Here is a 60,176-nt window from a genome sequence, read left to right on the forward strand (position 1 = left end):
AAGTATAAACAAGGGAAAGAAAATATAAGGAGTCTTGTGTGAACACAGCCTTGAGGCTGCGGCACCATGCAGCCGAACACACCCAACTCCCTTGTTTGTCAGTTGGTCACTTGCAAAAAGGCCAGAACAGTTTAGTCCACACTCACCCCTCCCCCCTCCTAGAGTGGTGGCTTTCACAAGCAGGTGAAGTTTATTGTGTCACTATGACACCATCAGGTGTATTCTAATGATGGATTGTGTAATGGCACAATCAAAACAGACCTTGTCCTTTGACTATAGCTCTATAGTAAAAAAACCACAAGGACAAAGTCTGTTTTGACTCTCTGGCCGTCTTCTGCATCCTATATTCAAGAAAATGTTTATTTTAAAAGGACTCTTGTGTAAACACAGCCTTGAGGCACCCGCAACACCTCATTATACTCAGGCTTCTAATTCTCTTGTGCGTCAGTTGGTCACTGAGTTGCAGTGTCTACAAGTGGACCATTAGTACATTTGAATCACTCTTAACATTATAGTCTACTACTGGACACGTCTGTTTTTTTCAGATGGCCATCAACGTGCCGGGAGTCGTTGCCATGGTGATATTCTACCTGCTGGTTCTAGGGACAGGTATCTGGGCCTCGCTCAAGGCCAGGAAGACGGCGAAGAGAGGCGGGGGGATTAACAGCACAGAGACCATCCTCCTGGCCAACAGGAACATCAGTCTCCTAGTGGGGATATTCACCATGACTGGTATATACATCATACATGTAGGCTGGGGCGAAGTGACTGTTAATCAATATCAGGATTTTTTTTATTATTATTTTTTAAATGGTGAAAATAACAGATCTACAAGCTCACAACACGTCACATCGTTGTAAGCTTGTAGATTGGCTATTTTCACATTTCCATACACCACCATTGATGAACAAAGTATAACACAGATTAATCCATTTAGTCGCTTGTGAAAAATCTGTTAGAATTTTTTCTGTTGATTCGTAAAAAGAAACCTATTGATTATTCGGTTATATGTCTTATATTCTACTAAATATCAGTTTCAATACTGTTGCTTTCGGGCAGAAACCTCTCTTTTGCATAATTTAAAATTGTATTTATTTTAATAAATTAATGTTCTATATTTCGTCATACTACAGTGTCACACAAAAGTAGTAAAAATAACAGATCTACAAGCTGTAAATGTAAATGTGTTTTGATTTTTGAGCTTGTATATCTGCTATGTTAGATTTCTTTTTTTTAAATCCTGTAATGTAACAATTTTGGAAATATGAGGTTTCTACCCGACAGCAACAATATATTTTTGGTTACTTGCCCAGGTTTAATTACTGATGAGCGCGAGCGAGCGTCCATATCAAAAGAGACAATATCGTCATGTCTTTTGCTACAATTCAAATGTTTTGCCATGCAAGGCAAGGCAAGGCAATTCTCTTTGTATAGCATATTTCAACATATACGGTAATTCATGCGCTTTACACAAACAACATCAAGCAAAGAAAACACAATTGTAAAATTACATTAGAATGAGGATGAAGATACGCAAGGAACTGATGATAGAAAAGGCAACTGGGGTGACAGCAGAGAAACAAGATGGTGGCATCCTCAAAGTTTGTTGTGAAAGGACGAGGAAGGAAACATATGAAGTCAGTAAGAATTAGTGGAAGAGGAACGGTCGTAATTCCATGCAATAACATTGATTCTGACCTGAGATCAGATTCTAAAAATGTCTATTACATCCTGACAGTTTCATTATTAACCCATTCTGACCTGAGATCAGATTCTAAAAGTGTCTTCGATTTTTCAAAAATAGCAGACCTACAAGCTCATATCGCGCCACTCGGTGGCGCGGTATGAGCTTGTAGATCTGCTATTTTTCAATAGCTAAAGCATGACATGATGCCAACACCAAAATGGGTGCCCGGTCAGAATGGGTTAAAATGTTCAAGTCTGGTCCATGCCCTGTGAATGGTTTCTGACTTGGAGTAAATGAAAGGAGGAAGGGCTTAATAAGTGGCGTTCCACTGGCACCCATTGGAATTAAGTTGAGTTAATGCAACAATCCACAATGATTAGGACAAGAAATAATACTATTTTCCTGTTCCTCCAATAGAGATAACATTGGAGTAAGGTACAGGATGTAAACTATAGTATGTAGTCCAACAATGAAAGTGTAAACAATGATTTAACATTTTATTTTTGTTATGACTATCTTGAATGAGAGAAAATACATGTTGGGATTCAAACCAGCAACCTTTCAGTCATATATCTACTTCTCATCACTTTGTTTTTATTGCATAATCACTGTTATCCATAAAACAACTTGTTTATTAATCCCCTATAGCCACATTGCTTGGAGGAGGTTTCATTGTTGGAATGACAGAAATAGTTTATACCCCAAACCTGGGCCTGGTCTGGGCTCTGGTCATCCCTATTGGCCATTCAACATCCTTCATAATTGGTAAGACTAAATCATACAATGATAGCGCTTGCCAAAAATGACAGATTATCAGTTATTTATTTGTGCCAAAATAACAACCCGAGTTTGCTGCATCTGACTATCTCTATTATGTTCTGTTGCTAAGGTGGCCTGTTCTTTGCCCAGCCAATGAGGGAAAGAAAATATGTGACCATGATCGACCCATTTCAGATCAAGTATGGGAAAGTATTGAGCGTGTTTCTGTCCCTGGCCTCACTTGTAGCGGAAATCATCTGGTTGACTGGGACATTGATTGGCTTAGGTACAGTGTGCACGCAAACACTAACAAATGTATGTTCTTGTGTTCTAATTACATTACAGTAAGAAGACCGTAAAGGATTTTTTCAACCATGTCCCCATATCTTATAGCTGGTTTCTTCTTTTCGACTGACAGTGAGGAGTTTCCCTGGGTTGGGCGCATTACACATGCGGATGAACACACTATTCCCTCAGTTCCGCACCCCACTGAACAGGCAACCTGGCCAAACTGTAGGAGTTGCTAGTTCAGGGACTGAAATCATTCAATATATATGCAGAATTGTATACATTAAGATTTTATACATTTTTATACATTAAGATTTTAGTATATGTGTATCCCACCCTCTGCTTTCAGATATGGCCCAGGATTTGTAGATAGATAATTATATATCATACACATCAACACATTTCTCGATCCCCAGATTCTATGTTCCTGGTAAGCAGATGGCCATAAGACACAGTACAATTGGATGCTGTATTTTCCATTGACCTAGTATAGGTGTGTCTGTGTGTGTGTGTGTGTGTGTGTGTGTGTGTGTGTGTGTGTGTGTGTGTGTGTATGTGCCCCCAGATCCCCAGATTCTATGTTCCTGGTAAACAGATGGCCATAAGACACAATACAATTGGATGCTGTATTTTCCATTGACCTAGTATAGGTGTGTCTGTGTGTGTGTGTGTGTGTGTGTGTGTGTGTGTGTGTGTGTGTGTGTGTGTGTGTGTGTGTGTGCACACGCGCGTCCGTCTGTGTACATGTGTGATAGGTGCAACCATGAGCGTGGTCCTGGATGTGCCATACACTATGAGTATCTGGATCTCCGCTGCGGTGGCCATTCTCTACACTCTACTTGGAGGTTTATACTCTGTGGCCTACACTGATGTCGTCCAGCTCACTCTCATTTTCGTCAGCCTGGTAGGCACGCCACACTAATTGCAAATGATGAGCAGCACTGATGTCACCAGTAAAACAGAAACATTTAGGGGTATGGATGGACTGGAGAAGGTTCTTCTCTGTGGGCAGTCTATGTAAGCTATACAGTTATGTTGGCTGTTCTTCCCCTGGATGAGGAGTGCATGCCTTTCATCCGACGGAGCATTGGTCCGAACGACAACCTACCTCCTCCCTCACCCTAACCCTAACCTCCCCCGGGGCAGACACCTAAACCTAACCGCAACCCTCTCCCGACCCGCAGCGCACCTCGGAGCATTGCTCCTTCGGAGCAATGCTCTGTCGGATGATAGTATGCCTCCCCTGGATGAGCAGGTGAAGAACAGCCAACAGTGTCAAAAACTCAAACATCAGCACATACTGTAGTGTTTATACAGTACCATGCATGTTTCCACAGTGGCTGTGTGCCCCATTTGCTCTGATGAGTCCCTCCTATTCTGATATCACAAAGACAGCCTTCAACCACACCATTCGTGCCTCCTGGGTCGGGACAGTGGATGCGGACAGAGCAGGGAGGTGGATGGACAACTTTCTGCTTTTTGTAAGCTGCTGGTTTTACTTTTCTTTTTATATACAGACTGAGTACGGTATAACCTTATCACTAGACTCACAAGAGAAATAGGCCTACTCATCAAGCCATGAGTCACAGGATTGTATCTAGAAGGTTACTGGGCCAAATCCTCCAGTTCAGTTGGGATCAATCTGGACAAGGAAAGTGAATTAAGTAATTAAGCCCCTTGAAACTGTTGTTGATCAATGCTCTTTTATTGCTACGCTAGGTGGCAGCAAAGTGAAGCTAACCTTTGCCAGGCTATCCAGTGACTTTCCATCATGTTCACAGGCTGTTGAGCAGCCCCCAGAACACCGCTGTAACCATCGGATGGATGGCGATCACCATGGACAGTGCTCATATTTCAAGAGTTATAAGGCATTGAAAATCCTAGTCTATGGGGCCTATGGGGCCGTGTGCAAAGATACCATATACTGTAGCTGGGGGTGATGGAGGCGTTGGTGCTTCATATATGGTGTAAAGGTGGGGTGGTGGGGGTTTGTGTGTGTGTGTGTGTGTGTGTGTGTGTGTGTGTGTGTGTGTGTGTGTGTGTGTGTGTGTGTGTGTGTGTGGGGGGGGGGGGGGGGAGGGGGGGGGGGGGTGGTGGCTACGAATATGTTCGTACCTAGCCGATAACGTCCCATAGCTTGGGGGTACGAATATGTTCGTACTTCGCAGAGAAAGAGTTAACCAACCAAATCTGTTCAGAGGAGCTAGCTACTCAGTGGCAGTAGAAGATAGGGATTGTATTGGCGTGTCACATTTAATTCCTTCAAAGAATGCATTAATTTGCATCATAAGATATTGTGGCCCTTCAATAATTTGAAACACTGACATGTGGTGTCGTCAATATAATGCTATATTTTGTGGCAACATGTTGCAAAGTTGAACTGTCAATTTGCCATCGTCACCTGCTCTACTTACTGTGATTTCCTCCCTTTCCAAGGCTTTTGGGAACCTGGCTTTTCAAAACTTCCACCAAAGGACCCTGGCTGCCTCTTCTAAGGCAAACGGGCAGATCATGTGTTTTGCCGCAGCCGGTATTATTCTCATATTTGCGATCCCTCCTATACTGATCGGGGCAGTGGCTGCATCAACAGGTATCAAAGGCTTGTTGAGAAGGCTATAAAATATATAGCCATAAACAGTGTTTCTATAAACCTACTTGCCTATCTGTTTGCATTGGTCTTTATGATTTTGATATTATCCCATATTTAAAAAAGATATAGTTGGGTTAGAGTCAAGTGTTGTCAGATGATCTTGCACTGCATTCTGAGTGCCAACAAAACGTTGTGTGCTCTTGTAAATACACCAAGGTTAATTAAAGCAATAAGCCACGAGAGGTCTCTCAGGTTACCAGGTATTTTACAATGGCTGGGAGGCGTAGTTACAGCCAATCAGAATAAAGTATTTGGACTGTTTGAATTACACTGTTTTGTTGCATAATAACTGTTGATCATAAGTCAATACACATCCGATTAAACTGTTCTCTCTGAACCTCTCACTGTATGTTCGTCAGACTGGAACCTGACCTCATATGGTTCTCCATCCCCGTTTGAGCGTGGAGAGGCGAGTTTGGTCATGCCCGTCACCCTTCTGCATCTCACCCCACCATTCATCTCCTTCATTGGAATCGGAGCGGTGGCTGCTGCGGTGATGTCTTCTGTGGACTCCTTCATGCTGTCGGCAGCCACCATCTTCACCTCCAATATCTACAAGGCCATCCTGAGGCCCCAGGTGAGAAGGATGCACATCTGCCCCTTCTGTTCCTATGACACCCTGGCCAACTCTCAAAGTCACTTAGACCTAGAAGACAAGACCAGGCCTTGACTTCAACTGGCCCTAGGGGTGTACGATTATGAAATTATGACCAATATCCGATCCCCGATTATTTGCAGGGTCATATCTGCCGATAGCGATATTATACAGAGGACCACAATGGAAACAGAGATACATATAGTTTTTATACACAAAGCGTCATCACGTCAGCCATCAGCTCTTGTATCGTTTCCTTTTGTTGTGAAATTTATGCACAATGTTTATATTACAACAACACCGTGTTACCTCAAGGGTAAGAAATATGTTAAGAAATATGTTCTAACTGTCTAACTAACTAATGGAAAATGGTACAAATTACAAAATGAAATCCATCAGTCGCTCTCTCCAGACTTTTGTTCCTAATGGTCAGGAAGGTATTTGTTGACACCTCATGGATATCTCCAGCCTCATTTGACTCACTTCTTCCCATAGGCATCACAGAGGGAGTTCCAGTGGGTAGTCCGTGTCTCTGTTGTGTTGGTGGGTTTGGCTGGCACTTCCCTCACAGTGCTGGACAACAGCATCATGGTGTTCTGGTTCCTGGGGTCGGAGGTGAGCTACATCATTGTGCTCCCTCAACTGGTCGCTGTCCTTTTCTTCAGCATCTCCAATGGTTACGGGGCTATTATGGGCTTCCTGGTCGGGTTTGTGCTGAGAGTGCTGTGCGGAGAACCCCTGTTATGGCTTCCAACTGCGCTCTGCCTCCCAGTGTGCAAATTAGAGGATGGAGTTCATGTCCAGATTGCCCCCGTCAAGACCATCTGCATGTTCTCCGCCCTGGCCAGCATCTTGTTGTTCTCTCACCTGTCTTCGCTGCTCTTCAACAAAGGCGCAATTCCTGAGAAGTGGGACGTGTTCAAAGTGAAAGCCTCGCGGCCACCGCAGACACGAACACCCACAGGTGATGGCACCAAAGAAGAAGAAGAGACCTTGCAAATCCAAAATGAGAAAGGCCCTGATGCTCCTCTGGCAATGAAGGACACAGAGTGTTGAACACCAGATTTTCAGTACTGGGTGATGATTACATTTCAAAAGGGAATATCCTAAATTGTTCAAAAGGGAGGTGCTCGAGTGGTGCAGTGGCAAAGTAGCTACTACAAGCTGCGTACCACCACAGAGTCTGGGGTTCAAATCCACCGTGGTGCAAGTGGCTTTGGGAGGGATATAATTGTCACTGAACTTAATATACAGGCTGGGGTGTCCGCATGGTGGCCCAAACTATAGATGTAAGGGTTGCCTAGCGGAAGCCAATTTAGTTTTTTACCTTGAAATTGTGTTTTACAGATTGTTAAGTACACAAATGTACCTGCAGCCTTGACATCCCCTAAATATCCCTGTTGTATTACAAGATTAAATAATATAAATATTATCAGTACGTTTCTATTTTTATATGCAATGGTGTTTCCACACACTGTTTCCCAATGAGCATACATATAGGCAATCAGCTAACAGTCAGATTTGAAAACTAAGCCGAAACATCTAGTGTTTGATTCCTACACTCAAAATGCATTTACTTATGGGATTATTTGGATAAAAGTGTCATCTGAATGTATTATGAGCTGTAACAACAATGATAATAATAACAATAATCATAACAACCTCAGACCTATATAGTGCCTTTCTGAATGCTCAAAGTCACTTTACATGGGGGGAAAATAAGACTATAGTATAGGCAAAAATAATTAAAGAAATTGTCTCTAAATGTTTTTTTTTTTGTGGCTTTCGCCTTTATTTTATATGGAGGGACAGACAGTAGGCTGACAGGAAATGGGGAGAGAGATGGGGGGGAAGACATGCAGTAAAAGGCCGTCTGGATCGGGAGTCGAACCCGCGGTACACTGACAGACCGGATTACCAGCCAAGGTGCCTGGACCGCTGAGCCATGGCCCAGGCCAAGAAATTGTCTCTAAAAGTACTCACAGTCAAAACAGCACTGGGCGCATAGCTGGCTATAGTGAGTCTGACGAGGTGGACGTTGATGATGATGATGATGAAGGATGAGATGGTGGTGGAATCTCTGCTAAAGATGCTGCGTGGAGAACCCCTAATGGGACGCTGTACGCTGCCTCCCTGGAGGATGGTCAGTGTTCAAATCCAGATTGCAGCCATCAAGACCATCTGCATATACTCTCTATTTTAACCCATTCTGACCTGAGATCAGATTCAAAAAATGTCTATTACATCCTGACAGTTTCATTATTAACCCATTCTGACCTGAGATCAGATTCTGAAAGTGTCTTCGATTTTTCAAAAATAGCAGACCTACAAGCTCGTATCGCGCCACTCGGTGGCGCGATATGAGCTTGTAGATCTGCTATTTTTAAATAGCTAAAGCACGACATGATGCCGACACCAAAATGGGTGCCCGTTCAGAATGGGTTAAAGTAAAGAACAGATACTGACAGTCTGACAGATACAGACAATAGCATTAGGTGAATAGATTTTCATTTCGTTTTTATTTTTTCGGAGTAGCCAATTCTTTTTTTTACACACTTTATCTCCCCAATTTAAAAGTCGTTAATTAATTCAATCACCAATTAATTCCTTGCCACCAACATTTGTTGTGATGCTGTCGTATCCTGCTGATTCACCTGCCAAGAAGACACAGGGCCTTGGTCCTTGCTTTATTCATACTCTCTCTTCTATTACGTCACCATCTACAATCTGTTGCACATATAGGCATGTAACGATATATCGTATAGCGATATATATCGATATAAACTGGTGACAATTGAAATCAATTTAATAATCATGTATCGTGATACATATGTTAAAAAACAGGATTTGAGATGATATGATAAAAAATATTTCCTGTCATTTTCTACAGTATTGAAAACAAACGAAAAAGAAGACAATACTGCATTTCTGGCCCAGGCCGTAGCGTAACGGTCTGGGCACCGGACTGGTGATCCAGTCGCGGTGTGCCGCGGGTTCGACTCCCGGACCCGACACGGCCTTTACCGCATGTCATCCCCCCATCTCTCTCCCGTTTCCTGTCAGCCTACTTTCTATCCCTTAAAAAATCAATAAAGGCGTAAGCCGCAAAAAAATATCTTAAAAAAATTAAAAAAAAAAAAAAAATACTGCATTTCTGTAAGATAAATAATAATACTACTAATAATAATAACAATACAAATAATAACAATAACAATAATAATCATAATAATTGGTCATTTGTCTGGAAAATAATTTTGTGTTTGTGAAAAATCTTTCGGGAAGTGAACCTAATATGATCATAATGGCTGCAGTATACACAGGCCTTGTCCTGTTACTCTGTATACTGCTAGACTTAACTGGTTATTATATTTGTCAGACATTCACCAGCTCATGTATCATTCAAGCACCAAATGGTTTAGTATCTGAATGTTTTCTCATGGTACAATAATTTGTGGATTCAAATAAAAAGTATAACATGCAGGCAGGTATGGAAGTAAAACATGAAATTAAAAAAACGTGACATTATTCGGCACACATACCATCATTCGTCACGTGTATTTTAGGTCTCCTCTCTTGTGTTTTAAACCTCGCAAATCACACGTCGCAAAATGTATTCACTGCTTCAGTGCTTCACTTGTGTTTTCACTGCTTCACTTGTCTGCAAAATACAACTCGCAAAGATTTGCACTCCTTCACTTGTGTTTTATAGCGTTTGCAAACAACTTAATTATATATTTATTATTTACACATTTGTCGTTCCTTTTTTTACAAGTGAAGCACCTGCAATTTCACATTTGTGCAATAATGTCTCATTTGACCCTCGCCATCTTTCTATTTTACATTTTGCAAATCAACTTTGTGACCGGCAAGAGAATTCACACATGGTTTCCGTGTTTCGCCTGTGTTTTCCAGATCCTGCAAATTAATTTGTGCATGTCAATCGCCCGGATGCAGTTACAATTTACAATTTACAATTTAGGCATTTAGCAGACGCTCTTAATCCAGAGCGACTTACATTTAAGCAAGAACAAAAGCATGGGAATACATCACATAAAAGCATTTATCATGAAACATGCGTAAGCTAAGAAGGTAACAGTGGAATATCTATATGATGAAACTATACATACACTATACATAATAAACTATACATATTCACTACTATGCTATACATATGTACTATGGCGTGCTATGACTACAATACAATTATAGTGCTGTCTACATAACATGCTATAAGTCTGTGTCAAATGCTATCTAAGCCAACAGAAATGCTATCTAAGGGGTTAGGGTAAGTGCTATGGGCCATGATGGAGTCTGAAAAGGTGGGTTTTCAGGCTACGGCGGAAGATTGGGAGTGATGCTGCAGTTCTGACTGCAATGGGAAGTGCATTCCACAGTTTTGGAGCCAGAAGGGAGAAGAGTTTGGGACGTGTGGAGCGTTGTCCCGGCGTTTTTAGTGAGGGTACTTCCAGTTTCCCTGCGTTGGCTGATCTGAGTGCGCGGGAGGGTTTGTAGGGTTCAATCATACTTGTAAGATATGGGGGAGCCATACCTTTGGTTGCTTTGAATGCCAGCATCAGAGTTTTGTATTCTGTGCGGGCAGCGACCGGGAGCCAGTGGAGGGAGCGGAGCAGGGGGGAGACATGTGAGAATTTTGGCTGGTTGAAGACCAAGCGAGCTGCTGCATTTTGGATCAGCTGGAGAGTTCTTTCACAACAGGTCCAGCAGGTGTCAGTTCTAAGTCAGACTTCAATACACTATATAATTGCCCTCTATAATTACTTGCGCAAGCAGAGCGCGCAAGTAATGTGATCGGCCTGGTCCATTTGTCGTGACAGCCGTTCCGCCATTTCAGGACCCCCCCAGAAAAACATCAAATCTGTGCCCGTATTGCTGGACCAATGATGACGAAATGACCATATCTCTTACGTCATCATTTAGAGCTGGTCATACACGTATTTCTTACGTCATCATTTAGAGCTAGTCATACACGTATGTGTATGACTAGCTCTAAATGATGACGTAAGAAATATGGTCATTTCGTCATCATTGGTCCAGCAATACGGGCACAGATTTGATGTTTTTCTGGGGGGGTCCTGAAATGGCGGAACGGTTTTTTTGCTGTCACGGTTTTTGGACCAGGCCGATCACAGAATACCGCTAATCAACTTACAACTACACACTTTATACAGTATAGAGTATAGAGTATATAGATATACGTATATAGTATATGCCTATATACGTATATAGATATTGTATAACTGCTCTCAGTAATGACGTATGTAATACAACATTATGATTCTGGAATGTATAAAAGTCACAACGTGTCAAAAATGTTACCATAATTATTAATATTAGTGTGGTTTGCAAAATTAAATATATATCTAAGTATATAATTATATATGCAAAAACTAAGTTATAATATCGCAAGAAGCTCAGTCATTTAACACTCTCCGAGAAAGACGCAGACAGACTTGGCCATATCAACAATCCAGATCATTTGACACGTCCACGGGGGAAGGCTAGAAAGGGTGAAAGACTCTCAGGTGTACCAGTTAGCTGGGGTGACTCTCAGCCAAAGACTCTCAGCTATCCTATGCACAGTGAAAGAAGGAAGATATTGAAACCAGGACTCTCCGAGGAAGACGCAGACAGACTCGGGCATATCAACACTCCAGATCATTTGACAATTTCACACGGAAGCCTGTTGTAAACACAGATCTAGATCAATAGGACACCTCCACACCGAAACTGACATATCAACAATCCAGATCATTTGACACGTCCACGGGGGAAGGCTAGAAAGGGTGAAAGACTCTCAGGTGTACCAGTTAGCTGGGGTGACTCTCAGCCAAAGACTCTCAGCTATCCTATGCACAGTGAAAGAAGGAGGATTATTGAGTTTAAATTGGAAGATTCGCCAACGATTTTATGTCGAACTTGTGATGAATCGGTCATTCGACTCGTGGATGAAGGTTACTTTTGTAATTCGTGTAATACAACATCTGACAATTGTAAATCAGGATTAAAGATCATATTTAAAACGCAAGATATAGCAGTGTGTGATCAATACCTTTTGATAAGTTGTCAACATGATATTATTTCTGAAATGTTGGGTGAGTCAGAAGATTATTTGATTGAATTAAATGGTAGTAATAAAAATAAGTATGTTTAAAATGTGCCTGAAAATAGTAACAAATAACATAAAAAAGAATGTAACTATCACAGCGACAAATGTAAAGAAAATTGATAAAAAACAATGCAAATTTATTGATTCTTTATGTAAATAAATACGAGTATAATATATATTTTTTAATATTTTTTTTTTCAACTTGAATCCATGATATTTTTGGAACAACCTATTTTTTAAATGTTTTTTTTTCAACTGAAATACATGATATTTTTGGAAACCTAAACTCTATGAAGAAAAAGGTCCTTAAAATAAACAATCCTGAGTGGAGGTTCGCTGCCAGGTTTCTCTCTTCAGTGACGGAGTGGCCAGGAATGCTGAGGCAGTGGTCGACCATGCGACCACTGAGGAGGTTCAGCTTCACGACGCAAACGGCCTCAAATCGCCAGCTGCCGCAGTGACAAGGGCCGAGACGGCAACTACCAGTAGACCATCGCCGGGAAGACATCCCACACGACGCCCAGGAGAAGCGATAACGCCCTGCTTGATGGAGAGCCGCTGCAGATCAATGAGACGAAACCGAACAAAGCCAGGCCGACTAGGCTAGGCCGGTTAGGTTTAGCCATTCTGGTAATCTTACTGACAACCGCAGCTGTTCACACTGTTGGACTGTTGGCTAGCTGGACACCCACACGACATTCAAACGCTTCATCCTTTAGGTCCTATGGTGTTTGCTCCATGTTCCCGCACCCTGCCTGCTCAAGGGCCGCGGGGAGTTGAAATAGGAACAGCCGGCCGGCAACAGTTCAACGAGGGCGCTGCACTCACCCGCCACCATCCACGTCTCTGTCAGACAGAGGAGATCCAGGGCGCGGGAGCTGAAGAAATCCCTCAGGATAAATGTTGTATTTGTCAGCGATCTGGCATTCACCAGGCCAATCCTGACAGGGGCTGGAGCCTTTGATCCGGAGGAGTTAGGATCGTGGCGCAGCGACCGCTGATTGCAGAGATTCACCCCGCGTCTCCAGAGCTGAGGAGCGCAGGAACGGCAGGGCTGGAATAGCACATCCAGGCTAGCAACAGGAGCGAGGCAGGTCACGCTGGGGACCTGGCATCGTTGCAGCAGGGCGGAGGGAGACGATAATCCAGGTTTCACGTGAGACAAAGACGAGTAGCATACACGGGCTTTCAGCTTCACCAGCTTGCCACTCCATTTGCCACGGCGGCGGAGACGTTTCCTCCTCGGTGCCGGGGATTGGCGATCATACACCAACAGAGACTTAATCTGAACAGTGCCAAGGCTTAGACACAGCAGAAACACAAACCAAAACGAGAGCAGGAGACGAGCAGCCAAACACACTGGCGCCATCACTTCCGCCTACCTGTTAGGGCTCTCTAAGCCATAACGGCCCAAGCATCGTTGTGCAGTTCACATCCAGCATTGATGCACCACCACCACCGAGTCTGGAAGACAAGCTCGAAGAACAGGTCAACACTCTGGCAGAGTCTGCAAGAGCACCCCAGAACACCTCATGGTAGAGTCCGAAGAGGCCAGAGCCCGAAGCGACGACGGCCGCCGATCAAGAAGAGATCCTTGGTCCACGGCTCCACATCGACCAGCTTCACTAAGGGCGAAGTGTTACGAAGCAACGGAGTGCCTCTCTGACATCACAACCAGGACGCCAGGAATGACATCACTCTCTACCATAAATACTGATGCATACAACGTAATGAAGCCAGAAGAAGACAGATCACGTAGTAGACCTCAGATACCATATCAAGACCTCAATACTGACCGCCGGTTCGACCACTACACACACGTGAAACCTGGATTATCGTCTCCCTCCGCCCTGCTGCAACGACGCCAGGTCCCCAGCGTGACCTGCCTCGCTCCTGTAAAATCATCGAGATTTGGAAATTCTTTCTTACCACTGAATCAAGAAAAGGTAGCATTACTAGAAAATTCCTTACAAAATCTGCAATTATTAATTATAGATGAAATTTCTATGATTGGTGCAGACATTTTTCTCCAAGTACATAAACGATTGAGTCAAATTAAAGGCACAAATGTTATGGAAAATGGCTCAAAGGTACAAGAACAATTTGGCAATGTATCTATTTTAGCTGTTGGAGATCTATTCCAATTACCACCAGTAATGCAAAAATACATCTTTCAAGGTACAAGTAATGCAATTGCAAATATATGTGGTAATGGATGGGATTCATTTAAATTGTTGGAACTTAATGAAGTAATGCGCCAGAAAGATGATTTGAACTTTGCTGTAATGTTGAATCGAGTCAGAGAAGGAAAAATAACAGATGAGGATATCCAACAGTTACAATCAAGAGAAATAAATGCTAATGCTGATAATTACCCAGAAGATGCACTTCATGTGTTTGCAGAGAATAAATCTGTCGATGAACACAATAACTACAAACTTGAAAAATTGAATATTACTATTTATCATATAAAGGCAGAAGATAGTAGAAAAGATAAAGACACACGACTATTTGATCTGGATTGCACAAATAGGAAACTATCACAAACAGGAGGTTTACCAACTGACTGGATTAGTCAACGGTATCAGAGGATTTGTTGAGTATATTGACTTTGGGAAAAACAGCACGTATGTTACAGTAATACTCGTTAAATTCCAAGACAAATATGTTGGTCTTAATGCGAAGGCTAATAGTACCTATAAAAAATATCCAGAAGCAGTTCCAATTTACAGACATGAAGCTATCATTTTCCATGGAGGCAGAAAAACAGGATCAACAAATAGATTTCAATTCCCGTTGACATTAGCTTGGGGATTAACTATTCATAAGGTCCAAGGTTTAACTATACAAGAGATTGTCGTATCTATGAAGGGCTCACATTTTAACCCGGGACAAGCCTATGTAGCATTCAGCAGAGTAAAAAGGATAAAAGATCTATATATACTTGACTTTAATCCTACGAAGATCAAAGTAGATAAGAATGTAGAGAGAGAAATGATACGATTACGACAATCACCTCTTGAAAATCCTAATATACGTAAAATAACTCAATTACCATTAAAACATTCATTAAATATTGGATTATTGAACGTCAGAGGTTATCTACCACATTTAGAAGATATAAACTCAGATTCCCAACTCGAAATGTTGGATCTAATAGCTTTTACTGAAACACACTTAAAGAAAAATAATAACATTACTTTTAAATTAAAAACAACGAACACGAATTACAATACAATGAGGAATGACAGAGAAAAAGATATAGGTGGGGGAGTTATGTTTGCTATAAAAGAAGATATTTCCATTGAAAGAATTCCAACTGAAAGCAGGATATTAGAGAAAGTAGAACATATATGTATACATGTAAAAGATAAAAATCTATATATCATTCTTATGTACAGATCACCTAAAACAGACCTTTCAAAATTAAACACATTTCTCGAATACATGATACAGTACATATCATCTCCGACTTCTGCAATTTTGATAATAGGAGATTTCAATGAAGACCATAATACTGAGATAGAAAGAAGTATAAACACCTACATGTCAAAATTAGGCTTTAAACAATTAAATACAAATCCAACTACAGATTACGGAAATATTTTAGATCATGTATATTTTAACAAATGTGAAAGTATTATTATAGAAATTGAAGTTAGAGACACATATTACTCTGACCATGATTTAGTATTAATATCACTATAGTCTAACATGAAATAGATTTAAAATTAAAATTACATTTTTAATTCAGTTTATATACTTTTTTTTATAGGCGTTTACATACATAAATTAGATAGGTAGTAAATAGTTACACCTAATAATTACACATTTCAAATGTTCCTTCACAGAGATATTGAGATTCCACCGTTTACAGAAAAAGTATACTGTATAACATATTTTAATTCAGTTTATATACCTTTTTTTTTCAACACAATGATTTATTTGTCTCTGAAAAACAAAAAATGGATCCAGAATATATCTACAACAATAAAACAGTATTTCTTATATAGATAGAAACTAGAATCATACTTAATACTAAATGATTACATGTATAGTAGGTAGCAAATAATTACATCTAAACATTAATCATTTCAAACGTTCCTTCACAGAGATACTGAAATTTGGCAGTTTACAGCGGGCGAAAAGATTACATGCGCGCTCTGCTTGCGCACTAGTTGGCCATTTATGGCCTACTAGTGTGCAACAAGCAAGTATGCACTCGACAGAGTGCAGTTCTAGTTACATTTAGACATGACATATAGTTCTTGTTTTAATAGGCCAGCTTCTTATTTTAATTGGGTGTTAGGGTGTTATTGGAAGTGAGCTGCGATGAAGAAGTGAGCAAATTAAGTTAGGCTTTTATAATTACCAGGTGCTACGCCGTGCAGATTTCTGCAATGGGTATCGTCACTTACCTGATGTTTTCTGAGGCTGATTTGAAAACTGTCAAGTGGCATTTCTTCCTCGGCCTATAGTGGGAATAGGCATGCACGGCTTGGGAAGCCGTGGATATGCACGCCGTGGATATGCACGGCTTGGGATATCCGTGGATATGCTCCTGCAGGAGGAGGATTCTAAAAACAACTTATAAATCCTAAAGCCTTGTTTATACTTCACTGTGCAACGGTCCTATGCTGGAAAATAGCAGATATGCAAACTCACAGCACATCTCATTCAAGACACTGAACTTGCAGATCTGCCATTTTTGCCATCCAAATGCATAATATGGTTAAATGGGCCCTAAAGGATGCAGAAATTAACTAGAAAAAGTGCCCTTCTGGGCACAGGTCTCCACCAGGAGGATAGGAGAGTGTGTGATGTTTGGCAAAACGTTTAGGAGTAATTTAAACATGTTTGTTTGGGTTTGTGTGTGTGTGTGTGTGTGTGTGTGTGTGTGTGTGTGTGTGTGTGTGTGTGTGTGTGTGTGTGTGTGTGAGACGCAACTTGGCCTGTTGTAGCGCCACCATGAGGCTGATTTGAAAACTGTCAAGTGGCATTTATTTCTTCCTCAGCCTATAGTGGGAATAGGCATGCACGGCTTGGGAAGCCGTGGATATGGGCTTGGGATAGCCTATCCGTGGATATGGGCTTGGGATAGCCTATCCGTGGATATGCAACCACACTAAATATGTGACTTTACTGAGACTCGTGTTTTTGTCTATTGCTGTCTCAAATTGACTCCAAAAGCTTTGCCATTGACTCACATCTCCAGTGAACTTCTCCATGGTCAGTTTAGGCATTCACTGTGAAGAGTGCGGGCGCAGACACCACAAAACAGTTTGCAATCAAACAGCCAGTCAATATACAGCGCATGATAGACGCGCCGACCACGGCAACGACAGACAGGCTGACCACAGTGTTGCAGATGCAGTTCAGCAGTTAGTGGTGTAGCAAGCAACTCTGACAATAGTACAGTATTACTGCAGACAGCTACCATTTGGATAGATGCACCAACGCAAAGCCAAGTAGCCAGGTGCCTATTAGATGGGGTAGCACCCAGTTTCATTAAAGAGGATATTTCCAGAGCACTTAACCTGCCAGTTATAGGTAAAGAAACGTTGAATATGTATGTATGTGTTTGGTTCCAAAACACCCCAGAGAATTACCTGCAGGAAAGTGAAGGCTCGTTTGAGTAATATTAAGAACAATCAAAGCATTGATGTCCATTTATTGGAAACACCCAAGTTGAGCTCTTCTATGATTAAAGCGCCAAACGGAAAGATAAGGAGGGACTTGGAAGCCAAAGGAATGCCCATAGCAGATGTACCCATCATAGGGATGGATGCAGTGGAATTAGGAGTTCTAATTGGCGGAGACCAATATTGGAAAATGGTCACAGAAAAAATGGAGAGACTGAATGAAGGACTATAGTTGCACTGGAAAGTGTATTTGGATGGCTGGTGCAAGGAGAAGTCACCCAAGCCGTGCATATCCACGGATATCAAAGCCGTGCATATCCACGGCTTTGCCTATTCCAACTATAGGCTGAGGAAGAAATGCCACTTGACAGTTTTCAAATCAGCCTCATGGTACAACAGGCCAAGTTGCATCTCTCTCTCTCTCACACACACACACACACACACACACACACACACACACACACACACACACACACACACACACACACACACACACACACACACACACACACACACACACACACACACACACACACACACACACACACACACACACACACACACACACACACACACACATAATCTCTGCATCCTTTAGGGCCCATTTAACCATATAATGCATTTGGATGGCAACAATGGCAGATCTGCAAGTTCAGTGTCTTCAATGATGATGTGCTGTGAGTTTGCATATCTGCTATTTTCCAGCATAGGAGTCCCGTTGCACAGTGAAGTATAAACAAGGGAAAGAAAATATAAGGAGTCTTGTGTGAACACAGCCTTGAGGCTGCGGCACCATGCAGCTGAACACAGCCAACTCCCTTGTTTGTCAGTTGGTCACTTGCAAAAAAGGCCAGAACAGTTTAGTCCACACTCACCCCTCCCCCCTCCTAGAGTGGTGGCTTTCACAAGCAGGTGAAGTTTATTGTGTCACTATGACACCATCAGGTGTATTCTAATGATGGATTGTGTAATGGCACAATCAAAACAGACCTTGTCCTTTGACTATAGCTCTATAGTAAAAAAACCCACAAGGACAAAGTCTGTTTTGACTCTCTGGCCGTCTTCTGCATCCTATATTCAAGAAAATATTTATTTTAAAAGGACTCTTGTGTAAACACAGCCTTGAGGCACCCGCAACACCTCATTATACTCAGGCTTCTAATTCACTTGTGCATCAGTCGGTCACTGAGTTGCAGTGTCTACAAGTGGACCATTAGTACATTTGAAAAAATCTTAACATTATAGTCTACTACTGGACACGTCTGTTTTTTTCAGATGGCCATCAACGTCCCGGGAGTCGTTGCCATGGTGATATTCTACCTGCTGGTTCTAGGGACAGGTATCTGGGCCTCGCTCAAGGCCAGGAAGACGGCGAAGAGAGGCGGGGGGATTAACAGCACAGAGACCATCCTCCTGGCCAACAGGAACATCAGTCTCCTAGTGGGGATATTCACCATGACTGGTATATACATCATACATGTAGGCTGGGGCGAAGTGACTGTTAATCAATATCAGGATTTTTTTTTTTTTTTTTTTTTTAATGGTGAAAATAACAGATCTACAAGCTCACAACACGTCACATCGTTGTAAGCTTGTAGATTGGCTATTTTCACATTTCCATACACCACCATTGATGAACAAAGTATAACACAGATTAATCCATTTAGTCGCTTGTGAAAAATCTGTTAGAATTTTTTCTGTTGATTCGTAAAAAGAAACCTATTGATTATTCGGTTATATGTCTTATATTCTACTAAATATCAGTTTCAATACTGTTGCTTTCGGGCAGAAACCTCTCTTTTGCATAATTTAAATTTGTATTTATTTTAATAAATTAATGTTCTATAGTTCGTCATACTACAGTGTCACACAAAAGTAGTAAAAATAACAGATCTACAAGCTGTAAATGTAAATGTGTTTTGACTTTTGAGCTTGTATATCTGCTATGTTAGATTTATTTATTTTTTAATCCTGTAATGTAACAATTTTGGAAATATGAGGTTTCTACCCGACAGCAACAATATATTTTTGGTTACTTGCCCAGGTTTAATTACTGATGAGCGTGAGCGAGCGTCCATATCAAAAGAGACAATATTTTCATGTATTTTGCTACAATTCAAATGTTTTGCCATGCAAGGCAAGGCAATTCTCTTTGTATAGCATATTTCAACATACCTTTTTACCCATGATTTGAACCCTGCGGCTTATACAACGGTGCGGCTAATCTATGGATTTTTACAGCTAACGCAGAGCCATCTCAGGCTCTGAGCTAACGTAGCTGCGGCTTATAGTCCGGTGCGGCTTATAGTCCGGTGCGGCTTGTATATGGGATTTTCCCTAAATTTGGCTGGTGCGGCTTATATTCAGGTGCGGCTTATAGTCCGGAAATTACGGTATACGGTAATTCATGCGCTTTACACAAAACAAAAAAAAAGCAAAGAAAACACAATTGTAAGATTACATTAGAATGAGGATGAAGATACGCAAGGAACTGATGATAAAAAAGGCAATTGGGGTGACGGCAGAGAAACAAGTTGGTGGCATCTTCAAAGTTTGTTGTGAAAGTACTAGGAAGGAAAACATATGAAGTCAGTAAGAATTAGTGGAAGAGGAACGGTCGTAATTCCATGCAATAACATTGATTCTGACCTGAGATCAGATTCTAAAAATGTCTATTACATCCTGACAGTTTCATTATTAACCCATTCTGACCTGAGATCAGATTCTAAAAGTGTCTTCGATTTTTCAAAAATAGCAGACCTACAAGCTCATATCGCGCCACTCGGTGGCGCGGTATGAGCTTGTAGGTCTGCTATTTTTCAATAGCTAAAGCATAACATGATGCCAACACCAAAATGGGTGCCCGGTCAGAATGGGTTAAAATGTTCAAGTCTGGTCCATGCCCTGGTTTCTGACTTGGAGTAAATTAAAGGAGGAAGGGCTCAATAAGTGGCGTTCCACTGGCACCCATTGGAATTAAGTTGAGTTAATGCAACAATGCACAATGATTAGGACAAGAAATAATACTATTTTCCTGTTCTCCAGTAGAGATAACATTGGAGTAAGGTACAGGATGTAAACTATAGTATGTAGTCCAACAATGAAAGTGTAAACAATGATTTAACATTTTATTTTTGTTATGACTATCTTGAATGAGAGAAGATACATGTTGGGATTCAAACCAGCAACCTTTCAGTCATATATCTACTTCTCATCACTTTGTTTTTATTGCATGATCACTGTTATCCATAAAACAACTTGTTTATTAATCCCCTATAGCCACATTGCTTGGAGGAGGTTTCATTGTTGGAATGACAGAAATAGTTTATACCCCAAACCTGGGCCTGGTCTGGGCTCTGGTCATCCCTATTGGCCATTCAACATCCTTCATAATTGGTAAGACAAAATCATACAATGATAGCGCTTGCCAAAAATGACAGATTATCAGTTATTTATTTGTGCCAAAATACCCTATGTATAACAACCCGAGTTTGCTGCATCTGACTATCTCTATTATGTTCTGTTGCTAAGGTGGCCTGTTCTTTGCCCAGCCAATGAGGGAAAGAAAATATGTGACCATGATCGACCCATTTCAGATCAAGTATGGGAAAGTATTGAGTGTGTTTCTGTCCCTGGCCTCACTTGTAGCGGAAATCATCTGGTTGACTGGGACATTGATTGGCTTAGGTACAGTGTGCACGCAAACACTAACAAATGTATGTTCTTGTGTTCTAATACATTACAGTAAGAAGACCGTAAAGGATTTTTTCAACCATGTCCCCATATCTTATAGCTGGTTTCTTCTTTTCGACTGACAGTGAGGAGTTTCCCTGGGTTGGGCGCATTACACATGCGGATGAACACACTATTCCCTCAGTTCCGCACCCCACTGAACAGGCAACCTGGCCAAACTGTAGGAGTTGCTAGTTCAGGGACTGAAATCATTCAATATATATGCAGAATTGTATACATTAAGATTTTAGTATATGTGTATCCCACCCTCTGCTTTCAGATATGGCCCAGGATTTGTAGATAGATAATTATATATCATACACATCAACACATTTCTCGATCCCCAGATTCTATGTTCCTGGTAAACAGATGGCCATAAGACACAATACAATTGGATGCTGTATTTTCCATTGACCTAGTATAGGTGTGTCTGTGTGTGTGTGTGTGTGTGTGTGTGTGTGTGTGTGTGTGTGTGTGTGTGTGTGCACACGCGCGTCCGTCTGTGTACATGTATGATAGGTGCAACCATGAGCGTGGTCCTGGATGTGCCATACACTATGAGTATCTGGATCTCCGCTGCGGTGGCCATTCTCTACACTCTACTTGGAGGTTTATACTCTGTGGCCTACACTGATGTCGTCCAGCTCACTCTCATTTTTGTCAGCCTGGTAGGCACGCCACACTAATTGCAAATGATGAGCAGCACTGATGTCACCAGTAAAACAGAAACATTTAGGGGTATGGATGGACTGGAGAAGGTTCTTCTCTGTGGGCAGTCTATGTAAGCTATACAGTTATGTTGGCTGTTCTTCCCCTGGATGAGCAGGTGAAGAACAGCCAACAGTGTCAAAAACTCAAATATCAGCACATACTGTAGTGTTTATATATAAAGTACCATGCATGTTTCCACAGTGGCTGTGTGCCCCCTTTGCTCTGATGAGTCCCTCCTATTCTGATATCACAAAGACAGCCTTCAACAACACCGTTCGTGCCTCCTGGGTCGGGACAGTGGATGCAGACAGAGCAGGGAGGTGGATGGACAACTTTCTGCTTTTTGTAAGCTGGTGGTTTTACTTTTCTTTTTATATACAGACTGAGTACGGTATAACCTTATCACTAGACTCACAAGAGAAATAGGCCTACTCATCAAGCCATGAGTCACAGGATTGTATCTAGAAGGTTACTGGGCCAAATCCTCCAGTTCACTTGGGATCAATCTGGACAAGGAAAGTGAATTAAGTAATTAAGCCCCTTGAAACTGTTGTTGATCAATGCTCTTTTATTGCTACGCTAGGTGGCAGCAAAGTGAAGCTAACCTTTGCCAGGCAGTATCCAGTGACTTTCCATCATGTTCACAGGCTGTTGAGCAGCCCCCAGAACACCGCTGTAACCATCGGATGGATGGCGATCACCATGGACAGTGCTCATATTTCAAGAGTTATAAGGCATTGAAAATCCTAGTCTATGGGGCCTATGGGGCCGTGTGCAAAGATACCATATACTGTAGCTGGGGGTGATGGAGGCGTTGGTGCTTCATTTATGGTGTAAAGGTGGGGTGGTGGGGGTTTGTGTGTGTGTGTGTGTGTGTGTGTGTGTGTGGGGGGGGGGGGGGGTGGCTACGAATATGTTCGTACCTAGCCGATAACGTCCCATAGCTTGGGGGTACGAATATGTTCGTACTTCGCAGAGAAAGTTAACAACCAAATCTGTTCAGAGGAGCTAGCTACTCAGTGGCAGTAGAAGATAGGGATTGTATTGGCGTGTCACATTTAATTCCTTCAAAGAATGCATTAATTTGCATCATAAGATATTGTGGCCCTTCAATAATTTGAAACACTGACATGTGGTGTCGTCAATATAATGCTATATTTTGTGGCAACATGTTGCAAAGTTGAACTGTCAATTTGCCATCGTCACCTGCTCTACTTACTGTGATTTCCTCCCTTTCCAAGGCTTTTGGGAACCTGGCTTTTCAAAACTTCCACCAAAGGACCCTGGCTGCCTCTTCTAAGGCAAACGGGCAGATCATGTGTTTTGCCGCAGCCGGTATTATTCTCATATTTGCGATCCCTCCTATACTGATCGGGGCAGTGGCTGCATCAACAGGTATCAAAGGCTTGTTGAGAGGGCTATAAAATATATAGCCATAAACAGTGTTTCTATAAACCTACTTGCCTATCTGTTTGCATTGGTCTTTATGATTTTGATATTATCCCATATTTAAAAAAGATATAGTTGGGTTAGAGTCAAGTGTTGTCAGATGATCTTGCACTGCATTCTGAGTGCCAACAAAACGTTGTGTGCTCTTGTAAATACACCAAGGTTAATTAAAGCAATAAGCCACGAGAGGTCTCTCAGGTTACCAGGTATTTTACAATGGCTGGGAGGCGTAGTTCTACAGCCAATCAGAATAAAGTATTTGGACTGTTTGAATTACACTGTTTTGTTGCATAATAACTGTTGATCATAAGTCAATACACATCCGATTAAACTGTTCTCTCTGAACCTCTCACTGTATGTTCGTCAGACTGGAACCTGACCTCATATGGTTCTCCATCCCCGTTTGAGCGTGGAGAGGCGAGTTTGGTCATGCCCGTCACCCTCCTGCATCTCACCCCATCCTTCATCTCCTTCATTGGAATCGGAGCGGTGGCTGCTGCGGTGATGTCTTCCGTGGACTCCTTCATGCTGTCGGCAGCCACCATCTTCACCTCCAATATCTACAAGGCCATCCTGAGGCCCCAGGTGAGAAGGATGCACATCTGCCCCTTCTGTTCCTATGACACCCTGGCCAACTCTCAAAGTCACTTTGACCTAGAAGACAAGACCAGGCCTTGACTTCAACTGGCCCTAGGGGTGTACGATTATGAAATTATGACCAATATCCGATCATTTGCAGGGTCATATCTGCCGATAGCGATATTATACAGAGGACCACAATGGAAACAGAGATACATATAGTTTTTATACACAAAGCGTCATCACGTCAGCCATCAGCTCTTGTATCGTTTCCTTTTGTTGTGAAATGTATGCACAATGTTTATATTACAACAAAACCGTGTTACCTCAAGGGTAAGAAATATGTTCTAACTGTCTAACTAACTAATGGAAAATGGTACAAATTACAAAATGAAATCCATCAGTCGCTCTCTCCAGACTTTTGTTCCTAATGGTCAGGAAGGTATTTGTTGACACCTCATGGATATCTCCAGCCTCATTTGACTCACTTCTTCCCATAGGCATCACAGAGGGAGTTCCAGTGGGTAGTCCGTGTCTCTGTTGTGTTGGTGGGTTTGGCTGGCACTTCCCTCACAGTGCTGGACAACAGCATCATGGTGTTCTGGTTCCTGGGGTCGGAGGTGAGCTACATCATTGTGCTCCCTCAACTGGTCGCTGTCCTTTTCTTCAGCATCTCCAATGGTTACGGGGCTATTACGGGCTTCCTGGTCGGGTTTGTGCTGAGAGTGCTGTGCGGAGAACCCCTGTTATGGCTTCCAACTGCGCTCTGCCTCCCAGTGTGCAAATTAGAGGATGGAGTTCATGTCCAGATTGCCCCCGTCAAGACCATCTGCATGTTCTCCGCCCTGGCCAGCATCTTGTTGTTCTCTCACCTGTCTTCGCTGCTCTTCAACAAAGGCGCAATTCCTGAGAAGTGGGACGTGTTCAAAGTGAAAGCCTCGCGGCCACCGCAGACACGAACACCCACAGGTGATGGCACCAAAGAAGAAGAAGAGACCTTGCGAATCCAACATGAGAAAGGCCCTGATGCTAGTCTAGATGTAAGGGTTGCATAGCGGGTTCATGTGTTTGGTCCGACGGAGCATTGGTAGTATGCCTCCCTTGCATAGCAGCAGCCCGTTTTGTTTTTCATCTGTATTCTTTTTTTGTTTGATATGCCTTTTAATGTCTTACAGCTTGTTAAGTACACAAATGTGACTGCAGCCTTGCCATACATGTATCCCTGTTGAATTACAAGATTAAATAATGTAAAATATTATCAGGTATTTATGTTTCAATTTTGATAATGCAGTGGTGTTTTCCAATGAGCCCATACATAGGCAATCAGCTAACGGTGAAGTCAGGTTTGAAAACTAAGCAGAAGTGACATCTAGTGGTTGATTCCTACACTCAAAATAAATGTACATGGCACTGTGACATGATTTGGATAAAAGTGTCATCTGAATGTATTATGAGCTGTAACAACAATGATAATAATAACAATAATCATAACAACCTCAGGCTTATATTGTGCCTTTTTGAATGCTCAAAGTCACTTTACATGGGGGGAAAATAAGACTATAGTATAGGCAAAAATAATTAAAGAAATTGTCTCTAAAAGTACTCACAGTCAAAACAGCACTGGGTGCATAGCTGGCTATAGTGAAGTCTGAAGAGGTGGGCGTTGATGATGATGATGATGAAGGATGAGATGGTGGTGGAATCTCTGCTAAAGATGCTGCGTGGAGAATTAACCCCTAATGGGACGCTTTACGCTGCCTCCCAGTCTGCTCCCTGGAGGATGGTCACGGTGTTCAAATCCAGATTGCAGCCATCAAGACCATCTGCATATACTCTCTATTTTAAAGTAAAGAACAGAGAACGACAGTCAGGGCTGACAATATCATTAGGTGAATAGATTTAGATTTTATTGCTTTCTTTAGAGTAGCCAATTCTTAAATAAACCAGGTTAGAGTCACATATCATCACAGGCTGCGGTAAGGTTATGTTTATAGAATAATGGTGTTCTGGCTGTCTTGGACTTTAAACCTTACATTATTGTGCTTTAATAGCATCCTTTCAATGCTATTTAACAGGCTCCTATGCAGTCAAACCGGAAGTAAATAGGCTTACAGACCTTTGTTATTGATTAAAGGAAGCATTGGAAGTGTCCCTACACCAATCACAAATATATTTTTCAAATAAATAATTGAGTATAGTAGGCCACAGTTTTTATGTACTGTTGCTTTTACTGACCTCTGGTGGTGAAATGTGTGTAGTGTAGCTGATAGAGACCTTGTAGAGACCTGTAATTAAAACTTATTTTACATTACATATTTGACCAAAACGGATATAAATTGCTGTAAAGTTTTTTTTTTGGTAAACTTTATTTTTTACAGTTCTTCCCATGACATTTACACATGTACACAACAACATACCACACAAATCAGCTGTGAAGTTTGTCCAATATTTGGACAAGCGCAAATATGCACCAGATATGCACATGTATTCTACCACAACTGAAGAGGTCCACTATAGGCCTACTATAAATAAATAAAAATGAGTAAATAAACAAATGAATACATCAATAATAATTTAATAATTCCATATTTCTAGAAGATACTGTGTAGACTGATTGTGCTTGAAATGTACTGTAATTCTGCAAACTGTTAATAAATACTTCAATCAATCAATCAATGACATGAAACGATGATACTTACATGATACAGATATACTGATCATGATACTATAGTGACATGATACTGAGCATGATACTGACCATGATACTTCTGCTATTTTCACTACCACATAGACTCCCACATTGAACTCTTTCAAGTCTGCACTGAAAAGACATTTGTTGACTTTGGCTTTTGGCAACTAGTTTTGTTTTTTGTTTTTTGTCTTGTTAAGCGTCCTTGGGTTTCTTGAAAGGCGCTATATAAATCCAAGTTATTATTACATGAGCAAGAAATATGTTTTTGGAAATGTTCTAAATTTCAATACGTTCCCTGAAGAAGACCTTCCCAAGGACATGATACTGATCATGATACTGACCATGATACTTCTGCTATTTTCACTACATGAGCAAGAAATATGTTTTTGGAAATGCTGTAAATTTCACTACGTTCCCTGAAGAAGACCCAGGTTGAAATGTTGGTTTTCATTTAAATAAATCCTGCATCGTGGTTACGATCGAGTGTGCCGCCTTTTTTCACTTTTATATCATTATTTACCAAGGTCAGCAACACCTCACGAATACTGGCCCTTCTCCTGTTTGTTTGCTAAATTTCAGTACAGCAATGTATTGGAAAAAACATGAATAACCAGCTGCTCACGGGAGGTAAAAAGACGAATATAATAAAACATGTAAAAGCATTGATATCATATTAGAAAGAAAATTGACCAATGAATTTTGGTTACAATTGTGCACCTCTCACCATCCACTTCTAGTCCAAAGTTAACACACCAATACAGCACAGTGACCATCCAAAACCACTACAGCACACACAACCCAATGTCAGGGTGACACGAGGAATCAACATTGAGCTCAACAGCACATCAGAAGAGATGTCAGAGGCATCAAAAATATTGATCCGTCTGCATCCTTTTCACCTCCGAGACCGGAGCGCGGGGAATTGTGGTTACGCCGTCTCCGGTGAGCAGCAGAGAGGGGGGGGGGGGGATCCATTTTCTCATTCTTTGATGTTAATGGAGGAAAAAAGACATGAGCCCGGCCTTGAAGGCTGACGGTGTGTAAAGGCATACACATCCAATGAGTTATCTGACTTGTTTTGGGGCTTTGAGGTCAGGTAATGTGTATTGAACCATTGGTTCAAGGTCAGAAGCACCAGTGAATGAAGTGGTGCTAGAATTTACTGAAGTAACTAAAACCCACACACTGGAATCGTTTTTCCTGCTATGACACACACATATACTGTATAAAAAAAGTCTTTATTTTGTTCTTTTGTTTTCCAATTGAGATTAAAAAATTAAAAACTATTTTACAAGAGAGTCGTTATAATTTATAAAATCATAACATGTCAATATCCAACCCATACATCATACAAAATTCATGATTAAAAACCTACCCCCTTAGATAGCACTTTTTGTAGACTTAGATAGCATTTGATACAGACTTATAGCATGTTACAGTATGTAGACAGCACTAGCACTTCATAGTACATATAGCATAGTATAGTATATATTTATAGTTTCATAGATACTCCACTGTTACGTTCTTAGCTTACGCTATGTTTCATGATAACTACTTTTATGTACATGTATGTGATGCTTTTTGTTCTTGCTTAATGTTGCTCTGGATTAAGAGCGTCTGCTAAATTCCTAAATTGTAAATTGTAAAATTGAAGAACAATGCTTCTACAACAGGTCGGTCTCTCAGAGAAAACAACCACATGTCTCACCATATGGTGCCCTTGGCTTAAATTCATCATTTGGTAATATGACACCTTGTTTTATAATTAACTTAAACCAATGACATAAATGGCAACTCCCATAGCCTTAAATGCCAATGCTTCCACTAGTAACCAGGCTGTAATACTGAAATCTCTCTCTCTCGCATGCACGCACGCACGCACACACACACACACACACACACACACACACACACACACACACACACACACACACACACACACACACACACACACACACACACACACACACACACACACACACACAAAGAAAATGTCAGAATGTGACCTTTGCCCCTCACCCCACATAACATGACAAACATGTCATTGTTTTTGTATTGTTTTCATTTTTCTTTCTCAGGACCAATTGAGGTCCTGAAATTGTCTATAATGCACTATAATGCTTCATAACACACATTTTGCATAACTTAAAATAAAGCCACTTTATAAATAAGTAAGTTATGGTAGTTATAATGTGCAGTTCCACTGAGCTTACAATGCATTATGACCAGCACTTATAACGCGTTATAAACATATATAATTTGTCTTTCATGATTATAAACATGTATAACGAGTGTTATATCTTATAAGCACTTTTTAATGCTTTATAAATGTGCTAATGCATTATAGACCCGACCTTTAAGTAAAGTGTTACCAAATTGTCTTTAAAATATGGAGAATCAAGATGATAAATGTATAATCATTGTAGCTGCCAATTCATATAAAAAAAAGGGAAAATATAATAATGTATATAGCCAATCTATAAACTCACAACATGTCATCGTTCTGTGTGAACTAGAATGTTCACCTCCAGAACATGGGACGCATGCAGGGTTCATGTGGTTAATTTATCATTTGTTCTTGGTTAAGATGGTCAAGTTAGATAATTAATTACTCATTCATGGATGTAATTTGGGGGACAGACAGGCCGTTCTGCGGTGATGAGCGCTTCCTTTCTTGTTTATGTTAACGGGAGATGGATCACGCATGACCTCTGAACCCGGGTTTCCTCTGTTGATGTTTGCTGAGGGCGACCTCGCCGGTTGACCCTCCTGCTGCCATGATGGTCCTCTCCGAAGAGGAACTAAACAGGAACCTAACATCATCTACCCTGAATTAGTGGCAGTACGGAGTACGCCAATTTGTTGACCAATTTGTTGAAAATCGAACCATCTGTTTCTTTGCCTTGATGAATGGAACTCTTTATCATATTATGTCTCAATTTGTGATAGTGGGTAGATAAATGGTTTATTTGGACCCAGCTACATTTGTCATATGTGTCACACTTTAACTGTGGTATAGTCTATAATTATACTCCAGTGGTTTTCAAACTTTTGTTTGGATCCCTGTAACTCTGAGAGTGTATAAATGGAACTAAGGGTCAATTTTAAACCATCTGACCTCACGGAACCACTTTTTGAGAACCACTGGCATAATATTCTGCATGAATTGTCAAATACATAATAGGCCTTGATGTATTTTAATATGGTGTCTGTATAGGGCCCATAATGTGGGCTAACCACTAGGTGGCAGCATAACATAAGTTAAAGGTGGCTCCTATAGTGTCCCTTGGCTGCCATACATTAACAGAGCGTTCCAAAGTTCACAGAGCACACAGCACAGAATAACACTTCAAAACATGCAAAACAATGCGTGGGTTATAAACAGACACCATTTTCTGCTCCAAAAATGACAGCTATAGGCCTACACAATTGTATAAATAACAACAGCTATTAGGCACGGACCATAAACTCCTCGGAGGCTATAGGACAAACCAGGGACATTGATTAAGCTATTTCACAGACGCGTGCCTTTCCGTCCCTTGCACAGTCAGTAAAACCGTTAGTGAACACTGGTGACTTTACTGTGTATGCCATGGGAGACAGACCGCTGCTTACCCCAGGGTGAATATAGAGCCGAGCGCACGTTGACCTGCATTGGGGTAATTAGCTACCTTTACGCACAGGGAAGTGCAGGGTCTCCCCCTGCACGGCAGACGTCATCATGATCCCCCCGTAGGGCATCTAGAGCACCCATCCAATTATCCACCTATGAATATAACCTCAACTTTGACCCCAGCACCTCAATTATAGCCGTCATTAAATGTCACACACATCAGGACCAAAATAACAGATATACTGTAACTGTAGCGGAGGCACAATTCCATAGCAGCGCATTTAGCTGTGGAGAGTGGAGTTTATAACACAAATGAGACTCAGTGGGAGTGGGATTAGGGACAGAGACCACCTGTGGAGTGTGCATTGATGCCAATGTCACCCGCCCAGCCCTAACAGCTGGGTGTCGCATCTGCGGCATTTAGACAAGCTTGGTCCAGTCCCCAAAGAAAGGTTACTGATCTACACAGTAATGCCTCTGTTCGTTTCCAATACAAATGTAACCAATTTGGACGGTATGTTCCATTTGGGTAGACTTACAGGCTACACTCTTGATTTGAGTTACACAAATTGATGAGTATTTGGCTACTGTGATAACATTATAGACCGGGCAACAGACTTCTTAATTGTTAAAAAAAAGTTTTGTAAATTTACCAGATACAATTGTGAAGGGTGAAAAAGACAAATTAACTTCTTGGGTACAACCATGCCACAGCCACTTCTACAACAATTAGAACAATCACTCAAGCAAGTATACATTTTCCAAGAATTGGTGTGAATGACTCGAATGCAAGTAGTAAAATTCAATAAAAAGCTTTTTTTTTATTCTCAAAATAAAGATCTTCTATCAAAGTGGACATTATACATATTTACAAATCTCGTATAGAATTTCATTTACAAATTTACATATGTAGCTATGTACACAATAATTATATAAATACACGTTACGCAACCCGTATGAGACGTCAGTTAAGGCATTCAAAAATGTACTTCAATTCATCTCCACAGAATAAAAAAGGGGCCAGTGTGATGGCCCCATTTAAGCAACGTAGTCTCATTGTGAATCTTGCGTTTAAGACAAAACGGCAGCACAGTAATTAAAGAAAAAGAATAGCCTCATCCATACCATGTCCATGTTGTATCGGATAAGGGGGGGTCTCGCCTGCTGTAGGCTATATAGTATTTAATTAAGCCTAGATAAAGACTTGGCATTCCTCAATGCCAGGTACATTGTTCTGTGGCTGACAGCATCTCCATTATTTAAGAGAAACCCATTAGGACGCTCATTAATGTGCTAATTAGAACAAGCTGATGGACAATTAGTGCAGTCCCATTCTCCCGATAGCCTGTTCCATTGGTTCTCAAACTTCTTCATGTCAAGGGCCCCCCAAATTAAGATGCATTTGGCCGCGGATTTGAAAATGTTTTGTGCCAGTGACCCCCATATTTTAAGCATATTCCTCATTTTTTGTGAGATTTTTGCTTTCGAAAATAGCAGGATCTACAAGCTCAACTCACATCACAATTGTGTGAGCTTGTAGATCTGCTATTTCCAGACAGCCAAAAGTAGATGTTTAAAGTGGTTAAAACTGATTTTGATGCTATAGAGACCATCTGGAACCCAAACCCCCCAAACATGCCCAAAGTATTTCAAACCCTCGACAGGGGCATCTGTTTGGGACAGGACACGGAGCTGGCCGTGCCGGAGCGCCACGTCAGTCCCGTGCTCACGTCGCTGTACGTGGAGCCGCCCGTGGCCTTGCTGCCCCAGCAGCAGCGCGTGCAGAACGTCCGCCACGACTCCAGCGTCTTGCCCGACCAGACCCACGCGCCCGACGTGATGCCCGCCAGCAGGCACGTGAAGTACTTGAGCATGAACACGGCAAAGTCCGGCCTCTTCATGCTCTGCTCCGCGCGGTGCTGGTCGCCGCCGTCGAGCGACGACGGACACGTGCAGCTGTGGGTGACCTCCCACGTCTGTCTGTTGTGCTGCTCGTAGAAGTAGCAGGCGACGATGACCGTGGCGGGCACCGTGTAGAGCACCGTGAACACGCCGATGCGCACCATGAGCCTCTCCAGTTTGTCCGTCTTGGTGCCGCCCTGCTGCTTGATGACGCTCCGGATCCGGAACAGCGACACGAAGCCGGCCAGCAGGAACATGGTGCCGACGAACAGGTAGATGACCAGGGGCGCCAGCACGAAGCCCCGCAGGTTGTCCAGGTTCTGGTTGCCCACGTAGCAGATGCCGGCCACCGGGTCGCCGTCCACGGAGCTGAGCGCCAGCACGGCGATGGACTTCATGCTGGGGATGAGCCACGCCGCCAGGTGGAAGTACTGCGAGAAGCTTGCGATGGCCTCGTTGCCCCACTTCATGCCGGCGGCGAGGAACCAGGTGAGCGACAGGATGACCCACCAGATGGAGCTCGCCATGCCGAAAAAGTACACGAGCAGGAAGACGACGGTGCAGAGCGCCGGGCCCGTGGTCTCGTAGTGGACGTGCTCCACGCCGTGCTCGCGGCTGCACGCCACCTGCTCGTGGCCGGCGATCAGCCGCACCACGTAGCCCACCGACACGAACATGTAGCAGGCGGAGAGGAAGATGATGGGTCGCTCCGGGTACTTGAAGCGCTCCATGTCGATGAGGAAGGTGGCCACGGTGGCGAAGGTGGAGATAAAGCACAGCACGGACCACAGTCCTATCCAGAAGGCGGTGAAGGTCCTCTCCTCCGCGGAGAAGTAGGGGTTGTGGCACGGCATGGCGCAGTTCAGGATCTGCCCCGTCTTGACGCGGTTGTAGAGCGGGTGGCCGTCGCCGGTCAGCTGCACCATGGGCGCGCGGCAGTGGCAGCCGGCTTCGCACGAGGACGCGGCGCCGGGCTTGTGCTTACCGGAGGAGACCCGGCTGCCGCCGTAGCCGGGCTTCTTCCGCGGGTTGTAGGGCTTCAGGGGCCGGCTGGTGGGCTTGGCCAGCACCGGGGCGGCGGGGGTGGTGGCCTCGCTGCGGTTGTAGTCCATGCACAGCATGTCCTGGTCGCCCTGCTCCGGCAGCAGGTCGCAGCGCATCCTATCCGGCCACGGGAAGCCGTACTGCCGCATGAGCGGCGCGCAGCCCGCCTTGGCGCGCTCACACACGCTCCTGCACGGCGGCAGCGGCTTCTTGTAGTCCTCCAGGCAGATGGGGGTGTACATGCTGCACAGGAAGAAGCGCAGGTCCGGGGAACACTTGATCTCCACCAGCGGCCAGAACTGGTGCGCCTCCAGCCCGGCTTCGTCCTGCGTGTCGTGGTTGAACTGGTTGGGCATGTACGTGTGGTTGTAGCCGATGCCCCGACACAGAGGCACCGTGATCTCCTGACACTGGAGCTCCTTCGCCGCCAGACAGCACGCTGGCCCGTGTGCGAGCACCGCGACGAGGGCGAAGAAAAGCACTCGCCGAGCCGCAAATAAGTCCCGTCCTTCCATCGTCCGTGTCCCGCGTGCAGTGTCGTCTGTTCCCCCCCAAGTGCCAGCGAAACTTGGGCTGCAGGCTCCGGAGCGGCTAATAATCCAGAGATGCCGGTGAATTCATCGTAGACGCATACAGCGTTGATGAGAGTGTCCTTGCTTCGGTCCTCTGTAGATATAATCGCTTGCGAGGTAGTGTGGAAAAAGTATCCGAAAAACAAAACAAGTTGTGCTTTAGTTCTGACTGACTTCAACCTGGTGGATGAGTGACGTCCTATTGCTATAGTTTGTTGTTGTTGCTGCGCGTATTGAATCAGTGCGTTCCTCTCTGTCTGTGTCTTTGTGCTCAGCAGCTCAGCGGCTGGCTGTGTGTGTGAGTGAATGAGTGTGTATGTGCGCTGGAGTTCGCGCTGGGCTTATATAGCAGATGGTGAAGTCACTCCCCCTTCTGCTTGACCCAGGCGAGTGGAGGCTGAGGTGGAATAAGTTAAATAGTTAATCAAGTGTTGTTTTGTATTCAACTTCAAGGTGTTCGTTTAATACTATGTGTCGCCCAATGTAGGCAGTGGCACCCACAATCTAAACAATATAATTTATTAGATTAGTTTAATGCGTGTGTTTTTTTATGTAGGCTAGCCAAATCGGGACTGCCCATATTCTCCAGCTAAATCAGTGGTTCTCAAACTATTTAATGCCAAGGACCCATATGTATTTAATTGACCCCCATCTCAAAATATTTTGTGCCAGCCTGCCAGGGACCCTACCCCATACTAGATCTGTGTTGATAAAACGTTTACAAAAAATACTGTCATTTTCAAATGCCAGTGATGTGTAGCCTATATTGTTAAAGTGGTTAAAATGTTGATGCTATATTAACTAATTTTGCTGCCTGGAACTCCCTCAAGTACACTGCTCAAAACAAAATTAGTTTAGTTCAAAGTTTGTTATTATTATTTATTTACATGAATCATAAACATGAAAATTCCCAATAAACAGTACACCACATACTAATACTAATAGAAAGGTGGTGCCAAATGTAGGTTAATATGATACAGATGTTTTGTTTGTGCAAAATAATATCACTAGGACTAGGTGTCTTGTATATGTATCAGAGAGATTGCTGGTTCAACACTATACAAGCGACAATGTGTCCACAGATATGACAGCTTTATTCTCTCAGAACAGACCATTTTCCAGACCAAAATGCATACCAACTAAATAATGTAGGGCTGTAGGCTATACAATATGCAAATAATTTCAGTTAATGTAAACTGCAAGAATGTGTGTGTATATGAATGTAAAAGTGACATGTGTGCAGGAGGGATTAAGGGCGTGCGTGTGCATGCGTGCGCGCGTGCGTGTGTGTGTGTGTGTGTGTGTCTCAATGTGAAGTGGATGGGGATTTAATGTGGTCTTGTTAGCCCACTGTGGGGGGTTGTCTGAGTCTAAAGAGAGTGCTGTTTGTCTTAACGCTGGTGCCAATGTTTCACTTAGCGCCTACTATGGCCTCATGCTGGGAGGGTGATTACTGTAATGCAGCACTACGCCTTCACAAACATGACATGTGTGCAAACAACACTCCCAACGAACCTATAAAATTGAGTTAACAAACATACCACAGCACAGATAGCACCAAATTAAACCAATTCACACTTCTTGTAGGGGTTTGTTTGGTCAGTATTTTTTTTTTTTAAAGAGCTGTCACTGTTTACATTCTTAATTGTTCTTGAATCAGAATCAGAATAATGTTTATTGTCACATCACCCACAGCCAGGTATTCAGGTGTGAATAAGTGTGGGAAATGTGTTTCTGTGCAAGCTCCATCGTTTGTGTGGTTTTCAGGGAAAGAAGAAAAAAAGGGAATCTGAATCGGAATCTGATTCGGCAAACACAAATCTGTTTTTCTTCTGTTTTATGAACACAAGGCTGCTGTACTTTATACCTCATACTTTAAATGCTTAGCACGAGGTATAAAATACAGCAGCAATTGTGTTCATAAAACACTGAAAGATTGGGTATTGGGTAAGACTGACGTTATGTATCTTTCAGGACCTTTCACTGCTTCGTCTCAACCATTACTCAATGGCTCTGGTCTCAGCCACCGTGGTGGATATTTTGACATTCCGTTTTATTTTTATTTTTTAATGTTGCCACTACTGTTGGAGCAGCCATAAACTACACAGGTTCATCCCGATGTTCTGGGCATCTTTGTAATGTTAGTGTTTAGTAAAAAGCAGGTAAAAGAGTAACGTTTGAGGCTAACATCAGTTACTCTGCCGTTCACTATAGTAGAAGAGGTGCGCCTGGTGAGGGTTTAAACCCCGCAGCTACGTCGAGTCCGCCTACAGGAAATACGTAAGCTGCGACCATGAGACCCGCTCCTGGATTCGTCTATAACTAGGCTAAGTTTGTGAGGTGGTGCAACCCCCTGCAGGAGTTCATTACTAGAGAGGTGGTCTTCAAACATAAACAAACTGAACTAAAAAACTAAATACCCTATTGGCCTGAATATAAGACTAAATTTTTTCCCCAAAAAACGGGGTCATATTATAATCAGGGACTAGACTATTGATGAGTCTTGAAAAATGGGGGTCGTTTTATAATCAGTCTTATATTCATATGGTAAACAACAGCTCTGGACTCCAAACAAAACAAGTTGAGACCAGCATGGCACTTCACTGACCTTGTGAGTAGTATATTTATGTAATAAGTATATTTATGTATTTATATGCTCTGTATTTTCGTATTAACATTTAATGTTAATGACAATATAACGGCAATATATTGTAAATCCTGAATCCTGAATATATTTCAATAAAGTATATAAGAAGCTAAAGTAAATCTCGAGGTGTCCTTGAAGTTGAACAAGGCCCCAAGCTGTCACAAATGTTGTTGTTTAGCAGTCCTTAGGTCAGGTGAATATTGTATACCAGTCCAGATTGCTCCCAGGTGTGTGTATGTGTGTAACTAACTATATTAGCGTGAACTAGGGCATGCTCAATCGACTTTCCCCCCCGATTAAATAAAGCTTAAAAAAAGTCTCTGGGAACAGGTGCCCCCCACCGCACCCCATCCGTCTGTCTCGCTCTCTCTCTCTCTCAATGCGCGGCAGAGGCAGAGCAGAATAGCAGAGAACTCAGACAATCAGCATCGGTTACAACTGTGGCTGTCTATCGCAGCAGAGCCCGTATTGATTAACAAGCCAGATAGAGACACAACCACCCCCATGCACCCCCCCACTGCCCCCAGCCTCCACTAGCCCACAGCCCCAGCCTCCATTACCCCACAGCCCCAGCCTCCAGCCAGCAACCAACTGTTTGCTACACGGACATCACCCAGCTCCTCCGCACTGCAACTGCGATAGCCAGGTTTTGGGTTACCCCCCCAACACACACACACACACACACACACACACACACACACATGCTGTACATACACACTCTACTCCTCCGCATACCAAATCTAAAAGGGATGGAAATGGAATTACTGCATCTGTTTAGAAGTCAATTTCAGCATTCTCTAACGGTCTAACCCCCCGCAGCCCCCTCCACCACCTCATTCTTCTCTCTCTGAGCGTCTCTCCACCCATTCTCCCAGGGCTCTCAGAGTTCATGACGCCAGGCAGAGAGAGAGAGAGAGAGAGAGAGAGAGAGAGAGAGAGAGACAAAGTGGTTGTGTTGGGGGGGGGGGGGACTTCTCAGAGTTACTGGGGCGTGCTGTGAACTCTGAGATGTTTGTCTTTTTATTCTGCTCCTCGTGGGAAGTTTCGGGGGCAGTCCTTGTACTCTCCGTTCTGTATATGTTTGTGTTGATTGTTGTGGTGATAATTATTAAGTGTAATTATTAAGTCTTATTAATTATTAAGTGGTCCATTTGGGTCAATTTCTAGCGATGCAACTATACATTTATTGTTATAGTGTACTGTGCTCTGTACTGTATTGTAGTGTACTGTGCTTTGTACTTACTTTGATTATTTTTGGAAACAATCTTCGAGAAATGTGGGGGTCCCCGGAACATCCAGACCCCCAGGCACACGCCCAGGGGGCCGGCCTGGTTCCGGCGAGCCTTCCCGTGTCCGAAACGGTTGGGAAATGACAGTTACAGTACCGTGTTGCAGCTTTCCATGCTTGGACAGACAGGTACACATAGGGAATACCGGATGACTCGCCCCGGTGCTTGCCCGTTTTTCCTCCCGGAATTGTCACCAGTGAGGTACTTGTATTTGTACTTAGGCTGTCTGCTGTCATGAAGGTTTATAGTTAGAGAAATTCAAAGTCCAGCCGTCTGCTGTCCAGCCTCTCCCACCCCTCACTGGGGAAAATTCTGGGAGGAAAACAGAAACGGGGCGAGTCATCTTGTTACCCACATAGGGACACACATAGCTGCGTAATGGAGCGGAGGCACCGCTCAAAAAGAGTTAAAGGAGAATTCCATACTAAAAGGCTTTCTGGCCCAGGCCGTAGCGTAACGGTCTGGGCACCGGACTGGTAATCCAGTCGCAGTGTGCCGCGGGTTCGACTCCCGGACCCGACACGGCCTTTACTGCATGTCATCCCCCCATCTCTCTCCCGTTTCCTGTCAGCCTACTGTCTGTCCCTTCAAAAATCAATAAAAGGCGTAAGCCGCAAAAAAATATCTTCTTTTTAGTTGTTACGTCCCCACCAAAGAGGTCCAGGTGTTATTTTGTGCAAAAGCTCCTTATTGGCTATTTCCCCTACCATAAACCCCAAATGAATTGCATTGAATTGAATGGGGCTATGGGGTGTTGTGCTAATTCACTTATTTCCATCGCTCAAAATTATAATTTCTTTGTATATATCCTCTCTTCATAATGTAAATAATATCCCAAGCGGCACACTTTACTACTTCTTTCGATGGAAATAAGCGAACTAGCATAACACCCCATAGCCCCATTCAATTCCCATTCAATGTAATGCAATTCATTGAGGGCTTATGGTAGGGAAAATAGCCAATAAGGAGTTTTTGCACAAAAAAACAACTGGACCTCTGTGGTGGGGACGTAACAACTACAAAGAAAGGTAAGAAAGATAAGAAAGCATTCTAGCATGGAATTCTCCTTTAACTTAACACAGAGTATCCGTCCATTTTCAGTTGAACTGTGAATGTCTAATGTAAAATTATAAACATCCTTTTGGTTCTCTTGGTTGAACTGTTTTAATCAAGACTTATTGCTGGAGCCATTCAATGATTATGTTCAGTTGGACAGTTTATGAAAACAACCAACACAAACTAATACTAATGTAACAGCCTGTGTGAGCCTATAAACGCCTGGGAAAGTGTCCCTGTGTATTACTTATATTTATTTATACTAGTCAGAAATGTGAACCGTATAGCCTGAGGATTCCAAGACTCTACGGCTCTCACAGCTTCTTCTTAATGTTTTGATTTCTTCTGTGAAATATAAATGTTGTTGTTTGCTTGTTTGAATGTTTTATTGACAGTTTAAAAGAAGCCTAGCAGTAAAAACGCCAAATAGATGAGACACAAAGAAGCCAAAAGCGTTTACATTGTGTTCTATTAAACATTCAACAGACAAACTGGACAAACAACGATATAAGATAGGCCTATAAAATATCAAAATATAGTTTCAAACTATTCATGAATAGGTTGTTGTTTCTCTTGTTGTTTTAATGTTTCAATGGGAGCAATGTTATATAATGTGTGCAAAGTTTCTGATTATCATAAAAACGTAATCAAAGACTTGGGGCTCTATTTTAGTCCATGCTAAACACCTTTTCCCTAAACTTTCTTTAATTATTTTGAAAAATGTTTTTGAATAGTTCAATTAGCAAACTACATCGACATGTCGTGAGCTTGTAGATTGGCTATTTTAACTATTCAAAAATGAGCTCTTGGTGCCATATTGGCTTGTTCTTCTAATTACATAAGAGCACAACTTTCCATGAAATCATGATTTCTTGAATGCAATAAAAACAATGCTCAATTCACCCAAAGCCTCCTTCCACATTTGCCTTCGGGATGTGTGAACAGCCAACCAGACACGTTTTCAATCAAACTGGCGACTAGGCTAAACTTATCTTTTTCCTACGTCTGACAAAAAGAAAACAAAGTGTCCCTGTGGTTCCTGGAGTAAAAGGCGGTTAATTTATTTGATTTGAAACCTCATATGTGTATTAGAGGAGAGGCCCGACATAATGAGATCAGATAATGTGACATCAAGATAAGATAGAGCACCCCCTGCTCTCCTCTCTTCTGAAGATGTTTACTTTTACTTAAGTTTGGACGGCGTCTGTATGACGCCATGCTGGGTCTCTGAGGGACACTCAAGCAGTCACCAAGCCAGAGAAATAATCAATATGAGGGTATGAATATAGAAAGAGTTTGTTTCCTGGCAGCCATGTTGTATCCAATTTAGGGTGTGTGTGTGTGACACTGTGTGTGCATGCGTGCGTGCGTCAGTAAGATAGAGATCACTTTTTGTCAGCCAATAACTTAAATGCTTAACCACTTGAACCCCAGCATTTGGTTATTCTCACAATTCATCGAAACGCAAGTCATTGTGAACTTTTTGAAGAAATGTTGTATGTTGACAGAAAAAAGCGATCAAAGTACAAAGCTCAGGTTTAAGTGCTTTAAGTGGTTAAACCCTATCCTTAGTTGATTATTATAATTCAACAGCACAAATCTCTTCTCTTTGCAGAGAATAGCCGATCACAATGCGTCGCAATGTGAGCTTGTAGATCTGCGATTTCTGCTGAATATTCACCCCCAGAAGAATAGGGACGCTATAGACCGATTCACAGAGGGGTGCCCTGGGCGCGGCCATTACTGAGGTGTAATCCATGGAGCAGGTGCTCCGTAGGCCAGGTGTAGCTAATCAGTGCTGCTGCACTCAATGGTACACCTCAGTAATGGCCGCACCCAGGAAACCCTCTGTGAATCGGTCTATAGGGTTCGAGTGGTTAAGAACTCAACTATCTATAAAACGCATGCAGCTTTGCTAAGTTGGTGAGTCTATTTGTCAGCCTAATGACTTCCATTAACTTAAGATACTTAGTTTGTGTATTGTATTAGCGGTCCTTCCTTCCGCTTGTTAGCCTAAACAAACACACACCTCCCCTTCCATCATTCTATCTCACACACACACACACACACACACACACACACACACACACACACACACACACACACACACACACACACACACACACACACACACACACACACACACACACACACACACACACACACACACACACACACACACACACACACTTTAATGTCAACGACCTCCAAATTAATGTATTTTGCCCGTAGACGCCCATTTGAAAATATGTTGTGCCCCCATATACTAATGTTTAATAAATAATCCACATTTCTTCACATTCATTTATTAAGATACGGTGGTTAAACAGACTTGTTGCTATTTCATAAACATTTTCTGGGACCCCTTGGAACCGCATGAAGGACCCCTTGGGGCTCCCCGGCCCCCTCTTTGAGAACCACTGCTCAAGGGAACTTAGTTCTCTAACCCTAACTGGAAATCATTCATGGTGTGTATTTATAATTAACTCTCTTTCATGCCCTCAGAGCCGTGGCGTCTTGCTTTTAGGTAAAAAAAACAAATCAAAGCCCACTCCCATTCACCTCAGCCCCAGCTCGCTCCTCGCACAAAACCCAGGATTCATTAGGGTGACTGTGGCGACAGCCTTGGAGCACAGGTGGACAAATTGCAGCTCACTGCTTGCATCATGTTTCAAGACTAGCATTCACTTGGATAGGAGTGCGCACACGCGCGTTACCCCACCCACACACACACACACACACACACACACACACACACACACACACACACACACACACACACACACACACACACACACACACACACACACACACACACACACACACACACACACACACACACACACACACACACACACACACACACACACACACACACACACACACACACACACACACACACACACACACACACACACAATTGCTCCAATTTGCTACAATACATAATCAAAACATTTTAGGGTAAATGTAGGTCTGATACAGATGTACCGTGCATGTACAGTACATGCTATTTTCACTATTATTGATATATATCTGGACACATTGAGATTCTCAGGGACATGGGGAGTTGGCACCGGTCCCCTTGTGTTGTTCGTGGCCCACCCATAGTCAGATGGGTGGGCCAACAAGCATTTTCCGAGCATGTTATGATCAATCAGTAGATGGCTTGCATCAATGAAACAGGCTTGTCGAGTATTCTCAGCGAAAGCTTTACCCACAATAACAAAAAACAGAAAAGTCACTAAAGCCATGAGGGACTCCGGTCAATGAAACCCATGGGGTTTACGGGGTTGAAGAAAAAATACCCATGACATTAGTTTTTTACACTATTGTTTTAAAATATTATATTATTACTAATCCTATTATGCTATAATCCCACCCTCGCGGCGCACCAGAGGGCCCCGGGCCACAGTTTAAGAACCACTAAGTGGAACTTAGACAGGGCTTCTCTTTTCCTTTCTGCATGTTTGCTTCTTTCCTTTTTTTCCCTCCAAAGCCAGTAAACCTGTTGGCCCCTTTTTACCGCGGTCTCTTCACTACCTCTGAAACCTCTCTGAGCGGCAAGGCTGGAAAAGCCATTTAGGATGGATATCAGATGATATGTAACCCGCACTTAAAATAACATGTACAAGGCGAGGAAACCTGTACACTCGGCTTATTTCCCAGTGTCAGTGTGTGTGTGTGTGTGCAGTGGTAGCTAGTACTTTAATACACTTTTGAAGTACTTTTCCTTTTCTTGACTAGGCCTATGTCTATTTTTCAATACTTTATACTTCTACTCCACTACATCTCAAAATGTGTAGGCTACTTACAACTGTAAGTATATTTGATGCCAATACTTTTATACCTTAACTCAAGTAAATTTCTGAATACAGAGTAATTTTATATTGTGGTATTGCTATACTTTTACTTTTAAAGTACTTCCATCAGCGTGTGTGTGTGTGTGTGTGTGTGTGTGTGTGTGTGTGTGTTGCGTGGTGTGTTTGTTGCGTAGCGTGTGTCTTGGTGTCACCTGGGGTTTGTAGTGTGTTGCTAATGTAGACATTTATTTACGAGCAGGAAAACTTGTCGGTCATGTACAAGTGTACACATGAATACACAGCTGTTTTGTGGACACCGTCATACAACTAAGTATGCAAATATCCTCACTTTAATGCAAGTGTGGAAACAGACGCACGCACACACGCACGCACGCACGCACACACAGATTTACAGTATACATTTACAATACATAGGGGTTGATTTACTATACATTCAGCCTTCACTGAATCACTAACCCGTTAACCCTTACTCTAAATCCAACTCAAACACCTAAACCTGACCCTAAAATAGCATCTTGAAAAGTAATGCTGCCTGCCTTAGTTTTATGCTCTGTGACAGTGTCCGCTCACACACACACCCACACCCACACCCACACACACACACACACACACACACACACACACACACACACACACACACACACACACACACACACACACACATGCACGCGCTCACGCTCACGCCACTCCTAAGGTAACTAGAGGCCAGGAAGAGTTGAAACACACTTTGAGCTTTGGCAATCCCCTGTTAATGTTTACCTCCTCATCTACGGCCTGCTCCAGCATGTACATTGTGCGTCTGTGTGTGTGTGTGTGTGTGTGTGTGTGTGAGTGTGTGTGTGTGTGGGTGTGTGTGTCTGTGTGCGTTGCACATGTGTGTGCATGTGTGTGTAGGTGCGTATGTGCTTGTGCATGTATGCTAGTGCTTGCGTCTTTGTGTTAAGTCACGGTGTATCCCTGTGTGTGTGTGTGTGTGTGTGTGTGTGTGTCTGTGTGCGTTGCACATGTGTGTGCATGTGTGTGTAGGTGCGTATGTGCTTGTGCATGTATGCTAGTGCTTGCGTCTTTGTGTTAAGTCACGGTGTATCCCTGTGTGTGTGTGTGTGTGTGTGTGTGTGTGTGCGTTGCACATGTGTGTGCATGTGTGTGTAGGTGCGTATGTGCTTGTGCATGTATGCTAGTGCTTGTGTCTTTATGTTAAGTTACGGTGTATCCCTATGTGTGTGTGTGTGTGTGTGTGTGTGTGCGTTGCACATGTGTGTGCATGTGTGTGTAGGTGCGTATGTGCTTGTGCATGTATGCTAGTGCTTGCGTCTTTGTGTTAAGTCACGGTGTATCCCTGTGTGTGTGTGTGTGTGTGTGTGTGCGTTGCACATGTGTGTGCATGTGTGTGTAGGTGCGTATGTGCTTGTGCATGTATGCTAGTGCTTGTGTCTTTGTGTTAAGTTACGGTGTATCCCTATGTGTGTGTGTGTGTGTATGTGTGTGTGAGTTGCACATGTGTGTGTGCATGTGTGTGTAGGTGCGTATGTGCTTGTGCATGCATGATAGTGCTTGCGTCTTTGTGTTAAGTCACGGTGTATCCCTGTTTGTGTGTGTGTGTGTGTGTGTGTGTGTGTGTGTGTGTCTGTGTGTGCACATGTCAGTATGTACATACTGCATGCACACTATGCATGCAGATAGAGCTAGATAGATGGTCCCTTGTGAGCATCGTATGCGCACACAGTGTGCTTTGTAAACCGCTTTGTGCATGTGTGTGCATGTGATTGAGTGTGTGACTACAATACACACATTCATATAATGTATATATACGTACCGTGTGTGTGTGTGTGTGTGTGTGTGTGTGTGTGTGTGCACGTGTGTGCAAGTGTGTGTGTGTATGTGTGTGCGACTGTGCGTGCGTGCCTGGAGGGCCCTGACACATTCCGCAGGGCACTGAGAAGTCAAACTTAAACCCAGACAGACAGACAGACAGACAGACAGACAGACAGACAGACAGACAGATATCCACCCACCACAGACGGGATGGGTTGTAGTGACAAGGGGTGGGTGCACTGCAATGTCCAGTGTGGGTCAATTGAACTCTGACAGAGTCAAAATTGACTATGTTCTGTAGGACTTTGCAGATTTTGCAGGTCTGAGAGAGATAGAGAGAGATAGAGAGATAGAGAGAGAGATAGAGATAGAGATAGAGAGTGAGAGAGTGCTTGCATGCTCCTGACCTATGCTATATATGGGGACAAATTTATCCTAAGCCATATGTTAGGAACTGGTGACAAAATTGGTATCCCCAATAGGCTTAGGATAAGGGTTGAGGTTAGGGTGATATGAATGTAAGGCAATGGATTGTCCCCCAAAGTTTGCAACATAAAAGTGTGTGTATAAATGTGTGCATACACATACGCGCGGCGCGCGTATGTGAATTAACACAACTATTGTTTTGTTTTCTTGTCTTTCAGTTCCACCTTCTCAAGTTGAGTCAGACAGAGAGAGCGAGCGAGTTGTGTGCTGCTGCACACCTGTTCAACAGGCCGAGACGGGGCACAAGTCTACGTCTATCTGTCTCCAGCAGCCATAAATCAGTGGAATGGCGGAGCGAGCTAACGTTTTGGCTAATCCCCTCCGTGTACAAAACCCCAGGTATGTCACTCGGCGGTGATAAAGCACGGTCCTTGGCACTCATTAGCCCCAGTAATTAACCTTATCTCACCTCGGATACATCCGACAGCAGGTGCCGCCGAGGCGAACAGGAGGGGAGTGTAGGGGGAAGGGGGGGGGGCAGCACTCAGTTGCCTGACAAGCACACATGGGAAATCCTCAATGTTCATTTTACTCTGAGCGCGACAGTGGATCTGTATAAGGACCGTTTTACGTTCACGCCACGGTTAGATTTACACTAAGGATTTTACTGTGCACTAGACAAATGCTAACTGAGGCAGGGTGGGGTTGCTGTGAATGTTTAGACGTACGGTCTTGCATGCAGAACAGCAGAAGTCATAAACCCATTCTGACCTGAGATCAGATTCATACGAAGGTTTCCGCCGGACACACACTGGTCTGATGAACCCATTCTGACCTGAGATCAGATTCTAAAAAATGTCAGTCGTTCTTCGATTTTTTCAAAAATAGCAGACCTACAAGCTCGTATCGCGCCACTCGGTGGCGCGATATGAGCTTGTAGATCTGCTATTTTTCAATAGCTAAAGCACGACACGATGCTAACACCAAAATGGGTGCCCGGTCAGAATGGGTTAAATCACTTCAAAACGATCTCAACTTTGCTGCAGAAAACGTGAGAATGGCACCCATAATGTTTTTGTTTTCTACTGCAGTTATTGTAGCTCTTACGTCTATTTAAAAACTAGAATCCTATAAATCACTTTAGAAAAGACTGGAAGGAAAAAATGTCCTCACCCACTCTTTTTCACTTGCATTAATATTTAAAAATATATATATATTGTGTGGGGCGGGTCAGTTGCTAGTGGAAAGCGCGTTGACCACATAATTGCAACTTCTCAATCCGATTCTGGCTGGAGACCTTTGGGTTGTCTTTTCTGCATATATCTCCTCCGCTCCCAATTTCCTGTCTCTCTACACACCAGTGGTACAAATGTTTTTCATTTCAAGGAAAGCCTCTGAGTGTGCGTGCGTGGGTGCGTGGGTGCGTGCGTGCAGCGCAAATGGAACCAAATACACCCATAAGGGTCCATTTGCTTCTATATGTATAGTCTCAGAGTTACACACACATAAGGGGCCATTTGGACCATTTGAGAAGCACTGCTCTACACTGTCCTGTCTAAATCAAATAAATAACACATTTTGCTTCTCAGTCCAACCTCAAGCGACTTGTCAAGATGAACATTCCTTTGCAGTGCAGTGTGAAGACTGTCTCCCCTCCTGACCCCGTCTCCAGAGGTCACAGACGTCTGGACACTGCCATACATTCCACTTCCTACTCTGTCAAAGGAGCGCTTCCTTCCGCCAGGCAGCGAATGACAGAGACGCTCCAAATTTAGACATACAATCCTAAATACATAAACCGTTTCTCATACTGGACGGGCTTCGCAAACAAAAAACAAACAGAAAAGCGGAATCACAAGTGGATCTCTGGGTGATCCACATGGGAACGGCATGGCTCCAATGGTGGAGCTCAGACTTCACGTGGCCAGCCTGTTCTCTGTGGCAGGGAGTTGTAGCCTGTTCTCTGTGGCAGGGAGTTGTAGTCTGTTCTCTGTGGCAGGGAGTTGTAGCCTGTTCTCTGTGGCAGGGAGTTGTAGCCTGTTCTCTGTGGCAGGGAGTTGTAGCCTGTTCTCTGTGGCAGGGAGTTGTAGCCTGTTCTCTGTGGCAGGGAGTTGTAGTCTGTTCTCTGTGGCAGCGAGTTGTAGCCTGTTCTCTGTGGCAGGGAGTTGTAGTCTGTTCTCTGTGGCAGGGAGTTGTAGTCTGTTCTCTGTGGCAGGGAGTTGTAGCCTGTTCTCTGTGGCAGGGAGTTGTAGTCTGTTCTCTGTGGCAGGGAGTTGTAGTCTGTTCTCTGTGGCAGGGAGTTGTAGTCTGTTCTCTGTGGCAGGGAGTTGTAGTCTGTTCTCTGTGGCAGGGAGTTGTAGTCTGTTCTCTGTGGCAGGGAGTTGTAGCCTGTTCTCTGTGGCAGGGAGTTGTAGTCTGTTCTCTGTGGCAGGGAGTTGTAGCCTGTTCTCTGTGGCAGGGAGTTGTAGCCTGTTCTCTGTGGCAGGGAGTTGTAGCCTGTTCTCTGTGGCAGGGAGTTGTAGCCTGTTCTCTGTGGCAGGGAGTTGTAGCCTGTTCTCTGTGGCAGGGAGTTGTAGCCTGTTCTCTGTGGCAGGGAGTTGTAGCCTGTTCTCTGTGGCAGGGAGTTGTAGCCTGTTCTCTGTGGCAGGGAGTTGTAGCCTGTTCTCTGTGGCAGGGAGTTGTAGTCTGTTCTCTGTGGCAGGGAGTTGTAGTCTGTTCTCTGTGGCAGGGAGTTGTAGCCTGTTCTCTGTGGCAGGGAGTTGTAGCCTGTTCTCTGTGGCAGGGAGTTGTAGTCTGTTCTCTGTGGCAGGGAGTTGTAGTCTGTTCTCTGTGGCAGGGAGTTGTAGCCTGTTCTCTGTGGCAGGGAGTTGTAGTCTGTTCTCTGTGGCAGGGAGTTGTAGTCTGTTCTCTGCGGCAGGGAGTTGTCATGGACTCTGAAATGAATAGATGTTATTTGTCTGCGAACCCCCATCTGAAAATGTTTTGTGCCAGTGACACCAAGATTTGTTTGTTAAAATATTTCAAAGATATAGGCTATATTTTTGAAGTGTGGGTCCCACTTTGAGAACATCTGATCTGTGATAATATCACGTATATGATTTGGACAAACTTTCAGCAGTTTTCGGTCCGGCAGTTTACAAGATTAACTGGCGGGCGGCGGATAGGCAGGCAGGCAGGCACATACGCACACACACACACACACACACACACACACACACACACACACACACACACACACACACACACACACACACACACACACACACACACACACACACACACACACACACACACACACACACACACACACACACACACACACACACACACACACACACACACACACACACACACACACACACACACACACACACACACACACGGCTAGACAGTTTCTGAGCCACGGCCTAACAAATAAATATACAGTTCTGCCCGCAACAGCCACCTATACTCAACTTAAACAAGCTCCCAGTAAGCTGACATTGTGTCTGGTTGCCTCGTGGTTTCGTCCGCAGTGGAAAGCTCAGGGTTAGGACTATATAAAGACCTGATCCGGAGGACTTGAAGTCGCTGTATACAGCTCAGGAAACAGATAAATATGTTTGACACGGCCTGTTAAAATGATATAGGCACAGAAATTCCTTTTGCACTTCGTCGGATGAAGAGATACTATGGAGTAGTAGGATCCATCTGGAAAGTCAACCACTTTGACTTTATGTTCTCAAGGTATGTTGTAGAAGTGCGTACCTGGCGAGCATAAATCTCTGCTAGCGCTTTATTACAATGGCTTTTTCTACAGAGTTACACACTGCACGCTATAGCCTCTTTACAACACTGGTTCACAAACCTTTTCATGTCAAGGACCCCCAAATTGACACTAATCGGCCCCCCATTTGAAGAGATATGCCAGGGACCCCCATAAGAGATACGATTTTTACGGCTCTATAGCAGTGATTCTCAATGTTTCATTTCAAGGACCCCCAGGTTGACATGCATTAGTCTACGGACCCCCCTTTTAATGGCATTTTTTATCTCTGAAACCCATATTGTAAAATCAACTTAATCAATGTAATGTAACTCTGATAGTGTGCAACACAATTCATTTGTAGTTTGTTTCTTTAAAAGGTACAGATCAGCCAGAGGGGAGTGGAGCGTTAAGGTTAATGATCAGCAGGTAGAAATGATTTACTATATCTTTACGAGGGCATTATTAAGAGTTTTAACCTGTGTGTGTGTGTGTGTGTGTGTGTGTGTGTGTGTGTGTGTGTAACACGGCCTATTCATACTACAGTTTTAGGTGATAAGGTCACCACCGAAAACTAACACATGACGTCACGCCGCTGTAATAAGACACTCACGGCTCACCCAGACACATCTCTCTGTTTTTACTAACCACCTTTTCGGTGGTCACCTTGTCACCTATGAATGACCCTAAGGATGCCTTTTGATATCATATGTCCATATTTTACTCTTATTTCATTACTTTATTATTTTTTGTATTGATCTCTCTCTACAGTATCTTCCCCTTACCCCTCCCCCCTTCTTCTTACCTTTTTATTTAGGAAAAAGAATATTGTATCACTCACTGTTTTACCCCTGTAAACTTGTAAACCTGTGACGTGACAATAAAGTTGTGATTTGTTATTGCACAAAAGTTCTTTGTTTTTCTCATCGTTGCAATTCCAACATGAATTCTCAATGTTGTTGCAACATAATCAAAGTACAAAGTGTTCTTGGCGCGCACGTTTATGTCCCTGTAGTTGGCGGGCGAGTGAGGTATATAAGGTCATAAAGTCTGAGATGGTGGGTTTGCTCACAATAGACTAGAGTACAATAGATGCAACATAAATGATAATGATTGATGAAGAAACATAAATGAGAGAGTGAGAGTGAAGTTAAATTATAGAAATATCTAACTTGGTGCTTGCAGTATGTCATTGTACAGTGTGCACTATGTAGGCCTGCAGGTTTCCTCTGGAGCAGTGGTGCTCAAAGTGGGCTCCGGGGAGGCCAGGTGCCAGGGGGGGTTCAGGGGGTCCAGGGACCCCCTAGGCCAGGTGCCAGGGGGGTCCAGGGACCCCCTAGGCCAGGTGCCAGGGGGGTTCAGGGACCCCCTAGGCCAGGTGCCAGGGGGGTTCAGGGACCCCCTAGGCCAGGTGCCAGGGGGGTTCAGGGACCCCCTAGGCCAGGTGCCAGATCTACTAGCTCACAATGTGTCACGTTGCGCGCTTATAGTTGTGGGTTTTCCTTGAAAAAAGGAATGTGTGTATGTATGTATGTATATAATTTCTGGAAATAATTGAATTCTTTTGGACATTTTTGGAAAATCATTTAAAATATTAATAATGAAAACAAAATGTATAGGAAACCAAAAAATGAAGGGACATTAATAGAAATGCACCCGTGACCCAAACATGGAAGCAGTGTTCTATAGGGCAGTGTCCCCAGCTAAATGATAGTTTGGAACCAAAGATGGACCTTTATGGGTCTGTAACTCTGAGAGTTATACAGACCCATAAGGACCCATAAAGATAGAATTTGTTAAAAATGCATGCATAAATTGTCTGTGTATAGTTTTGCATTTGTTTTGTAAACATTCCCATCCCCGTGGTCAGGTCAGCTATATCGTCTGATGGTGGCGGCTTTGGCCCTGACACTGCACTGCGTTGGGTTGGGTTTCGTTGCCGCCAGGGGCCTTTTTGAACAGCGGGCACTTTGGTGGAGGATGGGGGGGGGGGGGGGGGGTGAGGTGGGAGATCCCGAGCATGGTGTGTGTGAGAGAGAGAGAGGGAGAGAGGGAGGAAGGGAATGGGAGAGAGAGAGAGAGGTATACTCAATGAACGACGCACATTGTTGTGGGGGGGTAAACTGAGGAGCAGTCTGGCAAAGCAGGCGGAATTTCCTACCGTGATGTTATCTCACACAAGACATTTAGCTGCAGCCAAATGAAGGAGGAGAGAGAGAGGGAGGGAGGGAGGGAGGGAGGGAGAGAGAGAGATAGAGGGAAGGAAGGAAGGAGAAAGAGGAGTGGAGAGGGACACATGGAGAAGAGGAGAATGAGAGATAGATAGAAGAGAGACAAACGAGAGAGAGAGAGAGAGAGAGAGAGAGAGAGAGAGAGAGAGAGAGAGAGAGAGAGAGAGGAGAGAGAGAGGGAAGGAGAGAGAGAGAGAGAGAGAGGAAAGGAAGTAAGGAAGGAGAAAGAGGAGTGTGGAGAGGGACACATGGAGGAGAGGAGAATGAGAGATATAGATATAAGAGAGACAAACGATAAAGAAAGGGAGAGAGAGAGAGAGAGAGAGAGAGAGAGAGAGAGAGAGAGAGAGAGAGAGAGAGAGAGAGGGGAAGTCGGATGGAGTTAAAGGGAGAGAAAGACAGGCAGTGGGGAGGAGAATGGAGGGAGGGGCGTATGGGAGGAGAGACAAGGAGAGAGAGAAGGAACGAGGGAGAAGAGCAGGATGCAGAAAAGGGGTTAAACAGAGAGGGAGAGTGGAAGGGGGCAGAGGGAAATGAATCAGTGAGAGTGAGAGAATAAAGAGAGATGTGGGGGAGAGCGCAGAAGGTGTGTTATTGGTCGCATTTACTATGAAAACCTGCATTCCCGTGTGTCACGTCACACCTCCATAATATGGTCACGCCTCGTGACATCATGCCTACATAAGGTCACGCCTCAGGACATCATGCCTCCATCTCCATATATGGAGTTCTCAACAGGCCCGAAACTTAAGGCCCGACCGTACCTGGGGCCCTCATCAAACCCTGTACACTCAAGAGTCAAGACACTGCCCCTGCTGCCACCCTTAGATTTCCATATATATGGAGCTGACCTGTTCTGACATTCCATATTATGTTGATCTGACCTCATCAAACCCTGTACACTCAAGACAAGCTCCATATATGGCCAGTACAGAATTCATTCCATATGTTGATCTGACCCCCCCCCCCCCCCCCCCCATGCCAAAGCGCCAGCCCAGCAGTATGCCGTCACCCGTCAGGCGTATGCGTGCACGCTTCTCCCCCTCAGGGCGTCTCACTGGTATAAACATGCTGCGTATGTGTCTGTCCCTTCAAAAGTCAAACTAAATCAGAATTTGCTGTCAAAATCAACACTGCTGTGGATATTATTACAAAAAGCCTGCATACAATTTTGGATGCGTATACAATCCCCGTGTATAGACTGGGGACAAAAGATTATTAACCCATTCTGACCGGGCACCCATTTTGGTGTCAGCATCATGTTATGCTTTAGCTATTTAAAAATAGCAGATCTACAAGCTCATATCGCGCCACCGAGTGGCGCGATACGAGCTTGTAGGTCTGCTATTTTTGAAAAAAATCGAAGTTAAACAGCAGAATCTGTCTTGAGAGATTAGGACCAGTGTAACTATATTTTATATAGTCCATCATTGTCCATCATTGTAACCGTTCCGCGGGTTCCCTTTTGGCTGAGGGCATAAGTGTGAAGCCCATGGGCTGTTGGGTTGTATGAGTGGGGTTGTAAACCCACGCTGAGGAGGCACTGCTGGATGTCGCAACACACGCGTGTAAACCGCCGTAAAGTGAGATTAACTTGAGTCCTGTTTTGACTGCTCATCACTGCTAATGTGAAAGCCAGGGTTCATGCGGTTAACACATGGGAACAGATTCATACGAGGTTTCCACTGGACACACACTGGTCTGATGAACCCATTCTGAACTGAGATCAGATTCTAGAAATGTCAGTCGCTCTTCGATTTTTCAAAAATAGCAGACCTACAAGCTCGTATCGCGCCACTCGGTGGCGCGATATGAGCTTGTAGATCTGCTATTTTTAAATAGCTAAAGCATAACATGATGCCGACACCAAAATGGGTGCCCGGTCAGAATGAAAGATATAATAATGTGATCTCTTCGGGGCATTGACACATTTTAGACTGGACTTCCATGAGCAGGACTTGGGAGAGAAAAAACGTGGACAAACTTTGCACACTCCCACTTTGCATAGATACAATTAAGATATAAAATGTTACAAACTCCCCCATAAAAATTCCTACACAGCTCTAGGATGATGTCTTATCTCCAATGTGAGTGGCTGGATTCTCCAGAGAGCGTGTCATGTGATAAATCACACCACGGCCTGCTTATTGCTGACACACTGGCTGGCTAATGTAGGAAGAACTGAACACACTTTGTAAATGTTTGATAAGCATTTTCTTTTATAATGTACATAAAGGTGTCGCTCTCACTGGGGAGAGTGATGGATGATCGTGCCAAGGTTGGTTACATGACTCAAAATTGTTGTCAGTTTTTTCTTTTTTTTGTCACGAGTGTGAGCCTTTGCTGCAGCACTATCCTCACTGTCGGGTAGAAAACTGTTACTTTTCAAGAAATGTATTATTATTATTATTATTATTATTAATTAAATATAGTTATTATTTAGTCTCTTGTTCTTGTTATAACACTTGTTATTGGTTTAGTATTTATAAAACCCTTGATCACACGACTTTTACATGTCGGTGTGTTTAACCCGTAGGCCTATATAACCCAACCGTCAGGAAATGAGGTAATTAAATAAACCATTGCCATTTTATGGCTGTCCATGTCAGCACCAGGCGTGATTACGTTGCCTAAAGTGTGTAAAGCCATCAATGAGCCATTTGAAAGTGACAAAGGACAGACTGTCACTGGACTCCAGCAGAGTAGGATGGGATGTTTCAGAGGTAAGACGTCAGAGATGTCAGAGAGCCTCATGAACAGAACATGCCCTCTCAATGATAAACACGAGTTAAGAGCTTATGCATGGCCATAGTAAAATATTTATATTTTTGGCAACTGTTCCCCCCAGAATAGAGATGGGGTTCAAGTGGCGTAAGAGCTTTAGTTAGAGGCAGAAAGGTTGAGGCGCCGTCTTACAGACCTACCCTGCAAAAATGGTTCCCCTTTGACACGTCATTAGTATGAAGTCTTAATTAATTACCGGTATGTTATTTTCTTCTGTTCTGTTCTTAAATACCGTACTGAGAAGCTGCTACAGCTACACCAACTACTGTAATTACAGTTATACTCACTCTGTTACTGTTACTCACTTATCAAGTTGTATCCAGAAACGTCTCCTCCTATCAACTGACATCATCTTGAAGGTGTTCACATTTTGTTTAATTGAAAGTTCTTTTTAGTTTTTTTAAACATCAAACTTCACAGGAAACAAAGCAACATCAACTCGGTAGTTTGAATAGACAATGGTCTGTTCAGTCTTTCTAAAAGAAACATCACTTAATTTGGACAGATGAATTTGTGTTTGCTTATAATGTCAAGACACAGGCTCATGTGGCTCAATGCACAGGTTACGGCACTGGAGCGGAGCTACGGTAAAGTAACGTAGCATATGGGTAAACAACATTGAAGGTGTTTGTTCTTTTGCAGCGTGTGGCTGAATGGAAGAGACTGGGTCTGGTCTACTTAGCACTGCGACACACGATAGGTCCAAATCCAAAGTGGAATGGCTGCAGGCTTCAACCTGCGCTAAAGAGGGTCACAGCCAGACAAAGGGGGTTCAGTCACTAGCTGAGAGGCTGCACGCACTAAAAAGAGCACAGGCCAAGGTGCTGCTGCTGTGTGTGAGTGGCTGTCCACATAATGCGTGCGTGCGTGCGTGAGTGTGTGTAAGTGAGAGAGAGTGAGAGTGAGAGTGAGAGAGAGAGAATGAAGTGAACATTCGTCAACACTGTTGTTTGGTTATTCAGCTGCAATCATTAGCTGAAGCTGAAGGCAAGAAATGTGGCTGAGATTTGGACTGATAAAATTCCATCCCAAGGATGCTCCTATTCACGTTTCCAATGTACTGTAATTCTGCAAACTGCTAATAAATATTTCAATCAATCAATCCAAATTGCCTCTCAATGTTAGACCATGTTTTCAATTGACATGAATAATAGACTGGAACAACTTGAAGAGTAGAGTTGTATTTTGCCAGTACAGGAGCTGTACAGGAACTTGGAGAAGGAAACTCACTTAACCTCTTATTTAAACCCCAGGGGGGTCCAGGAGGGAAAATCAAAAATATCGGAGTTGGAACCCGAGACCTTGACCAGCCCCATTTAACCGCTGAGAGCTGTTCATGAGGTGGACAGCCGCTGCCCCTGCCGGCGGGGGATTGGGGCTTAAGAGGTTTTTAAACTGTTCTGATAAGCTTACTGTTGTGAGCTTGTCGATCAGCTCTTTTCAGCGAAAGCTTTCCCCACACTAATCAGAAAATACACTATACTAGTATGCAGCCCTGAGGGTCTCCGTCAACCAGGATGGCAGATTAATCTCATTACAGATCAACGCTGAGTGCATCTCAAACCATGCCTGTGACATGTAACGTTAGATGTGCATTTTCTCATCTGCAACAATACATTTATTAACCACTTCCCTGCTATTGTGGGCAGGTCTTTATGTGTGAACATTTTCAATTTTTCATCCCCCGAAATAGCGAAACCAGTGGACCTACGTGACTCATGTAATTGTAAATGTCCCAAACAGGTTGTGGATGTACTGACTAGTGAACATGAACTTGAGTGGGGTTCCAGCACCACACAATCTACAACAACAAACTTCAACAATCTGTTGTTGTTGCTAGGAAGCCCATGTCGACATCTTGCAGCTATTTGCACCAATGGCTTGAGAAGAACGTTTGAGAACCACTGCTTCAGTCACAACACAAAGCTGTGCATTCTGCTCAGAAAATATTCAAAATGTTTCAAATATTTTGGATGTACAAGCTTGTGACTCATTGAGCTAAACTAAATGATCGGGTGGAAAGCTCATAATGTCCAAAACCGTTACTTTTCAGTATCCAAATTCTAAGATAATACTAAGATATTAAAAGTAACAGATATACAAGCTCAAAACACGTCTTGTTTCGCAACGCGTTTCAAGCTTGAGGACCTACTTTGATCTCCTTTTCTGTTGTTAAGATATTTTTGGTTTAGCTTATTTTGTCTTCTGATATTATCCAGTAGATTGAGAGGAAATGGGGAGAGAGAGACGGAGAGTGACACGCAGCAAAGGTCATCGGGTTCGGGATTCGAACCCGACACGGTGTCAATCTGCATTGCATGAATTGATTCAACAGAAAAGACAACATTCTCTAATTTGGCATGAATTGGCGCCAAGATTCTTCTGTTCGGAGGTTCAAGGGCTGCTCCCGTCTGTGATCCGTACGACACATGCTGCTTTTGGCTTTCGCAAAATAAAGGTTTCCTTTTTCCATGATAGCAACCCGAAAAATCCCAGAAGACGTCAATGTTTAGAAACAATAATAAATAATAAAAATATGTTTCCATACAGACAAGTCCTGTCTTTTTATGGCAAACCTTTTCACTCCAAATCCAAAGCCAGCTCCTTAGTCAAACCCTCCCCACCCCTTCTCCAAATGTGGCTTCCCACACAGCAAAAGGACCTTTAAGCAAGAGCACGAGGAACATGCCACTGTCGTGAGCCAAACTTTGAGGGGGCCGAATCACTAAATGTCCCTTCTGACACTTTAGCTTTTCACTTGTTCCCCCCTCTGGCGAACATCATTCAACATCAGGCTCTTTCCCACGGTAAAGGAGAGACTAAATAAAAGAGTGAGTCCTGTCAAGTTCTTCCACTTCATTTTGTGTTCTTGTGTTATTTTTTTTCTCTCCCGTTTGCTCTCTCTCTCTCTCTCTCTCTCTCTCTCCTCTCCAACATGTCATTCTTTTGGCTTCTATACCTTTTATTTGTGGACCTTTTGAACTGGCCTCGCCCTCTCCTCCTTCTCCGCTCTCAGGGGCCTAATTATGAGGCCGTATTAAATACAAACATTTATATTACTGAGGCACAGACCCGCTCAACTGGACAATAAAGGTTGCGATCCCCCCCCCCCCCCCCCCCCTCTCTCTCTCCCTGTGTCTCTCTCTGTCAATGGCCTAGTGCTTCTCGGACTCACAGGGGGTGAGTAATTGTTTCTCATTAGTTCTTACAGTAGTGAAAAAGGGGGAGCAGAGCACGGTGGAGGAGGAGTCGGCGATGTGTGTGTGTGTGTGTGTGTGTGTGTGTGTGTGTGTGTGTGTGTGTGTGTGTATGTGTGTGCCGGGGGGGGAGATGTAGACACACAAGGCCTCACAATTAGAAAACCCAGGGCCACTGAATGGGAGTGCTAATCAGGCAACAATAGCCAGGGGCTCCCGACCCACCAGGCGAAAGAAGGAAGTGTTACCATTGTCCAAATACGGGCACAAGCACGCACGCACGGAGGCATACACTTTTCCTAAAGTATGGATGTTAAAGTACAGCTAAGAGGGAGCTCATTAGTTTGAATAACCCATTCTGACCTGAGATCAGATTCTAAAAATGTCTATTACATCCTGACAGTTTCATTATTAACCCATTCTGACCTGAGATCAGATTCTAAAAGTGTCTTCGATTTTTCAAAAATAGCAGACCTACAAGCTCGTATCGCGCCACTCGGTGGCGCGATATGAGCTTGTAGATCTGCTATTTTTCAATAGCTAAAGCATAACATGATGCCAACACCAAAATGGGTGCCCGTTCAGAATGGGATAAAAATGACTTTCCTCTGCGTTTGGTGTATATTTGCTCATTTTGTGGCCTCTGACTGTACGGCACGTACTGTACACAGAACTGCTCTGTCTCGGTCTCTCTCTCTCCAAAGCATCCATATCCATACCAGCATTCAGATACATAAATAACCCATGGAAATTCAACAAATTTGAGCTTCTGTGAGCTTAGGAAAAATATATATATATACAAATGATATTCCAACCACTACCCGTTTTCAAAACCAGACAAATGTGACGGAAAGTGAAAACTTTTTGCAAAGCCTCTGTTTTTTTATTATTCTTTTCTTCTTTTGTCTTTTTTTATATTATCATAATATGAGCAGAAAGTGGCTCTCTGTTTCCTGTCGTTTATCTACGTTAGCGTTCCCAGGAGAAGCGGTGTCTCCCCCCTCCTTATCTTTGTCTCACCGAGTGCCACAGTGGATTATGTAGTGGATTATGCAAATTCACGGCAATATATTCATAATAACAAAAAGGTTGAGGTTGCCGTGTAGCCCGCGTGCCCGGAATTTATGAATACTGGGGGGGGGGGGGGGGGGAGGAGAAAACTGAATTAAGTGAATGTGTTATCACTTAATGAAAATTAACTCGGTTAACAATATTAGCGCCATTTATGTACTTGACTCGTTTGTTAATTCACGGAGTTAAAGGTATATTCAGTGATTTCACTCCTTAGGTTTCGTTTTTGGCTGTGGGACCCAGCCTTTCGTCCAATCAGGATAGAAAGTCAAAAACTAAACCTAAGGTTTTTTGACCCCCAGGGGTTAACTGGGGACAGGGAGGAACTCCTTATATGGCCAGCACACTCTATAGTAGGGAGGATTATCACAACAAAACAAAAAAATAAGAGATATTTGAATTAAGTGAAATCACTGAATATACCTTTAACTGTGTCTGTAAAAAAATGAGTAAATTGGAGTGTTCTAATCTATTGGACTCAAGTCCTGAGGTTGAGCCAGGACATTAGTCAAAGCATCCTGGTACTCCTGGTCAAATGCTTTTAAAATACTTATGTATTCAAAAGTACACATTACAACAATACAGTACAACAATGCATTGTGGTATTGAAATTGTGAAATTATGTAAATATTATATAATTTCAAGGCATTTTCACAACAGGCCGTGATGCGTTGTGAGCTTCTAGGTCTGCTATTTTCACTGTGTACGTTTTCCTTTCCTATACATGAAGTGGAGTCAAAAGTACAATATTCGTACTGGAGTCAAATTCACAAAGTACAAATAGGCTACTCAAGTAAAGTACAGACACTCAAATAATGTACTTATTGTACACTTAAACCCCAGCTCCGGTCAACCATATATGGGGCTTAAGTGGTAGTACTCCAGTAAATGTACTTGATTACTGTCCACCATTGGTGGTGATTTGCTGGAAAGAAAGAAAATACTATCCATGGCTCGCTCAGAAACATGGATGGAAAATCTTCATTTTTTCAAACACCTGGAGGTTGTAGTGACCTTGGGCCTGGTCTCATCTTTTAGCCAGTGGAGGTTGTAGTGACCTTGGCCCTGGGCTCATCTTTCAGCCAGTGGAGGTTGTAGTGACCTTGGGCCTGGTCTCATCTTTCAGCCAGTGGAGGTTGTAATGACCTTGGGCCTGGGCTCATCTTTCAGCCAGTGGAGGTTGTAGTGACCTTGGGCCTGGGCTCATCTTTCAGCCAGTGGAGGTTGTAGTGACCTTGGGCCTGGGCTCATCTTTCAGCCAGTGGAGGTTGTAGTGACCTTGGGCCTGGGCTCATCTTTTAGCCAGTGGAGGTTGTAGTGACCTTGGGCCTGGGCTCATCTTTCAGCCAGTGGAGGTTGTAGTGACCTTGGGCCTGGGCTCATCTTTTAGCCAGTGGAGGTTGTAGTGACCTTGGGCCTGGGCTCATCTTTCAGCCAGTGGAGGTTGTAGTGACCTTGGGCCTGGGCTCATCTTTCAGCCAGTGGAGGTTGTAGTGACCTTGGGCCTGGGCTCATCTTTCAGCCAGTGGAGGTTGTAGTGACCTTGGGCCTGGGCTCATCTTTTAGCCAGGGGCAATTTGGTCTTTCTTGAAATATTCATAGTCAGGTTTGGGGGGGGGAACTTTAAGGGATCTTGTACGGTACGCAACCCATAGTATATTGACAGCTGGGGCTGTAAAACTATAGGTATCCTATAATAGTGCATATATTGCATCAGATCATGTAGTCATTCTCAGAGAGAGTGCAGTGGTTAAAGGATACATAATACTGTGTTTTCTTAGCCCTATTTTCCCAGTTGCCATCATGGCAGTCTGTTATTATTTTAAAAAATGTTTGAGGTACGAACAGCTGCAATACCGCTGGGTGACCTAAGGTGGCACTGTTGAGCAGCCTAAAAGGGCCATTCACACTGAGCACTATAACTGCAGCCAGCCAGCCAGCCAGCCAGCGGTGTTGTAGAACAGCCTGCACCGCTCAGTTCACACGGGTGTGATTTTTCTTATCGCTTGGCCCTGTCTTATCGGTATCGCTGCTTGTTAACATTATGTTAGT

At 43.4% G+C, this 60,176-nt stretch overlaps 3 protein-coding genes across 3 annotated transcripts; 2 read left to right on the forward strand and 1 right to left on the reverse strand.

The window, feature by feature from the left end:
* Positions 1-545: 545 nt before the first annotated feature.
* Positions 546-7,035, forward strand: LOC310871345 (high-affinity choline transporter 1-like; the record flags this gene model as incomplete). The annotated part of the gene is made up of 8 exons (XM_083782831.1): positions 546-732; positions 2,336-2,452; positions 2,577-2,732; positions 3,490-3,638; positions 4,072-4,215; positions 5,171-5,324; positions 5,744-5,961; positions 6,475-7,035. 8 exons carry the CDS (start codon positions 546-548, stop codon positions 7,033-7,035), a joined length of 1,686 nt encoding a protein of 561 aa, XP_083638957.1.
* Positions 7,036-19,023: 11,988 nt separating this feature from the next.
* Positions 19,024-25,274, forward strand: LOC310871346 (high-affinity choline transporter 1-like; the record flags this gene model as incomplete). The annotated part of the gene is made up of 8 exons (XM_083782832.1): positions 19,024-19,210; positions 21,028-21,144; positions 21,280-21,435; positions 22,000-22,148; positions 22,393-22,479; positions 23,433-23,586; positions 24,008-24,225; positions 24,720-25,274. 8 exons carry the CDS (start codon positions 19,024-19,026, stop codon positions 25,272-25,274), a joined length of 1,623 nt encoding a protein of 540 aa, XP_083638958.1.
* Positions 25,275-31,359: 6,085 nt separating this feature from the next.
* On the reverse strand, positions 31,360-34,335 carry LOC310871490 (frizzled-8-like). Its single transcript, XM_083783049.1, has one exon. The coding sequence runs from the start codon at positions 33,983-33,985 to the stop codon at positions 32,174-32,176; it is 1,812 nt and encodes a 603-aa protein (XP_083639175.1). The 5' UTR covers positions 33,986-34,335; the 3' UTR covers positions 31,360-32,173.
* Between the last annotated feature and the right edge of the window lie 25,841 nt (positions 34,336-60,176).

The sequence above is a fragment of the Protomyctophum parallelum genome, assembly GCF_964188405.1.
Source record: "Protomyctophum parallelum genome assembly, chromosome: 14".
Taxonomy (NCBI): domain Eukaryota; kingdom Metazoa; phylum Chordata; class Actinopteri; order Myctophiformes; family Myctophidae; genus Protomyctophum; species Protomyctophum parallelum.

Bases quoted from the DNA above. Each gene is read 5' to 3' on its own strand.
- LOC310871490 (XM_083783049.1), bottom strand. From the start codon at position 33,985: ATGGAAGGACGGGACTTATTTGCGGCTCGGCGAGTGCTTTTCTTCGCC.